Below are 72,089 nucleotides of genomic sequence, written 5' to 3'. Positions count from 1 at the left end.
ATCAAATTGACCCCAACAGTTCGGAAAGCAATTGGGGAAACCAGAAAACTCATCAAAGTTGCAGATATAGTTGCTTCCCATTTTGAGGGAAGTGAGTACTTGCCCTCCTAGGAGGCATCCGAGTCTGATTCATTGCCGGAGTATGTACCTGATTTCCCGGAGAGGCATCGTTTGAGAGATTTACCCAGACCTCCAGTCTCTCCTACTACTCATGCTTTAGTTCATGTTTCTTCTGAGTCTGAGGGCTCAGCTGAAAGCAGTGAGAGTTCAACTTCAACCTCACCTACACCTTCGTCACCTGGGCAGGATGTAGATGATGGGGTACAGGATGAAGAGGGAGGGGGTGTGCCTCAAACTAGGGGTGTGGAGAGAACTAGAAACCCCGAGGTGTGGCAAAAGTAGTTCTTTAATGAGCTGGCTTATCACAAGTTCCGGGAGTGGTGGCCTCTAAGGTCGCTTATTCTTAAGCGCTAGTTCATAGAACGGGATCTCCTGCCGCAACCCCAACGTGAAACAGCAATTCAATGAACGAGTGGGGTGGGATTACTTCACTAGCGGGGTGTCAGAGGCAAACGAGCACTTAGTCAAAGAGATTTATGCCAATGCTTCCCACATCAAAAAGGATACCAAAGTGACTAAAGTGCTCGATGGGAAGACAATCAATGAGTACCTGGGCTTTCCTGAGGAAGATGAATCATTGTACTTGGAGAAATTGGCACTTGATGAGGCAGCCCGTCCATGGTTAGCATCATATTTGGCTCTCCGGGCACCACCCTAGCATGGTTGACATCAGGAGTTGCAATCTTGAGGAAAACTCTAAATTTTGAGGCGAAGGGGTGGGAGACTTTTGTATGCAGCAGGCTGGACCCCACTACCCATGAAAACTCTATGCCGATCTCCTGGGCGATATTGGTGGCATCTATTATGGCGGGGTTCCCGATCAATGTCGGGAATGTCATGTCTAGGGTGATCACTAGGGTGGTCAATAAGGGTGACAGATCATACCCCTTTCCGTACTTCCTTACAATGTATTTGGAAGACCAGGAGGTGGAGAAAAGAAACTTTGACGTGAAGGTAAAACCAAAGATGCCCTTTTCACGGTACAGCCTCAAGGCTGATGACAACCCCAAAGGCAAAGATCCTAAAGGCAAAGCCACTTCTACTGGCCAGTCTGAAGAGCCAGTAGTAGTAGTCACTTCGTCTCAGCCTCCCACAGCCATACTAGAGATTGCCTCCGGACCATCTACTTCCACTCCAGATATTCCATCCTCGTCAGCATACCCATTGACTGCCCACAGATTAAACCAAACACTGTCCAGTATTAATAACTGGATATAGGCAGCAACTTTTAAGTTGTCTGTACTTTCTAGTTTAGTGGCAGCGCAGTCAGTGCCCTCACAGCCAGAGGTGCAAGCTCCGGTAGAAGAGACTCCCAAGGAGCTTCTGGACAACCAGAAGAAGCTCCTTGATAACCAAAAGCGAATATTGGATGCTCTTGCTGAACAAGGGAAAACACTGAAGGAGCTGAGAAAATATACAAAGAAGCTGAAGCATACACGGGCATCGAAGGAGTCGGTCAAAGAATTGAGGGGCGAAGTGGAGAAGATGAAGGCAGCTGATCATTTGGCTTTGGAGCTGCTATTGCATGATCAGCCTCCAGCAACTGAGATAGAGCAGGTCCCGGAGCAGGAGCTTGAGAGAGCTCCAAAGAGGAGAAGGATGATCCCCCAGGTGGACGATGTTGAGATTGAGTTGGCAGAGACGAAGGGTGCTGCTTCTGACCAGCCACAGGCTCCCGGGACAGCTGATCCAGGTGCCCAGCCATAGAATCCCGTGCGACCACATGACCCCATGCAGACAAAGGATCCATAGGGAGTTTTCTTCACTCTCTATCTTTCTTTTTGAGCTTATTTTTGGTTAGTTATCATTGAGAACAATGCTAGCTTTCAATTGAGGGGGTGGCCCTACCTTGATTTTTGATTTGGTAGTTTGATTTGATAGTTGAACTGTAATTATGACAATATTTTCTTTCTTTATGCGTATTTTTCACTTTTGGTATGTATATAACTTTACTTTTTATTTTACTTTCCGTTATTATTCTAGTTTGGTTTGTATATAGAGTTACTCTCATGTATATATTCATCCCTTCTTATGTATATTCATCTAAACCCTCCTTTTTGTACATATTCAGTTTACTTTCCGCATTTTACTTCATAGCTTCTTTTGCAATTTCCTTAATAGTATAGCTTCTTATTTCATTTAATAGCTTCTTTTTCAATGCGTAGCTTCTTATTTTTCAAGTTTCAATGATCAATAAGCCTTTGGTTTTCTTAATGTCACGGTTCTTTCCAAAGGTGTTTTTTGTGTGAACCGGGTGGCTCTTCCCGATGATGGATGGCATGACAACCTTCTTAAGGGTTTGAGTCTGTTTTTGTTTTTGTTTTTGTGTAAATAGTAGTTATTAAGCAATGGTGCCTCAAGCAAGGTTTCACTTGGGCCTAACACATTTACCTTTGACCTTATGGTTAAAAATAAATTGTTGTGTATAGGATGGTAATAGTTGTGACCTCGAGACACTTGTGTTGGCTAAACAATCATCGAGTGGTTTCTCGGAACCATTTGTGTTGCTCAAATCTTAGCTAAGGTTGTTGTGGGCCCCTGACTCTGTTTTTTCAGCAATCCAATAGCTTGTGTGGTGAGGTATTGATTTGCAAGTCCAAGTCCTTTGCCAATGAGTCTAGAACTTGCCCTGAATGTTTGTCTAGGCAAAATCCTAAGTGTAGCTCTGCTTGAAAAGTGATTATAGGCTCTCCTTGATCCCAATTGAAACTTGAAAACATCCATAGCCTACCAATAATGATATTCCTAGTCAACTCCGTTGAGCCTTAGCCCTTTTTCTTTCAATAACCATGATACAAACCTTTACCCGTTCTAAAATGACCCTCTCTTGGCACCCTATCTTTCCTTAGCACAAGGCAAAAACATAAGTTTGGGGGGAGAGATGAGGAATGCAAAAGTGATAAAAGGTACAAAATGAAAAAAAGGAAAGGCAAAGAAGAAGAAAAAGAAAGAAAAGCCAAAGATTCAAAAAGAAAATGAACAATGTAGAAGAAATGAAGGGATTCAACGAAAGCAAAAGATGAAAGGCATGGAAAGATTAGAAAGAAGAAAAAGAATTGAAATGAACAAGAAAGAGTGACAGTGTGTCTCCTTAACCCCTAAAGAAGAAGTAAATGACTCAAAGAGTCGAGAAAAGGTGTGCCAAAATGAAGCAAATGAAGTGCTTAAGGAAAGATGACACCTTCTAAAACCAATATATCCTACCCTGAACCAAAAGCCTCCATTACATTCCCACAAAAGCCCTATATGATCTTGAATTGGGTGAGGTAACATTAGTGGTGACTCACATAAGGGGCAAGTTTATGGTACATAGAGCCGGAAGTTATGACCTTCCTTTGAGATAGATGAGTGTGTTTTCTACAATCCTCATTCTGAGTGATACAATCTAAAAGTGAGGTTTGCTTATGGAGAGTTGAGGAGTATGAGTTTGGGTTCCACAGTGACCAATATTACAGAAAGAGTTTCCTTGATGAGTTGAGTCAATTCTCGATGCTTTTGTGTCGCACTATAGCCATGGTGCTAAAAGGTTGTGTAGTGTTGATAATGCATTTGAGTTGAGGGTAATTGTTAGTCCCAATTGATTCTTGATGAGGTTACTTTAGAACAGCTGAATTTTCCTTTCTGTTATCTTGAGGAGGTGGGAATTACTTTGTTTGCTTGAGGACAAGCAAAAGCTTAAGTTTGGGGGAGTTGATAACTAAGGATTCTAGTCTAGTTTATGCTCCTTTTTGCTTGCGTTTTGGACTAAAATGTGTACAAGTATTCCCTAATTGCTAACTTGTTGTGCTTGTTTGCAGTGTTTGGTCAAAAGGAGACAAGGATGTCATAACCAGCTCAAAAAGGAGTGAAACCTGCACAAGTTCAAAATCCAGTCAAAGCAGTGCTACAGCGGAAAATCCACTGCGGCCGCAGAAGACTCACCGCGACCGCGGTCCTTTTATTGCGGTCCGCGGTGGCAAGGTTCAGAGAGATACGAGTTGAGGCATTTCAAGTTACCACGGTCCGCGATGATTTTATGCAACCCCGACCCCTACCGCGACAGCGGTCCTTTTACTGTGATCCGCGTAGGAGAGATTCAGAGAGCCTTGAGTTTGAGCAAAAGCTGAAGACCGCGGTCCGCGGTTGATTTACCGTGACCGCGGTAGCCTCACCGCTGTAGCGGTCCATTTTTTCGCGATCTGCGGTACCTCCGTCAGGGGCATTTTTGTCCGAAAAGTTTAGCTATGTATAAATACTTTCTTTTCAGATTTTTAGGTCACCTTATGTTGGCTGAGCACGTGAACGACGACTTTTGTCCATTTTGAGTAATTTCTATAGCTTACTTAGCAATTAATCTTAGTCTTTTATCTTGTAATTACAATTTATGGATCATTCTTCATCTCAATTTATGATTTCTTCTTTAATTATGAGTAGCTAAACCCATTAAGCTAGGGTCGTGGCTCGACCCTAGTGTGGGTACTTAATGAGTCTTTTATTTTAGGGCTTAGATGTTTATGGGTGATTGTTATTTGGCCTGATTATGCTTCTATGTTGAATTAGTGGTTGCAAACACTAATTTGTGCCTTTTTGACTTAGGCTCTTCTTGAGAAAGAGAGACTAAGTCTAGGAATTTCAGGCCAACAAGGAATTGGGGTGTATTCAAGAGATTGATGGCCTCAATTAAAGGGTTAAACCTAGAGATAGTAATACCCGACTTGAGCCACATTGCTTGCACAAATTGAATACCCAATTGGGCTTGAGAAAGTCAATTAGGGCAAAGTCACTCTTACTACCGAGAGGTGTAGAGTGAGTAGCTTCGTGCATTGGCTATAGCATGATCCCAACTATAACATTATTGCCCTAAGTTTTAGATCATGTTAGATTCTCACCTAGGAGTAAGTCACTTCCCTAGTGCCTCTTTACTCATTTAGAAAACCCTACAAACATATCTACTTAGCTTAATTTCGCACATCATTAGTATAAAATTAGAAGTACAAACAAACAAAAATGATTGGAAGTGTAATCAAGAGCACTACACACTGCTAGATTAGATAGGAATTCAACTCCAAATATATCTAGCTCCCTGTGGATTCGATCCCGACCTTCTCGGGTAAAAGCTGCATCGACCGCTCTTGCCCTCTGTAGTAGTGTAGGGTTGGATCCGATCATATTTCCACACTCAAGGCAACCTCTCCGCTGACGTGGCTGTGGAAGCTGTTCGGTATGAGTACCCTGAGACCCATGGAACCCTGAAACACCATGCGAAACCTGAAGTGCAAACTAAACTAGCTGGCCCAGAAAACCCCTACTATATCGTACTCTGCCTCTATAATAGGAACCAATAGGTCACCCCGATCTACGAGGCCTCTTAGCCTCCTTGTCCTCTCTCTCCTAACCCCGCATGACCTCTCCCTCGTGGTCCCGCATGCCCTCTAATCAGCGAGCGATCTCTACTGCCTACTGAAATAGAACATTCGACTCTAACTCCCGAGCCATGCTGAATCGAATATCATGACTGAGTCCCCTAATGAACCTGCGAACTCACTCTCTAACTGTAGAAACCAAAGTAGGTGCATGTCTGGACAATTCATTGAATATAACGGCATACTATGACACTAACATAGTGCCCTGGCGCAGCTGCTCAAACTCCACGTGTCATGCATCCCAAGGGTCTAGGGAACAAACTCTCTCAAGAATACCTCTGAAAACTGAACCCATGAAAGTGAAGTTGCATCGGTCGGACTACTCAACTCATACGCTCGCCACTACTGATATGTTGCTCTCTTAAGCTGAACCATAGTAAAAGCATCCCCACTTGTCTCCACAATACCTATAGCGTAGATGGCAGCACTCCCCTAGGAACCCATGCGCACCCTTTGAAGCCAAACCGCTAAAAGTAGGAGAGTAATACTTCTTGAACCTCGCAAGTCTAAGCCGTTCTTCCTCATATGTTGCTGCCCTAACCATGGGCTGAACTGGGACAACAGGCTGTGTCGGCATGACACCTGGAACCTAACCAATGTGGACTCGCTGCTCCAGAGTATGGGCGACGGGAGTCTGAGCTCCTACCCCGATCTGTGAAGTAGCTGGTGCAACCGGAATCAACCTCGCCTGAGCCAATGTACCAAACATGCTCAGGAACTGTGCTAAAGTCTCCTAAAGTCCTAGGGTAACAATAGGCATCTCCGGTACCTATCCCCCAACAAGAGCTACTAGCGGCCCCTCAACTGTTGCTCTGACTGATGCTCTAACTATAGCACGTTCACCTCCTCGGCCTCTACTTCTGCCTTTGCCCCGGTCCCAAGCAACACCGGCTCAGGGGCAGCATCGTCGATAACTGCAGCTCGTGTCCTCACCATTTGTGAGACAATAAAATGACAAAAGTTCAAACTCCGAGATCAATAACTCGCACGATAGGAATGAAGGAAGTGAAACTGTCCTAATAGTTTTGTAGCCTCTTAAAGATAAGTACAGACGTCTACATATAGATCTGCAAGACTCTATTAAACTCACTTATGACTCGTAGCACCTGTGAACCTAGGGCTATAATACCAACTTGTCATGACCCCAGTTTCCCTATGTAGGATGTCGTGATGGCACCTAGTCTCTAAGATTAGGTGAGCCTAACATTTACTAAATAAATAGAAGAATTCAACCATCAAATGAAAAATATGAGATAAAAATATTATACAAATTATAATTTCCAAAATTGGTAGTACAAGTCATAAGCTCTACTGAGTTTGCTAGAAGATCTCCAAATACAACTGTTCGGAATCGAATTAAACAATACAAGTAAAATATCAGAAGGTGATTCTGAGGCCTGCGAACGTAACGAAAGGTTTACCTTGAGTCTCCACGGCAGTACTTAACCAGCCAACAAATAATAAACAACAACCGAGGCACCTGGATCTGCACAAAACGTGCAGAAGCGTAGTATGAGTACACCATAGCGGTACCTAGTAAGTATCAAGACTAACATCGGTGGAGTAGTGACGAGGGACAGTCAAGACACCTACCGGACTGAAGAACCTGAACAAGTGTACTAACAGAGAAAATATAAAGCTAAGAAAGATAAGGAATATAAAACAATACTTGAAATGATACACTAGTAACAACAATATTCAACAAGAAGCAGTCAGGTAATAATGTTGTAGAGTAACAGATCACAGTCTAAGTTCGGTGAAACCAAATAAAGGAAAACCAACAACAACTCAATAAGAACAACTGCTTTCACACCAAATCTGTTCAAGCATTTCCACGAGGTACTGAACCTCATAATCACAGCTCATGGGTCCCAATTCTTGAACCCTAATCACTTGGCATCTTGTACCCACATTACAATTTGTAACCGCACGGACGACTCACATCCCAAGAGAACAACTCTCACACAGAAGGCAAGCAGACAAGAGTACATGTAATATTCAACAATGTCAGGAGTCATCTTCTTAAATATATAGGGTGATTTAACTACGTGTATACTTGTGCAAGTGTGCTACCACAGTTCAAGTCAACCGATAAGAGTAGAGACAATGAATGGCAAATAAGAACGATCACCACGAATGTACAGTGTAAAGAAGAAAGGCAACAATGAAGTTGAAACAACGACTAGCACAACAAGATTTGCTATATAAAACTAAGCAAATAGTGCAACACGTAGGAAGACAATTAATAGTATGCTAAGAAGACCACAATCAAATACAAGTACAAAGAATGGGGAAATGACATCAAGAGCTCTACCAAGGTATCGCCTCGTAGTCTCAAATCATTAAACGCCTCAAACACTTTCCTTATATCACCACATGACTCTTTACATTTAGTTTTGAAAATAATTTTTCTCGAAATAGCATCCCGCATTTTCGCCCATCTTATCACACCACATGGCTTCTAGTAGTTCCCCTGCTAGCCACGCGTTTCAAGCCCACTTTATCTCACCGCATGTGTTTCAACACCTAGACATTATACCACCGCATGCGTATCAATAATAACAGCGACACGGTAGAAACCTCGTGCAAACACAATAACCACGGTAGGCAGAAACCTCGTGCAACAACATAACAAGTATCTCAACAATAACATGTGTGCCAAAGCGTGACAACTCAAATAAATGACTTCCACAATATGTTCCCACATGCCACAACATTTCCACAAAAACAGTTTCAATATCACAACCACACATAGCCCCTCGGCTCATCAACACTGAGTACAACAGCAACAACGACAATAATATGAGAATAGAGTTTACAAAGCCGATACGAAGAAAATATATCTTCTGTTTGAAAAGTACATAAATAGAGTTTTAAAAGCTAAGGCTCTCATGAACAAGAGGCAGCTTCATCAGGGACACAGGTACACCTTCGAATCCAGCAACCATCAAATGCAAAAACATCAGCATCCGGGATCTGCACGCAATGTGCATGAAGTGCAGTATGAATGCAACCGACTCCATGAGTAACAAACCTAACCTCAGGTTGAAAGTAGTGACGTGCTAGAATATATGTCGGGTCCAACACAAATAACCAATAGTAGTTCATACAACGTAGAGCATATAAATAAGGAAATAATCTTAGAGATAAAAATGTTCAGCTTTTGCACAATTTTTCGAAAATAGTTCCGCTTTTCAAGAATATCAGTGAAAATCAAAATCCTTTATCGAAATCATCGAAAAAATTTGAGATAGTTTGAAACCTGTAATTTTCCTGAAAAATCCTTTCCACAATAAATAAAATTGTTTCTTAATTAACAAGTGTGAAATACCACTCTATGCCCACATACCAACGTGTGAGAAAAAATCATGAATGATGCGAATACCGTACAGCATGAGGAAAATGCGTCTCCATGCATGTATGCCATATATGCATGCCAATGCCATGTATCTCATAGATGAATCATGTACTCACACTCTCAGAGTCTCAACCTCACTGTAGCACACTTTTCACTCATCATACTCAACCACTCGGTACTATATATGGCCCATACAGCCCAGGGAAATCCATCCCATATCATATACAACACTGACTATATGTCACCCAGTATCGAGGAAAAAGGGCAATCCAACCCTGTGGAGAAATCCATCTCCAGGTATCAAGTACTTTGGACAAATCCATGTTCAGGGAAATCCATCCCTTAATAACATATAAATGCTCAACCACTCGATACTGTATATTGCCTATGCGGCCTAGGGAAATCCATCTCGGAACATATACATCACTGACTAGAAGTCACCCAATACCGAGGAAAAAGGCAATCCAACCCTGTGGAGAAATCCATCTCCAGTTATCAAATACTTCGGACATATCCATGTCCAGGGAAATCCATCCCTCAATATTATCATTCGCGCCCACTGTGGGTGTGCAGACTCCGGAGGGGCTCCTACGGCCCAAGCGCTATAACAAGCCAATCATGGCATAAATCAATATAACATGTCGCGTGCAGTCCAATCCCATAACTATCACTCATAATCAGGCTCTCGGCCTCACTCAGCCATCACTCTCCAGTCTCACCCACGAGCTCACAATGTCATGAAAACTGACCCAGAATAATGATATGATGTATCAATAAGTAACAATCTTGTAGTCTTTTTATATTGAGCTGCATCTACATAAGTGATTGACGAAAACAATTTGCCATTCGCTATGTGGGCATTTGTCCTCCTTTTTTTTTCTTTTTGGAAGCAGTAGCCACTTCCTTCTCTCTCTCCCCAACTCTATCCATTCTTCCTCCCTTCCAATGCTTCTTTCTATAAAACGATGTACAATTCCTACTCTACCTTTCACAAAATAATCTTCCTTATAATTTTGGTAAATATGATATGAATGCATGAACGTGACTGAGTACGAAATATCAATGAAATCAATGAGATGACAACAAGAAACGACCGCTAGGGGTCCCAACAATGTCATCATAAAGCCTAAATATGATATCTAGCATGATGTATAACTCAATTACTTTATTACATGATGAAAACACAATTATCAACAAAGTGGGACACTAAACAGTTCCCTGGAAATAACAAAGTCGCAACTCACAGGGTACACACCCTAATAACAACACGATAGGGGATTCAAGAATTACTAAAAAAAAATAAGAAAATCAAGAAACGTGCGGAAGCTAAAAGAAAATAAAGAAACGAAAAAAGACGGAAAATTAAAGATAGATTGAATTCAAGAAATGGTTTCTTGAATTCAAGAAGTCTATTCTTGAAATTGAATCCTAACAACAACAATTAGCTAACAAAGAACTAATCGCTCTTGGTAGAGAATTAAAATATAAGAGATAGATTGTGAAACCCGACCCTTTAGAATAATAAGAACAACAATAAGCCTAAACTTATCATCTTTCTTGAATACCTATAAGTGATCTAAGATTTCGAAAGAGTTTAATCTTACCACCTTAAGTTGAGTCTTGAAGGTTGAAGAATAAATTCAAGAATAGCCACACACAAGAGTGCAAGAAAAATCTCACAATTTTTATTGATAATAATCTGAATAATCTATCTAAAACAAAGAATACACCCCTTTATATAGAGAAAGGTCACGAAATTCTACCTAAAAAACAAGTAAATAAAGTCCAAACTGCTTTGGACAACAAGTCCAACTACCTTAGGAAAAGGAAAATACTAGGAAGCAAAAACCAAGTCATTCTTGGAAAGTAATTCCAAAAATCTAAAAGAAAAACATACCTTAACTAACTAGAAAAGCAATAAATATAGTCTCATAATATATGGAAATAAGTCCCAAACAAATCTTGGACCGAATCTTGAAAATCTTGGAAATCTTGAAGGAAATTTGCAAGAAACTTGGCACCAACTTGAAACTCAACATCTGACTATTGTATCATTATTGAACTAGTAAGTCCTTTTTATGCTAGAAAAACGTGGCTTTATGTAGGACTTCATCGGCTGCAAGTTTGGACACATTTTAGGTGCCAAATTGGCCCAATAGTGGCCTGATTTGGACCTTCTTCAGAAGATGTTTCTTGGGATTTAATCCACCTCTTTTTGGACATGAATTTGGGCCATAAAATAATTATAATACCTAGATAACTCATATCCTTTATCCTTAAGCTCTTCCTCCCAACTAACAACTTCTTTGATCGTTCTTGAAGTCCAATGACCTTGTTTTGCAACTTTTAAGCTTGAGATCTTGTTAAAGGCCCTCTTTGAGATTTCAAAGTTTCATCCTTGTCCTTGAATCGATTTGAGCTTCCTATGACGTTATCATTCCCCTCTTCTTGAAGAAAATTCATCCTCGAATTTCGACCTTGCAAGAAAACGAAGACAGGCACTAGTAAATGGCATCCACTAATCTGAAAAAATGTTAAAAATAAAACAAGATAGTGACCATGTGTCTACTTAACCCAATTAAGCCTAATAGGTGTAAATACTCCTTTATAAAGTATATGGACATCATCATCCCAATAGTGGCTTGATAACAACACGATAGGGGATTCAAGAATTACTAAAGAAAAACAAGAAACATGCGAAAGCTAAAAGAAAATAAAGAAACGAAAAAAAGACGGAAAATTAAAGATAGATTGAATTCAAGAAAGGGTTTCTTGAATTTAAGAAGTCTATTCTTGAAATTGAATCCTAACAACAATAATTATCTAACAAAGAACTAATCGCCTTTGGTAGAGAATTAAAAAAATAAGAGATAGATTGTGAATCCTGACCCTTTAGAATAACAAAAATGACAATAAGCCCAAACTTATCACCTTTCTTGAATACCTATAAGTGATCTAAGATTTCTCAAGAGTTAATCTTACCACCTTAAGTTGATTCTTGAAGGTTGAAGAATAAATCCAAGAGTAGCCACACACAAGAGTGCAAGAAAAATCTCACAATTTTTATTGATAATAATCTGAATAATCTATCTAAAAATAAAGAATACACCCCTTTATATAGAGAGAGGTCACGAAATTCTACCTAAAAAACAAGTAAATAAAGTCCTAAACTGCTTTGGACAACAAGTTTACCTTAGGAAAAGGAAAATACTAGGAAGCAAAAACCAAGTCATTCTTGGAAAGTAATTCCAAAAATCTTAGTAAAATAAAAACATACCTTAACTAACTAGGAAAGAAATAAATATAGTCCCATAATATATGGAAATATGTCCCAAACCAATCTTGGATAGAATCTTGAAAATCTTGAAGGAAACTTGCAAGCAACTTGGCACCAACTTGCACTCAACATCAATCACGACTATTGTACCATTCTTGGACATCAAGTAAGTCCTTTTTATGCTATAGAAACGTGGGTTTGTATAGGACTTCATGGGCTGCAAGTTTGGACGCATTTTAGGTGATAAATTGGCCCAATAGTGGCCTGATTTGGACCTTCTTCAGAAGATGTTTCTTGGGATCTAATCCACCTCTTCTTGGACATGAATATGGGCTATAAAATAATTATAACACCTAGATAACTCATATCCTTTATCCTTAAGCTCTTCCTCCCAACTAATAACTTCTTTGATCGTTCCTGAAGTCCAATGACCTTGTTTTACAACTTTTTAGCTTGGGATCTTGTTAAAGGCCCTCTTTGAGATTCCGAAGCTTCATCCTTGTCCTTGAATCGATTTGAGCTTCCTATGATGCTATCATTCCCCTTTACTTGAAGAAAATTCGTCCTTGAATTTCGACCTTGCAAGAAAACGAAGATAGGCACTAGTAAATGGCATCCACTAATCTGAAAAAATGGTAAAAATAAAACAATATAGTGACCATGTGTCCACTTAACCCAATTAAGCCTAATAGGTGTAAATACTCCTTTATAAAGTATATGGACATCATCATCCCAATAAAATTTATGCCTACTTAGATTTGTCCCATAAAAACCTCTCTTAAGGTAGTCAAAAAATGTGCATGACAATGAAATTATAAAAGATTTATCACGCATCCATTTAAAATAAGTATCTCTACCACATGTATCAAATAAGACACTTTTATGATATAGCCAAGTATCAATTACAAATTTCATGGATTCTTCTACATGTAAGCTATTCAACGAAGCACACAAATTCACAAGAAGGTTAGAAGAACCCATAATTCCCAAACTAAAAGTTTCAATACATTCAAGCTCATGAATATGACTCTGCCCAATAATATCCCCCACATCAATAGATTCTAAACAATTGCTTAAACTATCACAGAAAGAGTCATAGATAGGTTCATGGAAATGTATTTGATCACTAGTGTCACAACAATCATGCATATCCTTATTATTAGTAGAAAACACTTGTATAAACTCACAATCAACATGGCTTAAAGAATGACTCTCCATCACACAACAAACTTGAACTTAGATATTACAGCTAATGACTTGATATGCATCAAAATATCATCATCCACAAAAATTATAAAGTCACTAACATAAGAAATTAGGATATAGTTCACTACCTCCAAAAATACCTTAGGTGTCCTAGAAAGGCCAAGAATTTGAATAAACCAATTATACATACCATACTTGGACTTATTTACCAATGGAACATCTTCACCTTGTATTCTTTTATGCAATTGCTCCAACTTAGCAATGCATTTAGGCAACTACATGTCATAAACATGTAAATAAGGATCAAAATAGTCAAAAGGTTCAACAACAAATAAATTAATCAAGCTTTTATCTTCCACCATCCAGCAAGAATTGATTTCACCTAATTCATGTTGGAATCCAATGGATCCTTTGCCACCATCTTTTGCGCCTCACCTATCCTTTTAGAAGGTCTTTCAACATGTGGTTGCACAAGAACACAAGAACTAAAACAAGAAAGAGTTAATGGGTTAGGAAGTAAAGAACATGTTTTTTTTACTTACACTCTCTTTGGCTTTTATCTCAAGACTAACTTTTTCCTCACCCTTAGCCTCTTTTCTCTCACTAAAGTTTTCTTCTTTTTCTTCACTCAAACCCTCATATTTTTCTCTCTCTACCTCACATACTTTTGTTATCTCATTGCCTTTCCTCTTTTCTTTTCCCTCAAGCTCACTCTTTTTCTCACCTGACATCCCATTCTCTTCACTCAACACAACCTCTCCTTTTTCCTCTCTTGGGATGTCGACATGCACTCCCTTACTCCTCTCATTCTTTTCTCTCTCATATTTTTCCATATTCTCTTTAACGGTCTTTTCATCTTCACAAATTTGTGAGGGAGTCAAAGGTCCAAGAATGAGTTTCTTCCTGTTAATCTCAAAAGAGTATATATTTTTTCCCATGTTATATGAAGCTCTTTTGTAACATACCATGGCTTTCCCAACAAGACATGATAATTATTCATGGGAATCACATCACACCAGATTGCATCCTCATACGACAATAGAGAATAGTAATAACACTCTCTTATCTACCTTTGCTCCTCCAAATATGTAGGGTTCAATATGCTCAACATAAGGCAAGTTCAATTTCTCAACCATATAAGTGCTAATTGAGTTATAGCCAAACTCTTTGTCAATTCTAAGGGCACAAATTGCAGACATCACTTTAGCTATTGTTTGAAAAATAACTTTACCATTGTCTTCTTTCCATTCGGTATACTGTAAGTTCGACTTTTCAAGTTGCTGAGTTATAGCTCGCCTCCTTTCACAATAACTACCTGTTTGAAACATCTTGAACAAAGATTAGAAGAATTATGTCTCTCTCAAATATTGTTTTTTCCTTCTAATATTCTCACCTCTCTTGTATTTTTCCACTCAATGCAACTCTTGATCGTTAATCTTTAGATTTATTAATAAACCTACCTAGTCACAACCCTTAGTAATAAGAATATGGAGTTAGAAAAAGAAAGAAAAGTGAATGACCAAACCTAGGAAGAATAGAGATTGGTTAGTAGAAAAAAGGAAAGAATTTTAGGAAACCCAAAACCCACAAGAATAAGGAAAGAAGTTTTCTTAATCTTCAAGAACAAGGATCCTCTCTTCTTGTTTCCTTTCTTGACTTGGAAACTAAATAATACTTGAATTCTAAAAATAATAATAAGCAATAACACCTTTTTGGGGGCTAATTTTCGTTTTTTTTTTTTTTTGTTGCTCAAGAACCTCCCAAGATTATCAAGATTGAAATCTTGATTATCTATGCTCTGATACCACTTGATAACAACACGATAGGGGATTCAAGAATTACTAAAGAAAATCAAGAAACATGCGGAAGCTAAAAGAAAATAAAGAAACGAAAAAAGACGGAAAATTAAAGATAGATTGAATTCAAGAAAGGGTTTCTTGTATTCAAGAAGTCTATTCTTGAAATTGAATCCTAACAACAACAATTAGCTAATAAAGAACTAATCGCCTTTGGTAGAGAATTAAAAAAATAAGAGATAGATTGTGAAACCCGACCCTTTAGAATAACAAGAACAACAATAAGCCTAAACTTATCACTTTTCTTGAATACCTATAAGTGATCTAAGATTTCTCAAGAGTTTAATCTTACTACCTTAAGTTGATTCTTGAAGGTTGAAGAATAAATCCAAGAGTAGCCACACACAAGAGTGCAAGAAAATTCTCACAATTTTTATTGATAATAATCTGAATAATCTATCTAAAAACAAAGAATACACCTCTTTATATAGAGAGGGGTCACGAAATTCTACCTAAAAAATAAGTAAATAAAGTCCTAAACTACTTTGGACAACAAGTCCAACTACCTTAGGAAAAGAAAAATACTAGGAAGCAAAAACCAAGTCATTCTTGGAAAGTAATTCCAAAAATCTTAGTAAAAGAAAAACATACCTTAACTAACTAGGAAAGAAATAAATATAGTCCCATAATATATGGAAATAAGTCCCAAACCAATCTTTGATAGAATCTTCAAAATCTTGAAAATCTTGAAGGAAACTTGCAAGCAACTTGGCACCAACTTGCACTCAATATCTAGTACGACTATTGTACGATTCTTGGACATCAAGTAAGTCCTTTTTATGCTATAGAAACGTGGCTTCGTATAGGACTTCATAGGCTGCAAGTTTGGACACATTTTAGGTGTTAAATTGGCCCAATAGTGGCCTGATTTAGACCTTCTTCAGAAGATGTTTCTTGGGATCTAATCCACCTCTTCTTGGACATGAATAGGGGCCATAAAATAATTATAACACCTAGATAACTCATATCCTTTATCCTTAAGCTCTTCCTCCCAACTAACAACTTCTTTGATCGTTCCTGAAGTCCAATGACCTTGTTTTGCAACTTTTTAGCTTGGGATCTTGTTAAAGGCCCTCTTTGAGATTCCAAAGCTTCATCCTTGTCCTTGAATTGATTTGAGCTTCGTATGATGCTATCACACCCACACGCCCGTCACCTAGTATGTGCGTCACCTCAACACCAATCGGACAACACATAATTCGGGATTTCATACCCTCGGCACTAAGTTTAGAAGAGTTACTTATCTGAAACAAGCCGATTCCGACACCGAGCAAGCCAAGGGATGCTCCAAAATTCCATCACGGGCGTAGCGACCTCCGAACGGCTCAAAACTAGCCAAAAGCAACTCAAATACATCAGATAGAGAAAAAGGAAATAATTTCAAATGATAAAGATCGAATTCTACATCAAATCCCAAATCCGACCAAAAATCACACCCGGGCCCACACCTCAAAACTTGATAAAACTCACAAAATTCGACAACACATTCAATTATGAGTCCAACCATACTAGTTTCACTCAAATCCGACTCCAAATCAGTGTTCAAAACTCAAAAATTCATATTATGAAACTTTAGGCCAAAACCCCCAATTTCCTCTTTCAATTCATCAACCAATTGCTAACAATGAAGATAGATTCATGAAATATAATCAAAACTGAGTGTAGAACACTTACCCCAATCCTTGTGATGAAAATTGCTCCAAAAATCGCCTCAATCCAAGTCCCACATCTCAAAATATGAAGAAATAATCAAAACATCGGTTTTATAGCTTCTGCCCAGAAATTTCCGCATTTGCGGTAAAAATGTCGCATCTGCGACCTCCGCTTCTGCAGATAAAGAACTCGCATTTGCGAGAAAATCGCTTCTACGATGGTCGGAACCGCACCTGCAGTCAAGCTTCTACACAAATACCTCCGCTTCTGCGGACCTCCACCCCTCAGCGAAAACTTGCATCTATGGCCATCGCACCTGCGGAATATCAGTCACAGGTGCGGAAACACCAGAACAAGCAGCTCCTCAGCAATGAAAACATGAAGAATAATGATCTAAACCTCGTCTGAAACTCGCCCGAGCCCTTCGAGACCACATCCAAACATACAAAAAATTTGATAACATCACACGCACCTATCGAGGCTTCAAAACACACATAACAACATCGAAACGAAGAATCACACCTCAATTCGAAATCATTGAACTTTGAAACTTCAACTTCCACAACCGATGCCGAAACCTATCAAATCACATTCAATTGACCTCAAATGTTGCACACAAGTCACATTTAACATTACGGACCTGCTCCAACTTCCAGAATTGGAATCTGACCCCAATATCAAAAAGTCCACTCCCGGTCAAACTTTCCAAAATTTCAACTTTCGCCATTTCAAGCCAAATTCCACTACGGACCTCCAAATCATGATCCGGACGAGCTCCAAAGTCCAAAATCACCCAACGGAGCTAACGGAACCATCAGAATCCAATCCGAGGTCAAATTCTAAAAAGTCAAAACTTGGTCAAACCTTTCAAATTTAAAGCTTCTAGTTGAAAATCATTCTTCTAAATCAATTCGGAATAACCTGAAAACCAAAATCGACAATCCACATAAGTCATAATACATCATACGGAGCTACTCATGCCCTCAAACAACCGAGCGAAGTGCAAATGCTCAAAACGACCGGTCAGTTCGTTACAGCTCCGAATATTATTAAGCACGATTTATGCAGAGGTCATACGGCCCGATCTAGAATAATGTGTTACCGAGGATCGAGCGGCATGAACCATAGATACATCTATTCTACTGCCGAGGCCTTCGGCCTACTCCACAAGAAGAGATGATACATTATGAACATCCGATTTAAAAGCTATTACAAGGCTAATACACAAAGAAGCACAATTTCTATTAACGGTCAAGTAACATGCCAAAACTCAAGTAAGGGAAATTCGGTCTCTTACAAATCCTTTATGAAGTTCAACATAAATTAGGCATTTTAATTAACAAGTAGGGCACAAACATCACAAGTATTTCATGATTTGGGCCCTAAACTACCCGGATATGAGCATAATTAGTAACTACACACGGACTCTCATAACCTCGTGCGTACGTAGCCCCCACAATTAAAAGCAAATAGTAATTTAAATCACTAATGGGGTAATTTCCTCTTACAAGGTTAGGTGAGAGACTTGCCTCATCTCAAAGCTCACTTTCCGGCCCACAAATTTATTCTAAAGCCTCAACTCGGTGCCGAACAATCCGAAACTAGTCAAATGTTATATAAATTAATCAATACATGTTCAAAAGTTCATAATTTAACTATTAAAGTAATTACCCAACACAAATTGAAAGATTTCTAAAATTCACCCCCGGGCCCACGTGCCCGGATTCCGGAAATTTTTGAAGATAAATGTTACACATAACCTTACGAACTCAAATATATAATTTTCACCCAATTCCATAATTATTTTTGTGGTTAAATCCCATTTTTATCAAAACCTAAGTTTTTCAACTAAACCCATAATTTTCATAGTTTTACATGTTAAAATCTACTTATAATCTATGTATTAAACTAACATTTGGTAGGAATTACTCACCTTCAAAAGCTAGGTGAAACCCCCTCTTCAAGAAGCTCCAAAATCGGCCAAGGGAATGAAAAATGAGAGAAAGTGGCCTAGGTCCCGTTTTTAAAACAAGTCACTACCCAGGTATGCCTTCTTCGCGATTGCAGAAAAAGCCTCGAGATCGCGATGGCAAACGACAAGGCCCTAGAAAAATGGCTATCACGAATGCGACTGGAGCCTCGCGAACGTAGAGCCTTGCTTGGTCTACCGTAAGCGAACGTGAGGGCTTCTTCGAGAATGCGAAGAATAACAACAGGCCATCCAACTCAACTTCCTCTATGCGAACGCGGGCCTTCGCAGTAGTACAAATTTCAGTCCCCCATATTTTCCTTCTTCACGTACACGGCCCCTACCTCGCGAATGCGAAGAAGTAAACCAGAACCAGCATATGGCATATTTTGAACTCAACTCCGAGTGGTCCGAAACTTATCCGAGCCACCCGAGACCCCGTCAACTGCACCTGCTTGAACTCTCAAAACACAAAAAATAACAATGAAACTAAGAATCGCACCCCAAAACCAAATTGAATCAAATTATGAACTTCAAGTTTCCAATTTGCTCTGAACGCGCCGAATCATACTTTGACTACTCGGAATGACACCAAATATTGTGTGCAAGTCTTAAATCACCATACGAAACTATTCTCAAGTTCGGAATCCACATAGGACCTCGATAAAACCAAATCCTACTTCAAAACAAATTTAAAGAACTCTAAAACCTTCAATGTGCCAACTTTCAATATTAAGCGCAGAAACACTCCCGGGTCATCTAAAACCCGATCCGAACATACCTCCAAGTCCAAAATCATCATACAAACCTATTGGGACTATCAAATCCCGGTTCCGAGGTCATTTACTCAAAATGTTGAGTCAAGTCAAACTTAGACCTTTCTAGCCAATATTAAGGGACTAAGTGTTCCGATTTCAACCTGAACCCTTCCAAATCTGAACTAACCATCCCTGCAAGGCATAAAACAGTTAAAGCACATATGGGGAATATTATTTAGGAGAACGAGGATCTAAAAAGCAAAATGACCGGTCGGATCGTTACACCTATGGCCTTAGAGCGATAGTTGAAAGGATATTGGGTATGATTAAAAGCTTGTAGAATTAGTGATTGTCAAGATAGTGTAACGATCCAGCCGGACGAGGTGTTTGGTTTTGTTTTGGGTGAGTTTCGGAGTGAAATGGGACACATAGTTCCTAAGTTGGAAGTTCAAGTTGAAGGTGTTGATCGTAGTTTGCTTTTTGTGTAGACGACTCCGGAGTGGAGTTTTGTCAGTTCCAACAGCTCTATATGGTAATTTTAGACTTAGGAGCGTGGTCGGATATTGATTTGGAGGTCCGTAGGTTATTTCGGCTTGAATTGGCGAAAGTTAGGTAGTTAGTTGAAGGTTTGGAAGGTTGAGAAACTTGACCGTGAGTTGAATTTATTCGTATCGGGATCAGATACCGATTCCGGAAGTTGGAATATGTTTGTTATGTTATTTATGACTTGTGTACAAAATTTGAAATCAATCGGAATCGTTTTGGTATGATTCGGCATTAGTTTTGAAAGTTGGATGTTCATAGTTTCAATTGGCTTGAATTGGGTTGCAATTCATAGAATCGATGTTGTTTGATGTGATTTTAGTCCTCGAGTAGATCTATCATGTATTTTGAAACTTGTTCGTATATTTGCACGGGGTCCCGGGGGCCCCTAGTGTGAATCAGATTGAAATCGGAATAATTTTTGGACTTAGTGTTGCTGAAGCTTCAGCTGTTCTGGTGCCACCGCACCTACGGTAGGAATGGATCAGGTGTGGACTCACTGGTGCGAGTGAAGAACCATAGAAGCGGAAAGGGGCCAGCCCAGGCCTGGTTCGCAAGTGTGGAACCTGGGCGCAGATGCGCTTTCGCAGGCACGAACTTTTCTTCTGCAGAAGCGGAATTTGGTAATGCCTTGTGTAGGCCCGCAGGTGTGGTCTAGTCTTCGTAGAAGCGGAATTTCGTGGCATTAGTTAGAACAGCACCTGCGATGGATTTTTCCGCAGATGCGGCATCACACGTGCAACAGTGAACCCGCAGATGTGAGAATTGCTTGGCAGAAAAAAAAGGGTCTTCGAGGGTTTATTCTCATTTTCATCTTTTGGACCTAGAGAGCTCAATTTGTGGCTATTTGTTTTTAGGATTTTCAAGAAAATCATCAGGGTAAGCGATTCTAACTCGTATTTGGCTATATTACATGAATCCATTGTTATTTTCATCATTTAATTAGTGTTTTGAGTTGGAAAATTTGGGGGAAAATTGTGAAACTCCTTAGACTAACTTTTGGGGATCTGAAAGGCAATTTGAAGTCAGGTTTGAGTAATTATTGTATGGTTGGACTTGTTATCGAATGGGTGATCGGATTTATAATTTTGGTCAAGTTTCGAAACGCGGGCCCAATGTTGACTTTTTGAGTTGCCTTTTGGTTTCCCTTTAAAGATCGCAACTTTATTGTTCGGGATAGTTTCCTATAGTTTATATTTATGGTATGAAGTTGTTTTGGCTAGATTCGAGCCATTCAGAGTTGGATAATCGCGGGAAAGGCTTACTAGTGGATTGAGTTAGCGTGTTTTGAGGTAAGTGTTTTGCCTAACTTTGTGTGGGGAAATTACCCCTTAGAATTGGTATTGTTTGTGTTAATTCTGATATGTGGAAGCCATGTACGCAAGGTTTCGAGTGTGTACACGGGCTAAATGTGGGAATTGACCGGTTTTAGCTATGTAGATTCCTTTCATGCATTTAATTGAGTTATCATAATGTGTTATATTCATCAATCATTAGTCTATCTTCACATGCTTTACTTGTCTTATTTCTTACTTGTTAATTGCCTTTGCATGTTTAGTTGAAGTTATTATTTTCTCTATTCCTTGTTCATTCCTTAACCGTTGAGTTCCTTGATTTGAAGTTGTTATTTCTCGGAATATCCTGTTGTGGGGTCCCGAGGGGCTCCGGTGCATTTCGGACCGCCCGGAGTTGAGTTGAAACACACCAGATTTCTGCTTCTGTTTCCTTCTTCATGAACGCGGACAGACCCTCGCATTTGCGATGAAGGATTTGGGGACTGGGGGTTTTGGCCCTTCGCGTTTGCACAAGCAAGGCCGCGTTCGCAGAAGCCTGGATCTTTTGGCCTTTGCGTCGCATTGGACACGCTGCGTTCACGTAGAAGCCTGGGCAACCTAGTTGCTTTACGCGTTCTCATGTTGCACCTCGCGTTCGCGAGGAGTAGGCAACCCAATGATTCGCGTTTGTGTGGGTCTTCTCGCGATCGCATAGAGCCTTTTCTAGGCTTCTCAAGTTTAGCCATCACGATCGCGAGAGCTTGGTCACGATCGCGTATAAGGATCCCTGGGCAGAATCATCTTTTAAAAACGGGACTTAAGCTATTTTGGCTCATTTTCTTCCATTGTTGGGCGATTCTTGGAGCTATTAGAGAGGGAATTTCACTTAGCACTTCAAGATAAGTAATTCCTAACTAATGTGAGTTTAGATTATGGGTAGATTTTAACATGTAAATTTGTAAAATTTATGGTTTAGATGAAAAACCTAGGTTTTTGATAAAAATGAGACTTAACCATGAAATTTGTCATGGAATTTAGTGAAAATCATATATTTGAGTTCATGAGGTTATGGGTAACAACTTTCTTCAAATATTTCTAAAATCTGGGCATATGGGCCTGGGGTGAATTTTAGGAATCTTACATTTGGGTAATCACTACAATAGTTGGAATATGAACTTTTGAATATATATTGATTAATTTATATACCATTTGATTAGTTTTGGATTGTTCGACACCGAATTGAAGGTTTGAGCACAAGTTGGGACCGGAAAGTAGGCCTTAAGACGAAGTAAGTCTCTTTTCTAATCTTGTAAGAGGGAATTAACCCCATAGGTGAACTAAATTAATATGTGCTACTATTTGTGGGAGCTACGTACGCACGATGTGACGAGAGTCCGTACGTAGCTACTATCCATGCTTATGTTCGGGTAGTATTAGGTTTATTATGCTTTGTGGACACTGTTATTTGATTATATGTGTTAATTGTATTGAATGGGGCTAAGTTGAGGATCTTAAGATTTCAAAAATGTCAAGTTGAATTTCTTTATTTTGGAATGAATTGAGGGATATTATGTTAACTTGAGAAATTTATATTTAACTGCGTCGCGGGTATATTTCGCGAGCGGGCTGACTTTTGCACAACTCTCATGGGAAGGGGCCATTCGCCTCGGCAGGTTAATAGATCTATGGTTCGTGTCGTTCGACCCTCGGTAGTGCAAACAGTTATGTATATGTATATTTGGATCGGGCCGTACGTCCTCGGCGTTATTCGTGTGTGATACTAATATTTGGAAATCCCCTTCGTGTTTGATATTTATTATTGGCTTGAGAAATTACATGTTTAAAAGAGGGAAATGATTCGGTTCTTACTAGCGGTGAAAGGATTATTTATTTACTTCTTACTCTGAGTTCTATTGTCATTTATATCTATTATGTTTAATAGAACTTCATATTATTACATTGTTGGCCCATAGTAAGTGTCGAAGTCGACCCCTCGGCACTACTTATTCAAGGTTAGACTAGATATTTACTGGGTACATGTTGTTTATGTACTCACGCTATACTTCTGCACTTAAATGTGCAGAATCTGAGGCAGGTGCATCTGGATATCAGTCTGTCACGGACACTTGACTTCCACTTCGAGACTTCACGGTGAACTGCCTTTCGAGCCGTTATGCAGCAGCTGCAGTCTTTCTTTTGTTATATTTTTCTGTCTATTTCACTCAGACAGTAGATTAGTATTCTTTTGTATATTCTACTAGAATGCTCACACACTTGTGACACTGGGTCCTGGCGCACACTAGTAGACTTATGATTTTAGGTTGTATTTAATATGATTATGATTGCACACAATTGCTTTTGTCTTATCATTTAAAATCTGTCATTTCGTAAAACATTTAAATTAAGGGAAGTTAGTTACTTAAAAAATCTATTAAAACGGAGAAATCATGTGGTTAGTTTATTGGCGGCTTGCCTAGCGATGGCGTTGGGCACCAATGGCCTATAATAGAATTGGGTCGTGACAACATGGTATCAGAGCATTAGGTTCACGTAGATCTCATAAGTTATGGGCATGCCAAATAGAGTCTTGCGGATCGGTGCGGAGACGTCTGTACTTATCCTCGAGAGTCTATTGGGCATTAGAAAACTACTCTTTATTCATCTCCTATCGTGCAGTTGATGTTATACTAAGTTCTTTCTCTTATTCTCTCACAGATGGTGAGAACGCGCACGGCAGACGTTCAAGATCCGGGAGGAGCTGCTCCCCTTGTTGCTAGAGGTCAAGGCAGAGGTCGGGGGAGAACACCAGCCTGAGGTAGGGGATGAGGACGTCCTAGGGTTGCCCCAGTTGCACCACCTGCGGAACCAGTAGAGGATCCCACTATTGAGGAGCAGGGCGAGGTGCCCGCAGCAGAGCCAACCCCGGTCGATTTCATGTTAGCACCGGGCTTTCAGGAGGTCATGGACCATATGCTGCAGTTCATAGATACTAGACCTAGGCTGGTTTATTTCTAGCAGACCCAGCCACATCTCAAGCGGGAGGGGGAGCACAGACCCCTACTGCTCAGGCTTCTGGGCATGCAGCTATTGTGTATCAGACCCCGGGCGCACTACCCGTGGGCGGGGCCCAGCCAGTGGCAGCAGCTGTACCTGGGCCTAGACCAATTGCGACCAGCGAGCCGCAGAAGCTATTGGATAGATGGACCAGCTTCACCCTCCTGTCTTCGGGGGTGAGCGACATGAGGATCCCTAGGACTTCATTGATAGGTGTAGGGATAGACTACACAACATGAGTATATTGGAGTCCCACGGAGTTAATTTCACTACCTTTCAGCTGGAGGGCAGGGCCCGTAGGTAGTGGCAATCTTATCTTCTTGGCAGACCAGTAGGTTCTCCTCCCATGACTTGGGACCATTTTACACAGCTTTTCTTGGATAGGTATATTCCACCCTCCCAGAGGGAAGAGTTATGGTGTCAGTTTAAGTAGCTCTAGGGTTAGATGTCAGTGACCAACTATGAGGCGAGATTCTCTGAGTTGTCTAGCCATGCACTTATGATACTTCCTACTAATGCTGAGAGAGTATGGAGGTTTGTTGCGGGATTGCACACCGATATTCAGTCTATTATGGCCTGAGAGTGAGATGGGTACTTCTTATCAGTTGGTCATGGAGATAGCCCGGAGGATTGAGGGTTATCGTCAGCGAGGTAGAGAGCAGGTGCAGCAGGACAGGCGGTTTCATTTTTTTGGAGAGTTTAGAGGTGCCCGGCTTGGGGCAGAGGTTAGTTTGGGAGGGGTCAGCCTAGCAGACCCACATATCCAGCACCACCACATCCACGGGTTGCTCTAGCGCCCACCATCTGTCCAAGGTTCTTCCAATGGGTACTCAGGCCATCAGGGTTCTTCCAGCGGCTATTTCAGTGCCATGCCAAAGAGTTCATACCGACCACCAGTTAGTCAAGGTTCTTTCAGTGGGAATTCAGGCCATTAGGGTCAAACTTCATGGCAGCAGTCCACCACTCTGAGGGGTTGTTATGAGTGTGAGGATCCTAGCCACATGAAGAGATTTTGCCCCAAACTTTGGGGCAAGGCAGTGCAGGGTCATCATCCCATGATTGCAGCACCAGCCGTCCGACCGCCCAGAGGTGGAGGGCATGCGGGTAGGGGTCGTCCTAGAGGTGGAGGCCAGACAGGGGGAGGTTAGCTAGCTTCTGTTCAGTCAGGCAAAGGCCAGCCAACCGGCGCTACAGCCAGGCTCTATGTCTTTCTGGCCAGACCAGATGCAGTGGCCTCAGATGCCATGATCAGATGTATTTTTCTATTTGCGGTAGGGATGCTTCGGTTTTATTTGATCCAAGGTCTACCTATTCATATATGTCATCTCTTTTTGCTCATTTCCTAGATATTCCGCATGAGTCCTTGGGTACTCCTATTTATGTGTCCACTCCTGTGGGCGATTCTGTTGTGGTGGATCGAATCTACCGGTCTTGTGTGGTCAAATTCTATGGTTACAAGACTACAACGGACCTTCTGTTGCTTGATATGACCGACTTTGAGGTTATCCTGGGCATGGACTGGTTATCTTCGTATCACGCCATCCTTGATTGTCATGCCAAGACTATTACTTTAGCGATGCTAGAGATTGGAGTGGAAGGGTTCATCTGTCAGTACATCTAGTCTGGTCATCTCCTTTCTGAAGGCTCGACATATGGTCGAGAAGGGTTGTTTGGTTTATCTAGCCTATGTTCGGGATACTACCCATAGAGACTCCAGCGATTGATTTAGTGCTAGTAGTCCGGGAGTTCGCTACTGTGTTTCCTTCTGACCTTCCAAGCATGCCACCAGATCGTGATATCAACTTCTATATTGATTTGGCTCCAGGTACCCAGCCTATATCTATCCCACCGTACCGCATGGCTCCGAAAGAGTTGAAGGAGTTGAAAGAGCAACTTGAAGAGTTGCTAGCAAAAGGTTTTGTCAGGCCAAGTGTATCACCTTGGGGTATACCAGTGTTATTTTTAAAGAAGAAAGATGGAACTATACATATATGCATTGATTACCGCCAGTTGAACATGGTTACCATTAAGAACAAGTACCCGTTGTCGCGTATTAATGACTTGTTTGACCAGTTGTACGGTGCTAAGGTGTTCTTTAAGCAATATTTGAGATTAGGGTACCACCAGTTAAAGATTAGGGACTGGATGTTCCGAAGACTGCCTTTTGTACTAGATATGGCCATTATGAGTTTCTAGTGATGTCCTTCGGCTTGACTAACGTCCCAGCGGCGTTTATGGATTTGATGAACAGGGTGTTCAAGCCTTATTTCGATTCATTTGTCATTGTCTTCATTGATAACATTTTGATCTACTCGCTTAGCATGGAGGAGCACGAGCAGCATTTGAGAGTGGTGCTTCAGACCTTGCGGGAACAGAAGTTATATGCTAAATTCTCCAAGTGTGAGTGTTAATTAGATTCTGTGGCATTCTTGGGGCATGTTGTATCAGGCAAGGGTATTAAGGTGGATCCCAAGAAGATTGAGGCAGTTTAGAGTTGGCCTCGTCCCACTTCGGCGACTAAGATCAGCTTCTTAGGATTGGCAGGTTATTATCATCGGTTCATGGAGGGCTTTTCATCTATTGCAGCACATTTGACTAGATTGACCAGAAGGGTGCTCCGTTCCATTGGTCCGATAATTGTGAGACGAGCTTTCAGAAGCTCAAGACAGCTTTGACTACAGCACCGGTTCTAGTGTTGCCTTCTGGTTCGGGGATGTATATGGTGTATTACGACGCTTCACGCGTTGGCTTGGGTTGTGTACTGATGTAAGAGGGGTGAGTTATTCCATATGTTTCACTTCAGTTGAAGATTCATGAGAAGAATTACCCAGTGCTCGATCTAGAGTTAGCTGTTGTTGTTCATGCTCTTAAAATCTGGAGGCATTATCTTTATGGGGTGTTCTGTGAGATTTACACCCATCATTGCAGCTTGCAGCATTTGTTCAAGCAAAGGGACCTCAATTTGAGGCAGCGCAGATGGCTTGAGTTACTGAAGGATTATGATATCACCATTCTTTATCATCCGGGCAAGGCAATTGTATTCGCGGATACCTTAAGCAGAAAGGCAGAGAGCATGGGTAGCTACGCATTCATTTCAGCAAAAGAGAGGCCACTAGCTTTGGACATTCGGTCCTTAGCTAATAGACTTTTGAGGCTGGATATTTAAGAGCCCAACCAAGTTCTTGTATGTGTCATTGCCCAGCCTTCACTATTGGAGCAGATCAAGGTTCGATAGTTTGATGATCCGCATTGATAGTTCTCAGAGAGACAGTACTACATGGTGGTGCCAAGGAGGTTTCTATCAGCGAGGATAGTGTTCTGTGACTCTAGGGTCGTCTATGTGTTCCTAATGTCTATGGCTTGAGAGGGAGGATTCTAGATGAGGCACACAGTTCTCCATATTCCATTCATCCAGGTGCTACAAAGATGTATCGTGACCTGAGGTAGCATTATTGGTGGCGGCGGATGAAGAAAGACATAGTTGAGTATGTATCTAGGTGCTTAAATTGCCAATAGGTTAAGTATGAGCACTAGAGGCCAGGTGGCCTACTCCAACAGATGACTATACCGGAGTGAAAATGGGAGCGCATTACTATGGACTTCGTAGTTGGGTTGCCGCGGACTTTATGGAAGTTTGAAGCAGTTTGGGTCATTGTCGACCGGTGGACCAAGTCAGCACACTTCATTCCAGTTGTGACTACGTATACTTCAAAGAGGTTGGCCCATATTTATATTCAGGAGATAGTTTGGTTGCATGGTATGCATGTTTCCATCATATCAGATAGAGGCCCTCAGTTTACTTCGCATTTCTGGAGAGCCGTACAGAGTAAGTAGGGACCCATGTAGAGATTAGCACCGCATTTCATCCACAGACCGATGGGCAGTCAGAGTGGATAGTTCAGATCCTGGAGGACAAGCTCAGAGCATGTGTAATTGACTTTAGAGGGCAGTGGGATTGATTCATGCCTTTGGCCGAGTTTTCTTACAACAACAGTTATCGAGCATCGAGATGGCTCCATTTGAGGCTTTATATAGTCAGCGATGTCGTTCTCGCATTGGGTGGTTTGAGCCCGATGAGGCAAAGTTATATGGTACTGATTTGGTGAAGGATGCCTTGGAAAAGATAAAGTTGATTCAGGAGCGACTTCGCACAGTACAGTCCAGACATAAGAGTTACGCGAATCAGAAGGCGCGTGATTTATCATTTATGGTGGGCGGTAAGGTTCTCTTGAAAGTCTCACCGATGAAGGGGATCATGAGATTCAGGAAGAAGGACAAGTTGAGCCCAAGGTTCATAGGCCCATTTGAGGTGTTGAGACGAGTTGGGGAGGTTGCTTATGAGCTTGCTTTACCTCCTAGCCTATCGGGAGTTCATCCAATTTCTCACGTGTCTATGCTCCGGAGATATCACGCCAACTTGTCACACGTGTTAGACTTCAGCACTATTCAGTTAGATGAGATCCTGGGTTATGAGGAGGAGCTAGTTGCCACTGTTGCTAGACAGGTTCGCCAGTTGAGATCCAAGAGGATTTCCGCAGTAAAGTTTCAGTGGAGGGACCAACCAGCCGAGGAGGCGACCTGGGAGTCCAAGGAGGACATGCGGAGCAGATATCCACACTTATTCAGCACTCCATGTATGATCTATACCCTTTGAGGACGACCGTTTGTTTAAGAGGTGGAGAATGTAATGACCCGACCGGTCGTTTTGCTTTCTAGAATTCCGTTCCCCTAAATAAGACTTTTCGTACGTGCTTTTACTGTTTTATGACTTGCGGGGATGGTCAGTTCTGGATTTGAAAGGATTCGGATTGAAATCGAAACACTTGGTTCCTTAAGTTGGCCTTAAAAGGCTAAGTTTGACTTTGGTCAACATTCTGAGTAACGACCTCAAAATTAGGACTTGACGGTTCCAATAGGTTTGTATGATGATTTCGGACTTGGGCGTATGTTTGGATTGGGGTTTGGATGACCCGGGAGCATTTTGGCGCCTATTAGTGAAAGTTGCTTCTTTGAAGGTTTTAGAAGTTCTTTAAATTTGGTTTGGAGCGGGTTTTGGTGATATCGAGGTCGAAATGGGATTTTGAGATCGGTAATAGTTCTGTAATGTCATTAAGGCTTGCACGCAAAATTTGGCATCATTCTGAATAGTCTAAGTATGATTCGGCGCGTTTGGAGTGATTTGGAAACTTGAAGTTCATGTTTTGATTAAATTTGGTTTTGGGGTGTGATTCTTGGTTTTGTTATTGTTTGACGCATTTTGAGAGTTCGAACAAGTCCGTATTATGTTTATAGACTTGTAGTAGTTGGACGGGGTCCCGAGGGGCTCGGGTGCGTTTCGGACCGCCCGGAGTTGAGTTGAAACACACCCCATTTCTGCTTCTTCACGAACGCGGACAAACCCTCGCGTTCGCGATGAAGGATTTGGGGACTGGGGGGGTTTTCCCTTCGCGTTCGCACAAGCAGGGCCGCGTTCGCGGAGGCCTGGATCCTTTTGCCTTTGCATTCGTGTTGGGCACGTCGCGTCCACGTAGAAGCCTAGGCTTGGGCCGGGCCAGCCCAGTTGTCTTACGCGTTCGCGTGCTGGGCCTCGCATTCGCGAGGAGTAGGCGACCTAGTGCTTCGCGTTCGCGTAGAGCCTTTTATGGGCTCTTCACGTTTAGCCATCGTGATCGCGAGAGCTTGGTCGTGACCGCGTATAAGGACCCCTGGGCAGAATCATCTTTTAAAAACGGGACTTAGGTTATTTTGGCTCATTTTCTTCCATTGTTGGGCGATTCTTGGAGCTCTTAGAGAGGGGATTTCACTTGGCTCTTCAAGGTAAGTAATTTCTACCTAATGTGAGTTTAATATTGTGGAATTTATGGGTTAGATGAAAAACCTAGGTTTTTGATAAAAACGAGATTTAACCACAAAATTGGTTATGGAATTTAGTAAAAATCATATATCAACATCAACATTTGAGAAGTTGAGACAGAAGATCAGAATGCGGCGTCTTCGAGAAATAAAGTAATGTTTTCATAAAGGGGAGTAAGATACGCGTTGTTCACTTTTTTCCTTAGCATAGGTTTTATCTCACTGGGTTTTCCTGGTAAGGTTTTTAACGAGGCAACAAATAAAGCATATTACAGATATGTGTCCCGAATCGGGTAATGTTGACAGTTCATGAAGTTATGGGTAACAACTTTCTTCAAAAAAATTGAAATCCGGGCATGTGGGCCAGGGGAAGAATTTTAGGAATCTTACATATAGGGTAGGGTAATCACTACAATAATTGGAATATGAACTTTTGAGCATATATTGATTAATTTATACAATATTTGATTAGTTTTGGATTATTCGGCACCGAATTGAGGGTTTGAGCACAACTTGAGACCGGAAAGTAGGCCTAGAGACGAGGTAAGTCTCTTTTCTAACCTTGTAAGAGGGAATTAACCCCATAGATGAACTAAATTAATATGAGCTACTATTTGTGGGGGCTACGTACGCATGAGGTAACGAGAGTCCGTACGTAGTTAATTCATGCTTATGTCCGGATAGTATTAGGTTTATACCATGCTTTGTGGACATTGTTATTTGATTATATCTGTTAATTGTATTGAATGGGACTAAGTTGAGGAACTTAAGATTTCAAAAGTGTCAAGTTGAATTTCTCTATTTTGGAAAGAATTGAGGGATATTATGGCAACTTGAGAAATTTATATTTGATGGGTTTTCAATGTGTTAGCTTTATGTTTTGATGATCTAACAAACTTACTGTCAAGAACCAGATAGGGAACTTGACACCCTTGGTTTACATTGCAAATCAACGGACTCCAGCTAAATGTGAACTGCTATAACTTCAGGAGATAGAGAATCAAACAAGGACCCGATACCCTTGGGTACAGCTGGAAAGCGACGTGACTGCCTTCACTATTCTTTCTGCCTGCACTTCACTGTTTCCAGCGGTCACTTGTCCTTTGACCAACCAAGTGCTTACATCATTCAAGTGATATCATCAAGGTATATTAACAAGTGCATTATAACAAAACATCACTTGAACACTTGAGAATCACTTCAAGCATTCAAGCCTTCTGCAAATAGTGAACTTAATTCTCAAGAGCGTGAAGAACAAAGTTAAATGCTACTACGGACCAGTTCCTAAATCTAGTATTTTATTGTCCTTAGTTGAGTTGTAACTTTGTTATTGTTCTTATTGTAACTCCTAAATTACTTAGCGTTACTTAAAAACCTTTTTGTGAAATCATAAACCCTTTGAGTTTGTGTCGTGACTAGAGTTAGTCATGAGTTGAAGTCTTTGTAATAGGTGTATTGCAAAGTGGCTTGTAATAGGTGTATTACAAGTTAGTGAGGGATTAAGAGTTTAATTCCTAGATTGCATAGGTTGTAATCTAAAAGTTGCTCATAGTGAAGTTGAAATCCTACCAGTGTAGGTCGTGGTTTTTTATCCCCTCGAGCAGGGATTTTTCCACGTAAAACTCCCTGTCTTATTTACTTACTGTTTTATTAGTATTCTTAGTAGAAACTCATAGAGGACCTGGTACTCTATAGTTTGGTGGACTCATACAAACTATCAATATTTAATCGCGTCGCAAGTATATTCCGCGAGCTGGGTAACTTTTCCACTACTCTTATGGGAGCGGGTCGTTCGCCTCGGCAGGTTAATAGATGCATCTATGGTTCGTGTCGTTCGACCCTCGGCAGTGCACACAGTTATGTATATGTATATTTGGATCGGGTTGTACGTCCTCAGCATAATTCGTGCATGATACTAATATTTGGAAATCTCCTTCGTGTTTGATACTCCCTCCGTTCCAGTTTATGTGAGCCTATTTTCTATTTGGTTCATTCCAAAAAGAATGACCCCTTTCTAAATTTGGAAACAATTTAGCTTAAATTTTCAACTCTATCCTTAATTAGAAACTTCTACAACCACACAATACTCTGGACCTATTTTTGACTTATTTAGACAAATTTCAAAAGTCATCATTTTTTTGTAAACTTTATGCACAGTCAAACAGGTTCACATAAATTGGAACGGATGGAGTATTTATTATTGGCTTGAGAAATTACATGTTTAAAAGAGGGAAATGATTCGGTTCTTACTAGCGATGAAAGGATTATTTATTTACTTCTTACTCTGAGTTTTATTGTCATTTATATCTATCATGTTTAATTAGAACTTCATATTATTACATTGTTGGCCCATAGTAAGTGTCGAAGTTGACCTGTCGTTACTATTTCTTCAAGGTTAAACTAGATACTTACTGGGTACATGTTGTTTTTGTACTCACGCTACACTTCTGCACTTAAATGTGTAGGATCTGAGGCAGGTGCATCTGGATATCAGTCCGGCGCGCACACTTGACTTCCACTTCGAGACTTCAAGCTGTCTTCCGAGCCGTTCTGCAGCAGCTGGAGTCTTTCTTTTATTATATTTTTCTGTCTATTTCACTTCAGACAGTAGACTAGTATTCTTTTGTATATTCTACTAGAATGCCCACACACTTGTGACACTGGGTCCTGGCACACACTAGTAGACTTATAATTTTGGATTATATTTATTATGATTATGATTGCACACAGTTGCTTTCATCTTATCATTTAAAATCTGTCATATCGTAAAACTTTTAAATTAAGGGAAGTTAGTTACTTGAAAAATCTAGTAAAAAATGAAATCATGTGGTTAGTTCATTGTTGGCTTGCCTAGCGGCAACGTTGGATGTCATCACGGCCTATAATAGAATTGGGTCGTGACAGTCGCACACTTACAAGTATTCTGGTCATTGCTAAATGATTAATTATTTTATTGTTTGACAATTAAATTAAAGAATTTAATTAATCAAATAACTTTAATTATTAGTCCAAATGAAATACTATTAAATTCTTTGCTAGCATAGAGGATATAATTAATATTGTGAACAAATTGAAGTTTTATATTTGGAATAGAAATTAAATTATTTCTTTTGGTTGAAATATATGTGATATATATAATATAAATTAATATTGATTTATATAAAAGTTATATATAATGTTAATTTATTCTCCAATTTGGAATTGGAATTATAAAGTTCATAAGGACGTGAAAGTCCAATTGGACCAAGTAGCGTGAGTTGTCTTCGGCAATTCAATCCCTTTGAGAATGGGAATTGAATTTTTATACGAAAATTCCATAAAGTCTATTTTTGGTATAAACTTTTTATCCTAAGTAAATTATTACCCCAATCAAATAGGAAAAAGGTTTATAGCTGATGCATAAAGGGCGATGGAGAAAAGGGTACAAGAAAAATCACTTTGTGAAAGTGAGAGTGCAATACAAAGCAAGAGAGAAAATACAATTACAGAAAAAGTGTTTTTTGTTCTTCTACCTTTGAAATGAGATTTTTGAGAAAAATTTCAACACAATATTTTTATTCAATTTGTTCGGGATTTCATTGATCAAAGAGTTGATATCAAGAATCAATCTCGGTGTGAATGCATAGAGTCTTCGTACTAACGAAGAATTTTGAAACGAGACTCTCCTTGCCAAGTTCGTCTTAGATCTGATCTTTGATATTTAAATAAATTTTAAACACGAAAAAATTTACCTATGATTGTTATTGTCTTCCGATACGTGCTATGAATATCTATTTACAATCCTTTAAGAAGAAAGTGAAAAAGAAAAGAAACATACAGAAGACAAAACGAGGGAGGCAAAGTACGATTTCTTTACTAATACAGAGGATGAAGAGACTGCTACCAAGGATGAAGAGATTGCTACCTACTAAATAGTGTTAGTTCAAAATAGTAGTAGCACAGTTGTTTCGTTAACAATAAAACGGCTTGATACTTTTAAAAGACAGAGGACATCTATACTTTTGAGTGTAATGTAGGGGCGGCTCAAGAACATATCCCCTAAAGCCAAAATTTAATATGGGGTTTAAATTTTTATAAGAAAGTTATAAAATTATTTTTATTTGAAGTCTATTCTTCTAACTTTTTGAGATACAAAATTTTTAATAATCTTTTTTATAATCGATTTTTTCGAATAGTTCCTTTTCATTGATAATATAGCTAATTTATTTTTTAATCTTTTTTTCAGAAATTGTTGATCTCAGATAAGAATTTATAGAGTAATAGAAGTACAAAACTATTGGAAGCTTAAACGTATTGTTGAACACTTGAACTAATGACATCTTGGAGAAAGAAGGTAAGTAAGAATATCAAAGAGACAAAAAATATGTAGGGGTTTCTAAAATATAAAGAGATTGGAAATAAGAAAGATTTGTTAATTATAAGTTTCAATGATGAAAAATAATATATCACATTTGGTGCAGGATCACAAGGAATCAATTAAAGGATTCAAGAAGCAATACCAGTCAGGTATAGATTAAGGAAATAATCTATTAATGGGGGCTCTAGAATCAACGCAAGGAAAAGAGTCAATGATTAGCGATGAAAAAGGAAGAAGCGGCATAAATCCGGAAGAAGAATCAATTAGTGATTGACGGAAGTTATTAATGGAAGGTCCCAAATCAAAGGGAAACGAGATCGCAAAAGGATGCACTGAAAATCGATGAAGCCAGAAATCAAGGGATCCAACGGATATGCCTCAAGTAATAAAAAGATATGTCTAGCGGATGGAACACTAGTCAAGACCATAAATCAAGGAAGATCAATGGAAACTTGATTTTATTCTTAGAAAGAATCAATTTATGATTTCTTTCGAGAATCAACTCCCTTGGGTTTGCAATCTCTCAAAATTAACGTCATTCAAGAGTCAAAAAGGTGCCATGGAATGTATATATACATATGTTTCGAACTTGAAGAGAACATACTTTGAACGAACATTTTCACTCCTTTTGTTCTACTCCAAACAAGCATTGTAGTTCTTATAGATCTGCTGTGTAATTAGTGAGAGAAAAAAAAGAGATAAACACTGGTCTTGTATCAAGAAGAGAAAAGAGACAGAGAGAATAAATTATTGGTGTAAAGCTACATCAATCATTCTATACTCAAGAAACTTCGATCACTGAAAAAGTGTTCTCTTGCAACCCAAGGGGACTGGAGTAGGATTCACATTGAATCTGAACCAGTATAAAATTCTAGTGTCTTTATTTCCTGCATTTTATTTCTATATTTACGATTATCCTGCTCTTATTTCTAGTCGACTAATTGGTAAACTAGTCAACTACTTATAATCAGTTTTTAAATAGGCAATTCACCCCCCCCCCTCTTGTGCTTTCAATTGGTATCAAAACTAGTCTCATACTTTTTGCTTAACAGCTTGTGAGAAAAGATCATGACAAATCAAGTTATTATTGGAGCACTCTTTCAAGAAGGAACATCGCAAGTTAGACCACCATATTTCAATGGACAACACTTTTCTCACTGGAAAGTGTATATGGAAATATATGCTTATCAAAGTATAGCAAATTAACAAAAAAAAAAAAGGAACTATCAGCTACCATCAACTGCTCAACCACCTGGTGATCCAGAAGATATAAATGAGTACACAGACGAGCAAATGGCAGTTGTTCAAGTCAACGCCAAAGTACGAAACTTACTCTATAATGCTTAAGATGATGAATATGAGATAATCTCAAGTTGTGATACAGCAAAAGAAATGTGGGATAAACTGGAAATTACTTATGAAGGAACTAGCAAAGTGAAAGAAACTCACATCAACATGTCGCTTCATGACTATGAACTCTTCTAGATGAAAGAAGGAGAATCCATTGAAAAAATGTTTGCAAGGTTCAGCAAAATCATTAGCAATCTAAAAGCTTTTGTTAAACCATACTCAAGTGATGATAAAGTTCGAAAAAATCTAAGAAGCCTACCTACCACTTGGTAGACAAAAATAATTGCACTCGAATCACAAGATCTAAATAACTTTCATATGATGAGTTTCAAGGAGATCTTATAGCATTCGAGAAAACTCACCTCAAGAAAATAATCCAGGAAGAAAAGAAGATAACAATCACTTTCAAAGCTACAACTGAAAGAATAAAAAATGATATTGATGACGACCCTGAAGCTTTTGAAGAAGAGATTGCCATAGTATCAAGGAACATGGATGGTTTAATGAGAAAATACAAAAATATAAGAAGAGGCAAGATGCCACCCAAGCGAATCAGGCAATATAATGAACAAGACAAGAATGATGGAAAGTGTTACAAGTGTAGAAGATGGCATGTTCAAGCTGAATGCCTAAATCTTATTAATAAAAACAAATCTTTTGGAAGCTAGAGTGATGAAGACAATTCGAAACACAAGGAGATAGCAAATCTATGCTTCATGACAATCCTGAAAAACGACATGAACAAACTCTCCGACTATGGGACTAATGAAGATGATTTAGATAACAAATGCAAAGATGATAATGAAAATTGTTTCATGAAATGAGGTGAAACATGTCTGATAAGATCTTATAACTATATGAATGAACTAAGGAGACTCAAAAACGACATATTTTTGGTTCAAATTATGTATCACCAATTTGTTTCATAATGTAGTTTCTCCTCCAAATTGATATTTTGGTTGCCATTCAAATTTACCAAATTCACTTCCAAGTTGAAATTTTGATTCATAATTTTTCAGAATTCTTCGGTTTGTTAGGCAATAAATTTTATCAATTGGTAGGCAAAATTGAATTTTGCATCTTCATCTACCAAGCCATGAAAAAAATGAGAAATTTCACTCTATCATCTTCGTAGTCATTGCCCTCTTAGTGCATTAAACATGACTAGATGGATAATTACTATTGCAAAATTACAATTTAGTTCAACCCATCACTTAAGTTCTGCCAATTCTATGATCTTATATACCTGCCAGCCTTTAAATGAAGCATCCAAATTCTATTTACCTTTTGATAAGAATTAAGGGCGAACGATGGGCAGAATAATCTATATGGAAAGCATTATTAAATTTTAAAAGGACTGTGTTCATTATATCACAAACTGTACATGATTTGGGTTCAATTGAGAGGGCTCATATCAAGTGTATTTATTTCCTGTGAAGAAAACTCATATTGAAAGGAACAACAGGTTAGAACAAAGATACACAACAATGGTTAATGATAAAGCTGCCAACAGCTTTCCCCGAATCAAAGAAAGGGGCAACTATATCCCCCTTAATTATGCATCTTCATCTACCAAGCCCATTCAAAAATGAGAACTTCACTCTATCCTCTCTCTTTTTAATCATAGACCTACAAAACCAGCATGGACCAAGTATTCTTGAAAGCTTACCTACAATCAACTTTAAACATAATAATATCATGTTAGCATTAAAAGAAAGCAAAGGAACAAAGATCATTAATCGAGTTTGTAGCATATGCTCTCAAGCCTGGCGAAGGCGAAAGCACTTAGGCGGCCACTGCGAATGTTTTGAGAAACAAGCCTTAGGATTTATCATCATGGGCCATAAAAAGAGGTTAACGAAAGAAAAAGATAATGAAAACTAGTTTCAATTGTTACACTAATATAAGTGACATTATTATTAGTCTCCCTTAATCATCAATAAGCAAGAACAAAATCATAAATTGCTCCTAGGGATTCCTAATTATGAATTTCGACAGAATGATGAGATTGAAAAGCTAATGATTTAAGCATCTAAAACTAGAGATAACCATCAACAACTGCAATTACAATAAACAATAAAAGTACCACAAAAATCAAGTGTTCATTATCAAGTTAAAATCAAAACGCATGCTAAAGATTAAAATCTTGAGTGGAACTAATAACAGGAATCACCATTTGACATGTAAGAACTACTTCATATGGTAACACTAGGTGAGTCAGCCCGGGCTCATATCCAAAATCAAATGCTGTAGTAACTGCTTAAGACGAAGCTCTAAATGCTTATATGTATACTTGACAGTCAAAAAGAATGGTAAATCAGGACCATAACAGGTGTAGAAGAACTCTTCGCACGACTAACAGGAAACACAAGCTAGTTTTACTTGGAATCAAATATATATGTCACAGTAAAACCAAAACGTAGAATACTAATTGATCTTGTAAATATGTAGAAATCCACAAGAGTAGTTACATTGAGCAGCATTTATAGTACTAACATATATATATATACAGAAACATGAAAATGACAATGCTACTGTTCTGCAAGGATGAATGATACATACTCCAGCAAAGGGTATTTGTAATCAAAATGGTCTTTCCAAATATCTGCAAGCAATCGCAAAATGTCATAAACATAGAATGCAAGATCTTTCTCTAAAACTACAAGAAAATTGACATCTTTCACTACATTGGATTAGTATTATACATCAAAATAATTTAGATCTTAAATATAAACAAAAGGAAAAAAATCTGGAAAATCAAAGAGAAACCTTTGAAGGTAGCAGTTAACATTGAAGTGACCACAAAATTTGATAATAGTAGTTTTTCAAGAAGAATCGCCAACCTTGATTGATAACCCGTCCGTTCTCAAGAATCATAACGAATAATACAGTCCCAAGTAAGGAGTTGGAGACCCAAGTTGGGCATTGAAATTGCTATGACTACAAATTCACCTAAGTCTCTTTTAACTCTCTGCATTTAACATTTAAATGGTTAGGCATAAAGTTTTTAACTACATCTTCAATACATGTTTTTTAACTCTCCGCATTTAACATTTACACATTAAGGCATAGAGTTTTCAACTAAGTTTATTGGACAAGCTAAAAGCAGATACATGTTCTGTTTGCCTTAAATCTTGATTGAAGAGTAGCAAGTGAGTAGGGGTCTATGCTTCATGCTTCCAATCACTAAAGAGTCAATTTTAACACAGTAAGCACATCATACATGCACAACTTCACATAGACCAGAGGAAATAATAGTTTGATGAAAGTCCACTTCCATCAAATTTTGAAGTTGGATATTGCCATGCATGTCCAGTTATGCAAAATAGTGATATCCAGTTTACTGGGAACCTTGAGAATTGCATCTGGCTCACCTGTATTCATTTAACAAACACTAAAGATACACAGATAGCATTATCTTGATTTTTGGTTCTCCGAGAAATAGTATAATATTTTTAAATAAGCAGCACTTCTAATTGTTACTTGATAAATAATCTAAACGCCAACAGACATTCAATTTTTTCACAATTTTAGTAACCATAGGTCACCATATTCAGCACGATAACTTCTAAGTCTTTGTCATCTCATCATAGAAGTAACTGGCAACTTGACGCATTCTAGTCGTGAGAAGTCCATCAATGATACATGTGTAGAAGACTCAGTCTGTAGGTAGATCTCTACCCAATGCTCTTCTCAACAGAAGAGTCACAACAACCAGTTTATCAAGACTACAGAAGTCAGCCAGGAAACTGGGGAGGTATGACTATCAGGGAGAACATTATCCCGAAAAAGAAAAGATCTTAGTAAGTTGCATATGAGAGTTTCAAGACTATGCCTTGTTTTGTGCATTGTATATACTCTCATTGTATTTGTCAATCGTTGTAGTTAGTATTTCATGATATATCAAAATATATACCACTTTCATATATAAATCTTTTTCACCACATTGCTGCAATAAACTAATTGAGCACCACGTTGTGAACTCCTACTTATTTCGGGTGTGAAACTCTTCCTGAATTTCAAAAATCTCCTTAAGTTACTTTATGAGCTAGTCATATCCAATCAGTATAGTTAAATCCACTGCATGACCCATAGCTACCCCTTGTATTTGAACCTTCTTAAGGGATGAAAAATGTTTTGATTTTTATTGATATCTTTGAAGGCAGCGATAAGCATATAAATAGGTATTTACTTTGTCATTTAATTTTAATACCTTAGTGTGACTTTTGGTAGAACAAATCTACTTACTGAGAACCTCATTTCGTGATGAATGCGACTACCCTAGAATTGTTAATTTCTTTGAAATCCATGAGTTATGCAAGTTCAGATTCATTTTTCACCCGTAGATATTTGCATCCAAGTTCTTCGTGAAATATTTAAAAGAGATATAAACAGTTTCGTATGTTCAAAAGACTTGACGGAAATACAAAATTATATTGAATGGTCAATCCTCATGCCCAATATCAATTGTTTAATGTCTAAGTTAATATGAACTCAATCACTATCTACCATTTCAAAAATCCAATGTAATTGCTTCAACATATTGTGCCTTTGTAATTTTGTAACATTTCTGATTAGTAAAGTATATCAACAATTATACTACTTCATTGCACGTAAAAATAACATGCTCAAGCTATCACCAAATATTCAATTAACCAAAAAAGACGGGGGAAAAACAAACAACACGCTCAAGCAATCCAACATTAGCTTCATTTATTTGATCTAAGCACATCTCCGGGCGAAGAAAAATAGTAAAAGACAGAATACTTTAAGTAATGGATATAATTTACTCATTGCAATATACTTTTACTAACTGATTTTCTTCTATTCATGTACGAACATATTGAGTTAAGGCTCTATACAATATGAGCTTCTTCTACTAAAAGTAACCTACATTCCGTTGATCAACTGTCCCCTGCATAATAGGAATTTGTTCCATCTTTTTGTGAAGCTTGGTAGATTTAAAGTGTCTGACTAGGCTTAAAGTTCTTTCCTTCAATTATTTTTCTTTATGTTTAAATGCTTTTTTGCACGTGAAGGTGTGCGATTGTGTTCTACTACTAAGATTTAAAGGTAACATTTACTACAACACACGTGCACTATCACATTATGAGATGCTCACTGAATGCTAGCCACTTTAGTTTTTCTTGCACCGCAACTTTTTATCATTAATTTTCTCAATTATTGCTAAAGTTACATTAGTTTGTATATCCATTTAATGCTTTAGCTTATATTTCCATTAGGTTAGCTAAGATGTTGGTATTAAGCACTTGATTTTCCTTTGCAGACTTCTCCTGAAAGCAACATTACCGTACCTGATTCACAAAATTCCTAGGCCCAAAAGTAGTAGGTTTTGGGTGGCAATTCAGGTTATAGAAAGCTTCAATCTGTTGTCATCCATTGTGGCATTTACTCATACTCGAAGCTTATTTTGGTCAGCCACAGTCAACTGGGTGTAAGAGCTCCCTAATAGAGTCCACAAAGTTGGTAGTTTCTTTCGGGCAATTTCTCAAACACGTCTAGTGCAAGTCCGGATGTAGTATCTAAAATACAAACTCAAATCCGATCTTATTGCACTTTTAAAAGAGTTAAAAACATATGAGTATTAAGATTAAACCATGGAAAGAGCAAAGCCACATGCAAAGCGGAGGCATAGCAATATATCGCCAATTAGCTTAAATTTTAAGACGGAAACTACCTAAATCTTATATGCCAGATTCAAAACAGCATAACTACATTCTTCAAATTAAAAACCAACACAATCTTAAATCTAAATAACACTTATAACAAGAAAAGGTGGGGGAAACAAAGATTTTTTTTTTTGGAAAAAGTAGTTAAAATTGTACAGACAACTGACCTGGAGAGGGAAGAGCTAGAGAGACGAAGCAAAACGGTAGTAGAGCGAGTGCTCATCAGTTGCAAGTGTTAGCACATGGCTTAGGCCAAAATATTTACAGTTTTACCAAAATGCCCCTACGACCCTAAGCTCCTCAAACTGTATCTTATTAATAAGAGGAATAATAGACAGTATCTTTAACATAATTTATAAATAGTAGGCACAAAGAGAAAAAGGGAAAAAATGGAACATAGTACTGAAAAAGCCTCAGACATCCAAGGAAGGATAAAAGCAGCATGCACTCTCAAGCATGGCGTAGGCGAAAGCACTTAGGCGGCCACTGCGAATGTTTTGAGAAACAAGCCTTAAAAGGTATCATCATAGGCAAAAAGATAAAGTAATAAAACAAAGCAACTTACCAAATTAATCCAAAAATAAAAGTGTACCATCTGATAATGATCAGCAAAGCATAAAATAAAACAATGCTGACAAAGTGAAGAATGGAGTTCAATTATCAGGGACTTGTTCATCCCTAAAGCAACTTTACATTTGCTTAAGGGGCAGACATTCTAGTCCCAAATCCCCTGATTTATAAAACAAAAATCATAATGTTTCCAAAAAGCTATAATCTTTAGCCACAGATAACACTAAAAATTTCAAATTTGACATCAAAATGGTAGATTAAAAATCAAAAGTTACAAAATGTAATACTTGTAAGACGAAAATATAGTGTCTCAGACATCCAAGGAAGGATAAAAGCAGCATAAACTCTCAAGCCAGGCGAAGGCAAAAGCACTTAGGCGGCCACTGCGAATGTTTTGAGAAACAAGCCTTAAAATTTGTCATCATAGACACCATAAGATTAAGATTCAACAAAATAAATCAAAGTACAATGAAACTACAAACTAGTTAGGCTAATTGTATAAATTCTCTGTACATTCTGCTCTATTTACATAAAAACAATTTCACAAAACTCGTATGGGCCACCGCATACATTATTGTTCCAAATCCCCTAATTTCATAAAACAAAGACCATAATGTTCAAAAAAACTATGACCTTTAGCCACATCAAACATAAATATTCCAAATTTGGCTTCAAAAATTATAGTTTCAAAAGAACAAGCACCAAAAAATATAACAAAAATATCCAAAAATCACTTGGTTGAAAAGGCAAAAGTTCAAATTTTTGAAAATGGTAAGTTGAAAAGGTGGGTGTCTCAGACATCCAAGGATAAAAGCAGCATAAACTCTCAAGCCTGGCGAAGGCGAAAGCTCTTAGTCGGCCACTGCGAATGTCTTGAGAAACAAGCCTTCAAATTTATCATCATAGACACCACCATAATTAAAGATTCAATCAATCAAAACACAATGCACTTAAAACTAATAAAGGTTTATCATATAAATCCTCTGTCTAATAATTCAATTTTAAAAACAGCAGCTAACATTCAAAATAAACACAAAGAACACAAAGGCAAGATTCAAGTATCGATTATGAAGGGGGGATCTCAGACATCCAAGGAAGGATAAAAGCAGCATTTACTCTCAAGCCTGGCGAAGGCGAAAGCACTTAGGCGGCCACTGCGAATGTTTTGAGAAACAAGCCTTCAAATTCATCATCACCGATCTCCCATGGAAAAATAAAACTGAAAATTTTGATTCCTCAATCAATAACCCTAAAAAGAAAAAATTCTGATTTTGAAAATAAAAAAGTTAGAGGTAGGCAAAAGAGATTCCGTCAAAAACTGCTGTTATGTGAAGGAGAGGAGGAAGCGAGGAATATATAGAGATTTAGGAGGTGGAGAATAGGGTTTTCGGGGGTTTTAGGGTTTTGCTGTTTCGACGGCGTGGATTGGAAAATCGAACAATCTAGATCTTGTATAGCCATTTGGGCCGTAACCCGCGTGGATCGGGTCCTGCTGAATCTTTTTTCCTTTCTTCTTTTTCTGAGAACTAGTATTATCACCTGCTCGAATGCGCGGGCACTAACTATGTAATATATTTGGATTATTTAGATTATATGTAAATAATCTTAAAACTTAAACTTTGTCTATTAAATGTAGATAATCATTGGATATTAATTAAGAAACACTACATAAAAAAGATTAACCATTTCTCAAATTTCCTAGATATAATTCAAGTTTTCTTTATTGATATCATTCTCGCCGGTGTCATTGGATCATAAAATTAGTCGGAAGCAAAAAATAATAACTCATATTTATGACAAAACAATCAAAGGTTGAGACTATGAAGGACTCTTTGGATACGACTTGACTCTTTTCCTACTACTTGAACTCTTATTTTGTGTGTTGATATTTTTCAAAAATTATTTTAAAAATTCAATTTCTAAAATAAATTATTATTTTTAAAAATAATAATTTATTTTATAATAATGTAAATGAAAATATTATCCTTAATTCAAAAGTCATTTTAATCGGCTATCTAAAAATTTAAAAAATTATTTAGCCAGTAATTTTTTTCCCAGTATGACTCCATTTTGATATTTGACATTAACCATATTAAATATTCGATTTATTTGAATGATATGTAAATAACCTTAAAATTTAAACCTTCTAGATAATCGTTAGATATCAATTACGAAACAGTACATGAAAAAAGATAATATTTTCTCAAATCTCGTAGTGATAATTTTATTTTTGCACCATTCTCATTGGTGTCATTGTAACCTAAAAATAGCCAAAAAGTAAAATAATAACTTGTATTTTTGTCAAAGCACACATGTTGACACAATATGAACGATTCTTTGATTACGACATGACTCTTTTACTACTACTTGAACTCTTATTTGGTATGTTGTTATCTTTAAAAAAATATTTCAATTTTGAAATTTCAATTTCTAAAACTATATATATATAATTATTATCTTTATAATGATGCAAGTGAAGATGTTATCCTTAATTTAAAATTCACTTTAGTCGGCTATCTAAGAATTTAAATGATTCTTTAGCCGGTAAAATTTTATTTCATTATGACGTCATTTTGAGTTTATCGATATCTCTAGTCATATATTTTGAATTTAGAATACCCTATATACAGAGGTGGATCTAGGATTTATACTTTATGGATTCAATTTTTAAGTTTTTAGCATTCAACTCATTATATTTTCAAAGTTATAAGTTCAATTGAACTTGTTTCAACACTCTACATACATACATACATACATACATACATACATACATACATACATACATACATACATACAAACAAACAATTTTTTTGTTCTTTGAATCATTAAATGCTAAATTAGTTGACTGTTATTATATAACATTGCATATATTGTCTTGAAATTGCCAAGTAGTTTTATCTCGACACCATACTTGGCTTAACCTCAATGCAAACTACTCAAATTGCATTTATATTCAAATTCAGATATCATATCAGTTTATTAGTAATAGTAATTTTTTAAAAACGACATACAATGTAAATTTAAAAAAAACATTTTAAGATATCCTTATTTTATAATCTATGTATTTGAGTTGAAAAAAGTATTTAAAATCGACGATATCAACTTCCAAATTTTTTATACTTAACATAGATGAAACATAAGAAGAAATTCGTTGTCATCTCTTATTTCTGGTTTTTAGATTTTTCATACATTTTTTCTATATTTATTTTCTTTTATCTTATTTTTTATGTCTTTCTTCTTTCTTTTTATTTACAAAAAAATAATAATTTATTTCTCTATAAAAGGATAAGTTTAAATTGAAATTGTCTACATAAGAACTTTATTTATATTTTTAGTCTTTAGTTGAAATTCTTCCATATTTTTCTTTTTGCTTTATCTAATAAACTTAAATAAATGCTCGCCTTACCACTTAAATTAAAAAATTCAACAATGTGTAATTTATATATAATCCATATATAATATGTGTATAATCGTGTGTTGCCAATATATCATTTATGGATATGAGCTATAAAAAAAGTAAACAATAAATCTGGCCAGATATTTATGTAAATATTCAATAAGATTTCGGTTTCTTGATTTTATCCATGATATGACTTCTATTATAATAATTTAAAAAATCTACTAAAATTCAAAAATATCTTATCCTTTTATTTTTAAAATTACATTATATTTTAAAAAATAATCCCATTTTGAAATAATTTGTTTACATTTTAAAAAAAAATCATGTCATACCAGTTTTTTTTTAAATATACTTTTTGTTACACTTGAAAATTGCTATAGATACTATCAATTAGAAATAAATGCACCTCTTGTTGCATTCGAGAAAAATAACTTTTCACATAATCTAGTGATTCAAAACTAATATTTTTCAATAAAAAAATATTAAACCCTTGCAATGCTGGTTTGACTGCAGCTAAATGAAGAGGTTTCAGCATACCTTTCAATTCCTAATAGGTGCTAAATTAAAATTAATGATAACAGATGTATAGCCAAAATTTGTTATTTGTTTGATGTCCATTTATACAAATTCTCTTCAAATAAATGTTTTTCAAAAACGAAAAAAATAATTGTTTTGTATATTGACTGATTTTTGTGATGTTTCTTTCTCCAACATGTAGGTTTACTTCATTATATATGTAAGTAAACTTTTATTCGATTTTTAAACTCTTTTTTGTTATCTGGATAACCATAGACATGTACCCTATATATTACATTTATTTTAAAAAAAATCGATTTATTCAAATCTAGCTATATTATTTTAAAGAACTATAATTATAGGGTTTTAAATGTGAAAGAGTTTTATAGTTATATGAAATAGTTTTTTTTCACAGGCACAATAGTATTTAAATATTCAAAACAGATAACAAAAGTTCCTAGCATGATTGCATATGATCATTAATCGAATTAAGTATGATAACTTGGCCCAAAAAAAAAGATCAATTTCTTTTTTGACTAAAGAATAGACTGGGTTTTGAACAGGCTTATCGTCTTCAGTCTTGGTTGCGTTCATTATTTGAAAACGTTGGTCATGAGTGAGATAATTATCCCACCATCCTTTCAGCTAATCAGTAAATCCGGCAATAATCATTTCTGCAATTGTCCTATCTGTATTTTTATTAACTTTACAGATAGTATTGTACATAAGCATTCTATGTACTGTCGTATAGATCTGTCTTGGAACAAAAGCAATAATTTTATTTTTCTTGCTAATGTTTGTATAAAAGTCATGTCTAAAAAATTGTACCAATTCGTGAGTCATGTTTTCATGAAACCATTTTCTGAAAACAACCCATCTGGGTTTTAGAAATTCTTCTAAAATCATTTTTCTTGTCGGTGAACCCGGACTAAAATCTATTTGATCTTGACCCTTTACTTTATTAAAGTTGTCTTTATTACTCCAATAATTTATCTGATGGGGCCTTCAACAATTCAGACTTTGTTTTTTCCTTTGTCGTTTTTTCTCCGAAGATTCTTCAGCATTTTCCTTCAGCTTTGTAAGGAAATCTTTAATTTCTTCAATATTGATTTTTGTGTCTGAGGGGCTCTACGCTTCACCTGCTACACATACTTCTTCATTTGAAGTGCTCCCAATGGAGGCCATAGAGATATCATCTCTAATTGTTGTTTCAAAATTTCTTGCTAGATCCTTTTTTATTTCTTCGAAGTACGAAGCAAGGATTTCTTTCTTCGATATATCCTCTTTCTTCATTTGGAGCCTCTTTGTGATCATTTCAAAAGGACTTAATTTTTCCTCTGCAACCTGTGTTCTGTCTAATTTGACATAGGCCTCTATTTTAGCTTGTATTTGTTGGATTAACTCTTCACCATATAAATTCCCTTGCTGGTTGGACTGGAGTAATTTTGTCCAAAACTTATGATAAAAGATTCTATTTAAACAGGGAATTTCTTCACTGGTATAACCAACTTGTACATCCCATTTCATTATCCACGGGATAGAAAATTCTATGAAAAAGTACATGGCAACAATGCCCTCATAAAAGATATTATCCTTTTGTAGTGAAATAATTTTGGGAGATATATTTACTCATTGAGAATATAAGCTTTTAAATAGACTTGTGTCACGACCCTAACCCCAAACCCGGTCGTGATGGCGCCTCTCGTGAAGACAAGGCCAGCCAGTCTAACCCAATTCGTCCTTTTAAGCAGTTAAATAGCATAAGAATAATTCAAACATGATTTAATAGCACAATTAGCGGAAATAGAGATAACAAAGCGGAAATCCAACCCGACACAACCCTAACCAGGGTATCACAAGTCACAAGCATCTATTAGAGTATAATTACAACTAGAGATCCGAAATATACAAAATAGGACTAATGAACAAAGAAGGAGGAAAGCGGTGTTGCGAACGTCGACAGCCACCTTGCTAAACTCCGGTAACTCTACCTCTGATCAGTCAAACCCGCTACCGGGAGCATAAATACCTACAACTAAGGTGCAGGGAGTAAAGTGAGTACTCCAACTCAGTGAGTAACAAATGTAAATAAAGACTGAAAGCAAGAAATCACGTAACGCCAATCAAGATGCTATATAGAAGCAACTCAAAAACTAGTAAGAAAGCGATGATGTTGTAAAATCTCTTAAAACATTTTAGCTCAGTTTAAACTTCTTTGAAAATGGCTTTTTCAACAGTTACGCACTGAGTGCAAAACAATTAGTACAGATAAGCACAGAAATCTGCCCCTCGGGCATAAATACCATAGTTTAACAGGTAGAATGACAAATAAATATGAAAGATGAACATATAAAGGTTCGCCCCTTGGGCAATATCTCGGAACAGTACCAGCCCCTCGGGCTCACTCTCAGAACAATATCAGCCCCCCGGGCTCACTCTCAAATCACAATGGGTACCCGCGCTCACTGTGGGTGTGCAGACTCCGGAGGGGCCCCTTACGGCCCAAGCGCTATATCAAGCCACCTCGTGGCATCATCTCTCGGCACTCGGCCTCACATTTCTCAGCACTCGGCCTCACATCACTCAAGCCACCTCGTGGCGTATAAAAGTATCTCAAGCCCTCGGCCTCATATCACTCAACATATCCTCACATATGGCCCTCGGCCTCACTCAGTCCGAAAATCATCACAAGCCCCTCGGGCATTAGTAATACAGTAGTTCTCAGCCCAAAACATCATTTAGAAATATCATTTAAGCTTCAAATATGAGTAAAAGTGGCTGAATTATAAAACAATAGGAAACAACAAGACTGAGTTCAAGTAATAAATCAATACAGTGAGGAAATAGTGATAAAAATCCCCGGAGGGTTCAAGTAGTTGGCACGAAGCCCAAATATGGCAATCAGCCCAAACCATGATGATAACAAATAGGTTTCAGTCAAATACGCGATAAAATCATCAATCGGGATGGACCAAGTCACATCCCCAATGGTAAGAGACCCCAGGACATCATTTACAATCATTACTGTGACGACACAAAGGGCCATCACCTGTTTTCTTACCCATTATGTGCTTTTGAGGCCTTGAAAACCTCATTTAGAGTCGCTTCGATTTACGTGTGCAGTCCGGGCGCGTAACCGGAAAGCATAAATATGAAATTCTGTGAAAAATGCTAAGTTTTGATATTAAAATGAATAAAATTTGACTTCGGTCAATATTTTGGGTAAACGGACCCGAACCCGCGATTTGACGGTCTCGGAGGGTCCGTAGGAAAATATGGGACTTGGGCATAAGCCCGAAATCGGATTCCGAGATCCCAAGCCCGAGAAATGAATTTTTGAGTAAAATTATTTTCTGAAATTGTTAAGGAAAATTGAAATGAAAATTGATTAGAACGTGTTGGTATCGGGCCCGTATTTTGGTTCCGGCGCTCGGTACAGGTCTTATATGTGATTTAAGAGGTTTCTGTAAAGTTTGGTTAAAATCGGACGTCGTTTGATGTGTTTCGGACTTGAATTCCTAAATTTGAACTTGATGGAGTTTTTGAAAATTTCATTGATCTTGAGGTTTAATTCGAAGTTCATGATGTTATTTTGGCAATTTGATTACACGAATATGTTCGTAGAATGTTTTTGAGGTTGTGTGTATAATGGGTTAGAGTTTCGAGGGCTCGGGTGAGTTTCGAGTAGGTTCCAGGATGCCTTAGGCTTAAAAAGATCAGATGTTGAAGGTTCAGGAAATATTGCAGGTCTTTGAACCCTCTTGCGCGGTTCGCGAGAAATCGCGTGCGGCTGCGGAGGGGCCAGCGCGGCCGCGGTCGCCTTTGAGCGGTTCGCGGTGGATGATGTGCGGCCGCGGTCGGCTTTGTGCGGTCCGCATGGGGCTATGATCTGCAGGTCTTCAGGGAGGCCTGTGCAGCCGCGGTCCTTTTTGTGCGGTCCGCACAGGGAGTTTCAGAGGGGTATAAATTCACGTGAATTTTAGTTATTTTTACACTTTTCAAAACCCCAAAACGTAAGAGGCGATTTTCTAAATAACTTTTCAACCAAAACGATTGGTAAGTGATTTCTAACTCATTTTCTTCACTTCTTAACATCTTTTAACATGATTTAAACTTCAAATCAAAGATTTTCATGGGGAAATTGAGTGTTTTGGGTAGAACCTAGGTTTTTTAAAATTGGGGATTTGGACCTCAATTTAAGGTCCGATTTCAAAACAAACCATATATTTGGATTTGTGGGGGAATGGGTAACCGGGTATTGGTACGAACCTCGAGTTTCGACCACGTGGGCCCGGGGGCATTTTTTACCTTTTTGGGTAAAACCTTGTAAAACGTATTTTCATGCATTGGGGTTGACTCATTTAGCATTTATTGATGTAATTAAGTAACTTATGACTAGATTCGAACTTATTGGTGGTGGAATCAAGAGGTAGAGCTATAACTGAGACTTGAGTGGTGTTCAAGGCATTGAGGTAAGTGTTTGGTCTAACCTTAACTTGAGGGATTAAGAGTGGAGTCGTATTTGCTACTTGCTTCTTGTTGAGTACGACGTATAGGCATGGTGACGAGTATCTATACGTTGGTATCGAGCATGACCGTGAGTCTTAAATTGAAAGTGATTGTGTCCTTAAATGACATCTCAAATGCTTTAATTAATGATCTTTATATTGCGCAAAGAATTGTTCTATCCTCGCAGATCTTATTTATGTTTGAGCATTGTCATTATTTGGGCTGAGTACAAGCTAAGTTAAGATTGGTTATAGTTGATTCTCCCTTGCCGGGATGATTGTTTCGATATTCCCTTGTCGGGAAACTATTATATTGCTTTTGTTCCCTTGCCAGGAGGTTATTATATCGCTTATGTTCCCTTGCCGGGATTTATTGTAAATGTGTGATGAAATGGGAGCGGGTGGTACGCCTACCACAAGATATTATAAAATGGGAGCGGGTGGTACGCCTACCACAAGATATTATGAAATGGGAGCGGGTGGTATGCCTACCACAAGATATTATGAAATGGGAGCGGGTGGTACGCCTACCACAAGAAATAATAAAATGGGAGCGGGTGGTACGCTTACCACAAGATATTATGAAATGGGAGCAGATGGTACGCCTACCACAAGATATAATGAAATGGGAGCGGGTAGTACGCCTACCACGAGAAATAATGAAATGGGAGCAGGTGGTACGCCTACCACGAGATATGAGAAATGGGATCGGGTTGCACGCTTGTAACAAGATGAAACTGGAAGTGAAAGTTGCCTTTATTTTCTTCATTTGTGATAGAAGTTATATTGCTAGCTTCCTTATTATTCCCATTTATTTTCTTTTAAGTGCTATCCCCAAAGCATGTTTCCCTTCCCCAGCTTTAACTGATTATTACTTGTTTACTTTTCCGCCATATATTGTATAACTGCACAGGTTTATCTGGAGTCTAGTCCTAGCCTCGTCACTACCTCGCCGGGGTTAGGCTAGACACTTACCAGCACATGGGGTCGGTTGTGCTGATGCTACACTCTGTGCTCTTTTGCACAGATCCAGGTCTTGGACAGCAGCAGTAGCGCGAGAGCCAGCCTTCAGTCCAATGAGACACCGAGGTAGCCTTGCAGGCGTCCGCAGGCCCAACGTCTCCTCTATCTTTTATTTCAGTTTGTTATCTCATGTATTCGAGACAAACAGTTTATATTTTCTTTCAAACGGTTGTATTTAGTACTCTTAGAAGTTCGTGAGTAATATGACACCAGTTCTTGGGTAGATGCATGTGTTGATTCTCGCATTATTGTTTCGTCTTCTTTAATTTAAGTCTATTGCATAATTATTTACTTCCGTTGTTTTCATGTTATCACTGATAATTGTTAAAAGAAATAATTGTTAATAGAGTAAGCAGTTAAGCATTGGCTTTCCTAGCTCACATTAGTAGGCGCCATCACGACTCCCGAGGGTGGGAAATCCGGGTCGTGACAAGTTGGTATTAGAGCTCTAGGTTACATAGGTCTCACAACTTACAGACAAACTTAGTGGAGTCTGAGGGATAGATACGGAGACGTCTGTATTTATCCCCCAGAGGCTACAAAGTTAGGAAACTCTCACATTTGTTCTTTCTTGTCGTGCGGATTTGTTCCTCAAATGCTAATTGAACTTCTACTATGTTCTTCGTAGATGGCGAGAACACGTGCTTCCTCATCTACCGCTCAACAGCCCGAGCCCCCTGCAACAGCTCCTACTAGGGGCAGAGGGTGAGGCCGAGGCTGTGTTAGAGGCCGTGGTAGGGGCAGAGCTCAACCCCGAGCAGCGGTAGCAGTGGCGGAGCCTCAGGTTGATTTTGAGGAGGAGGTTCCGGGCCCATCAGTTCCAGTGGGCCCAGCTCAGGTCCTAGAGGGGTTCATTGCCACCCTAGTTCTTCAGGACGCTCTAGTCCGATTGGTGGGCCTTATGGAGAGTGTCACCCGAGCGGGTTTACTTCCAGTAGCACTAACCACTTCTCAAGCTGGAGGAGGGGCTCAGACTCCCGCTACTTGCACTCCGGAGCAGGTAGCTCCCCAGATTCAGGTTCCAGCGGTTCAGCCAGCGGTGGCAGTTCAGCCGGGTGTAGTGGCTCAGACCGGCGATGGAGCGGCTATGTCTGCCGATGCTTTGTGGAGACTGGACAGATTCACCAGGCTCTTCACTACTACTTTTAGCGGAGCTCCTTCTGAGGATCCCCAAGATTTCCTATACAGCTGCCACGAGCTTCTCAGGAACATGGGCATTGTTGAGACCAATGGGGTCGATTTTGCTGCATTTCGCTTATCTGGATCCGCCAAGACTTGGTGGAGGGATTATTGCTTAGCCAGGCCAGCCGGGTCGCCATCTTTGACATGAGAGTAGTTTTCAGTGTTGTTTCTGGAGAAGTTTCTCCCCGTGACTCAGAGAGAGGCCTTCCGGAGGCAGTTTGAGCGCCTCCAGCAGGGTTCCATGACGGTCACCCAGTATGAGACCAGGTTCATTGATCTAGCTTGCCATGCACTTGTCATACTTCCCACCGAGAGAGAGAGAGAGAGGGTGATGAGGTTTATTGATGGTCTTATTCAGCTGATTCATCTTCAGATGGCCAAGGAGGCCGGGAGTGAGATCACATTTCAGGAGGCAGCTAATGTGGCATGCCGAGTTGAGATGGTTCTGTCATAGGGAGGGGGTCATGGGTCGGATAAGAGGCCCTATCACTCGGGCAGATTTAGTGGTACCTCGTTTGGAGGTAGAGATTCATATGGTAGAGGCCATCCTCCTAGGCCCTTTCAGTTAGCTCTTCATGTCTTCTATGGTACTCTAGGTGGTCGTGGTTCTCAGACGCACTATTTTGATTAGCGGTCTTACAGTGCACCATCAGCACCTATCAGTGCATCGCCGCTTCAAAGTTTCCAAGGTCGTCAGCCCCAGCAGCCGAGGGCTTGTTTTACTTGTGGCGACACGAGGCACATTGCTAGGTATTGCCCTCGAGCTTCGAGTAGTTTTCCGCATCAGGGTTCTTGTGCTATGGTACATTCACCAAGTGTTCCACAGCCTGCCCAGCCAGTTAGAGGTGGGGGTAGAGGTGCTAGAGGTGGAGGTAGAGGTCCTGGAGGTGGAGCTCAGGCCGCCAGAGGTGGAGGCCAACCAACAACAGGCCGTCCCAGAGAGGTAGTTCAGGGTGGTGGGGCCCAGCTCCGATGCTACGCCCTTCCAGCTAGGCCCGAGGCTGAGGCTTCAGATGCAGTTATTACAGGTACTATTCTGGTTTGTGATAGATATGCTTCAGTGTTATTTGATCCGAGGTCTACGTATTTGTATGTGTCAACTTATTTTGCACCATACCTGGTCATGCCTAGTGATTCGTTGAGTATGCCTGTTTATGTGTCTACACTGGTGGGTGATTCTATCGTGGTCTATCGAGTTTATCGTTCTTGTATTGTAGTGATTGGAGGTCTTGAGACTCGTGTTGATTTGTTGCTTTTAGATATGGTCGATTTCGATATTATATTGGGGATGGACTGGTTATCCCTGTACCACACTATCTTGGATTGCCATGCCAAGACTGTGACCCTAGCATTACCGGATTTGCCCTATTTAGAGTGGAGAGGGACTCCTGGTCATTCTATCCGTAGTGTTATCTCGTATGTGAAGGCTCGGTGTATGGTCGAGAAGGGGTGTTTGGCCTATTTGGCGCATGTTCGTGATTCTAGCGCGGAGGTCCCTTCTATTGATTCTGTGCCCGTTGTTCGGGAGTTTCCTGAGGTTTTCCCTTCAGACCTGCCGGGTATGCCGCCCGATCGGGATATTGATTTTTGCATTGATTTGGCTCCGGTCACCCAGCCCATTTCTATTCCGACATATCGTATGGCCCCTCCTGAGTTGAAAGAATTGAAGGAGCAGTTACAGGACTTGCTTGAGAAGGGTTTCATTAGACCCAGCGTTTCGCCTTGGGGTGCGCCGGTGTTGTTTGTTAAGAAAAAGGATGGTTCGATGAGGATATGCATTGATTACCGGCAATTGAACAAGGTTACAATCAAGAATAAGTATCCACTGTCGAGGATTGATGATTTGTTCGATCAGCTTCAGGGTGCCAAGGTATTTTCAAAGATTGACTTGAGATCTGGCTACCATCAGTTGAGGATTAGGGCATCCGATGTCCCTAAGACAGCATTCCGTACTCGGTACGGGCATTATGAGGTCTTGGTTATGTCATTTGGGTTGACTAATGCCCCAACGAGCCTTTATGGATTTGATGAACCGAGTGTTCGGGGCTTATTTGGACTCGTTCGTGATAGTCTTCATTGATGATATTTTGATATATTCCCGCAGCCGGGAGGAGCACGAGCAACATCTTAGAGTGGTTCTTCAGACCTTGAGGGATAGTCAGTTATATGCTAAGTTCTTGAAGTGTGAGTTCTGGTTGAGCTCAGTTGCATTTTTGGGTCATATCGTATCCGCAGAGGGTATTCAGGTTGATCCGAAGAAGATTGAGGCAGTCAAGAACTGGCCTAGAACAGCATCAGCTATAGAGATTCGGAGTTTCTTGGGATTGGCAGACTACTATCGTCGATTCGTGGAGGGGTTTTCATTTATTGCAGCCCCGATGACCGGTTGACTCAGAAGGGTGCCCCGTTCAGATGGTCAGACGAGTGTGAGGCGAGCTTTCAGAGGCTTAAGATAGCTCTGACTACGGCTCCGGTATTAGTTCTGCCCACAGGTTCAGGGCCTTACACCGTTTATTGTGATGCATCTCGCATTGGGCTTGGTGCAGTGTTGATGCAGGAGGGCAAGGTCATTGCCTATGCTTTGAGGCAGTTGAAGATTTATGAGAAGAACTATCCAGTGCATGATTTAGAGTTGACAACCATTGTTAACGCATTAAAGATTTGGAGGCACTATCTATATGGCGTGGCATGTGAGGTGTTCATTGATGACAAGAGTCTTCAGTATTTGTTCAAGCAAAAGGAATTGAATTTGAGGCAGAGAAGGTGGTTGGAGTTGTTGAAGGATTATGATATTACTATCTTATATCACCCGGGAAAGGCCAACGTGGTGGCCGATGCTTTGAGTAGAAAGTCAGCCAGTATGGGCAATCTTGCTTATATTCCAGTCGGTGAGAGGCCGTTTGCCTTGGATGTTCAGGCTTTGGCCAATCGATTTGTGGGATTGGATATTTCTGAGCCTAGTCGAGTATTAGCTTGCACAGTAGCTCGTTCTTCTTTATTGGAGCGTATCTGTGATCGGCAGTATGATGATCCCCATTTGTGTGTCCTTAGAGACACAGTGCAGCGCGGAGGTGCCAAGCAAGTTACCTTAGGTGATGATGGAGTTCTGAGATTGCAGGGTCGAGTTTGTATGCCTAATGTGGATGGGCTCCGAGAATTGATTTTAGAGGAGGCCCATAGCTCCCGATACTCTATTCATCCGGGCGTCGCGAAGATGTATCAGGATTTGCGGCAGCATTATTGGTGGTGTAGAATGAAGAAGGATATTGTTGCATATGTGGCTCGTTGTAGAATGAAGAAGGATATTGTCAGCAGGTTAAGTATGAGCATCAGAGGCCTGGTGGTTTATTTTAGAGGATTGAGCTTCCCGAGTGGAAATGGGAGCGGATCACTATGGATTTCGTTGTTGGGCTTCCGCTGACTCGGAGGAAGTTCGATGCAATTTGGGTCATTGTTGATAGGCTGACCAAGTCAGCGCATTTCATTCCTATGGCAGTCTCCTATTCGTCCGAGAGGTTAGCTGAGATCTATATCCGGGATATTGTTCACCTTCATGGGGTGCCAGTATCCATCATTTCGGACCGAGGTACAGAGTTTACCTCGCGCTTCTGGAGAGCAGTTCATCGAGAATTAGGCACATAGATTGAGTTGAGTACAACATTTCATCCTCAGACGGACGGGCAGTCCGAGCGGACTATTTAGATTTTGGAGGATATGCTCCGAGCTTGTGTCATTGACTTCGGAGGATCGTGGGATCAGTTCTTACCTTTGGCAGATTTGCCTACAACAACAGCTACCAGTCGAGCATCCAGATGGCTCCCTATGAGGCTTTATATGGTAGGCGATGTCGATCGCCGGTTGGATGGTTTGAGCCGGGAGAGGCTCGGTTGTTGGGTACAAATCTAGTTCAGTAGGCCTTGGGCAAGGTCAGGATTATTCAGGACAGGCTCCGTACAGCTCAGTCCAGGCAAAAGGCTATGCAGATTGTAAGGTTCGAGACGTGGCTTTTATGGTTGGTGAGTGGGTGTTGCTCTGAGTGTCGCCTACGAAGGGCGTGATGAGATTTGGGAAGAAGGGCAAGCTTAGCCCTAGGTTCATTGGTCCATTTGAGATTCTTCATCGAGTGGGAGAGGTGGCCTATAGACTTGCATTGCCGCCGAGCTTATCAGTCGTGCATCCAGTTTTTCATGTGTCCATGCTTCGGAGGTATCACGACGATCCATCCCACGTGTTAGATTTCAGCACTGTCCAGTTGGACAAGGACTTATCTTATGAGGAGGAGACGGTAGCTATTCTAGACCGGCAGGTTCGTCAGTTGAGATCCAAGAGTTTCCCTTCTGTTCGTGTTCAGTGAAGAGGTCAGCCTCCTGAGGCATCGACCTGGGAGTCCAAGTCCGATATGCAGGACCGTTATCCTCACCTTTTCCCCGACTCAGGTACTTCTTTTTTCTGTCCGTTTGAGGACGAACGGTTGTTTTAGAGGTAGAGAATGTGACGACCCAAAGGGCCATCACCTGTTTTCTTACCCATTATGTGCTTCCGAGGCCTTGCAAACCTCATTTAGAGTCGCTTCGATTTGCGTGCGCAGTCCGGGCGCGTAGCCAGAAAGCTTAAATATGAAATTCTGTGAAAAATGCTAAGTTTTGATATTAAAATGAATAAAATTTGACTTCGGTCAACATTTTTGGTAAACGGACCCGGACCCGCGATTTGACGGTCTCGAAGGGTCCGTAGGAAAATATGGGACTTGGGAATATGCCCGGAATCGGATTCCGAGATCCCAAGCCCGAGAAATGAATTTTTGAGTAAAATTATTTTTTGAAATTGTTAAGGAAAATTGAAATGAAAATTAATTAGAATGTGTTGGTATCAGGCCCATATTTTGGTTCCGGCGCCCGGTATAGGTCTTATATGTGATTTAAGAGGTTTCTGTAAAGTTTGGTTAAAATCGGACGTCGTTTGACGTGTTTCGGACTTGAATTCCTAAATTTGAACTTGATGGAGTTTTTGAAAATTTCATTGATCTTGAGGTTTAATTCGATGTTCATGATGTTATTTTGGCGATTTGATTACACGAATATGTTCGTAGAATATTTTTGAGGTTGTGTGTATACTGGGTTAGAGTTTCGAGGGCTCGGGTGAGTTTCGAGTAGGTTCCGGGATGCCTTAGGCTTAAAAAGATCAGATGTTGCAGGTTCAGGAAATATTGCAGGTCTCTGAACCCTCTTGCGCGGTCCGCGAGAAATCGCGTGCGGCCGCGGTTCGCGGTGGATGCTGCGCGACCGCGGTCGGCTTTGTGCGGTCCGCTCGGGGCTATGATCTGCAGGTCTTCAGGGAGGCCTGTGCAGCCGCGGTCCTTTTTGTGCGGTCCGCACAGGGAGTTTCAGAGGGGTATAAATTCACGTGAATTTCAGTTATTTTTACACTTTTCAAAACCCCAAAACGTAAGAGGCGATTTTCTAAATAACTTTTCAACCAAAACGATTGGTAAGTGATTTCTAACTCATTTTCTTCACTTCTTAACATCTTTTAACATGATTTCAACTTCAAATCAAAGATTTTCATGGGGAAATTGGGTGTTTTGGGTAGAACCTAGGTTTTTAAAATTGGGGATTTGGACCTCAATTTAAGGTCCGATTTCAAAACAAACCATATATTTGGATTTGTGGGGGAATGGGTATTGCTCCGAACCTCGAGTTTCGACCACGTGGGCCCGGGGGCATTTTTTACCTTTTTGGGTAAAACCTTGTAAAACATATTTTCATGCATTGGGGTTGACTCATTTAGCATTTATTGATGTGATTAAGTAACTTATGACTAGATTCGAGCAGATTGGTGGTGGAATCAAGAGGTAGAGCTATAACTGAGACTTGAGTGGTGTTAAAGGCATCGAGGTAAGTGTTTGGTCTAACCTTAACTTGAGGGATTAGGAGTGGAGTCATATTTGCTACTTGCTTCTTGTTGAGTACGACGTATAGGCATGGTGACGAGTATCTATACGTTGGTATCGAGCATGACCGTGAGTCTTAAATTGAAAGTGGTTGTGTCCTTAAATGACATCTCAGATGCTTTAATTAATGATCTTTTATATTGCGCAAAGAATTGTTCTATCCTCGCAGATCTTATTTATGTTTGAGCATTGTCATTATTTGGGCTGAGTACAAGCTAAGTTAAGATTGGTTATAGTTGATTCTCCCTTGCCGGGATGATTGTTTCGATATTCCCTTGCCGGGAAACTATTATATTGCTTTTGTTCCCTTGCCAGGAGGTTATTATATCGCTTATGTTCCCTTGCCGGGATTTATTGTAAATGTGTGATGAAATGGGAGCGGGTGGTACGCCTACCACAAGATATTATAAAATGGGAGCGGGTGGTACGCCTACCACAAGATATTATGAAATGGGAGCGGGTGGTATGCCTACCACAAGATATTATGAAATGGGAGCGGGTGGTACGCCTACCACAAGAAATAATAAAATGGGAGCGGGTGGTACGCTTACCACAAGATATTATGAAATGGGAGCGGATGGTACGCCTACCACAAGATATAATGAAATGGGAGCAGGTGGTACGCCTACCACGAGAAATAATGAAATGGGAGCAGGTGGTACGCCTACCACGAGATATGAGAAATGGGATCGGGTTGCACGCTTGTAACAAGATGAAACTGGAAGTGAAAGTTGCCTTTATTTTCTTCATTTGTGATAGAAGTTATATTGCTAGCTTCCTTATTATTCCCATTTATTTTCTTTTAAGTGCTATCCCCAAAGCATGTTTCCCTTCCCCAGCTTTAACTGATTATTACTTGTTTACTTTTCCGCCATATATTGTATAACTGCACAGGTTTATCTAGAGTCTAGTCCTAGCCTCGTCACTACCTCGCCGGGGTTAGGCTAGACACTTACCAGCACATGGGGTCGGTTGTGCTGATGCTACACTCTGTGCTCTTTTGCACAGATCCAGGTCTTGGACAGCAGCAGTAGCGCGAGAGCCAGCCTTCAGTCCAGTGAGACACCGAGGTAGCCTTGCAGGCGTCCGCAGGCCCAGCGTCTCCTCTATCTTTTATTTCAGTCTGTTATCTCATGTATTCGAGACAAACAGTTTATATTTTCTTTCAAACGGTTGTATTTATTACTCTTAGAAGTTCGGGAGTAATATGACACCAGTTCTTGGGTAGATGCATGTGTTGATTCTCGCATTATTGTTTCGTCTTCTTTAATTTAAGTCTATTGCATAATTATTTAATTCCGTTGTTTTCATGTTATCACTGATAATTGTTAAAAGAAATAATTGTTAATGGAGTAAGCAGTTAAGGATTGGCTTTCCTAGCTCACATTAGTAGGCGCCATCACGACTCCCGAGGGTGGGAAATCCGGGTCGTGACAAGTTGGTATTAGAGCTCTAGGTTACATAGGTCTCACAACTTACAGACAAGCTTAGTGGAGTCTGAGGGATCGATACGGAGACGTCTGTATTTATCCCCTCAGAGGCTACAGAGTTAGGAAAATCTCACATTTGTTCTTTCTTGTTGTGCGGATTTGTTCCTCAAATGCTAATTGAACTTTTACTATGTTCTTCGTAGATGGCGAGAACACGTGCTTCCTCATCTACCGCTCAGCAGCCCGAGCCCCCTGCAACAGCTCTTACTAGGGGCAGAGGGTGAGGCCGAGGCCGTGTTAGAGGCCATGGTAGGGGCAGAGCTCAACCCCGAGCAGCGGTAGCAGTGGCGGAGCCTCAGGTTGATTTCGAGGAGGAGGTTCCGGGACCATCAGTTCCAGTGGGCCCAGCTCAGGTCCCAGAGGGGTTCATTGCCACCCTAGTTCTTCAGGACGCTCTAGTCCGATTGGTGGGCCTTATGGAGAGTGTCACCCGAGCGGGTTTGCGTAGCACTAACCACTTCTCAAGCTGGAGGAGGGGCTCAGACTCCCGCTACTTGCACTCCGGAGCAGGTAGCTCCCCAGATTCAGGTTCCAGCGGTTCAGCCAGCGGTGGCAGTTCAGCCGGGTGTAGTGGCTCAGACCGGCGATGGAGCGGCTATGTCTGCCGATGCTTTGTGGAGACTGGACAGATTCACCAGGCTCTTCACTACTACTTTCAGCGGAGCTCCTTCTGAGGATCCCCAAGATTTCCTATACAGCTGCCACGAGCTTCTTAGGAACATGGGCATTGTTGAGACCAATGGGGTCGATTTTGCTGCATTTCGCTTATCTGGATCCGCCAAGACTTGGTGGAGGGATTATTGCTTAGCCAGGCCAGCCGGGTCGCCATCTTTGACATGAGAGTAGTTTTTAGTGTTGTTTATGGAGAAGTTTCTCCCTGTGACTCAGAGAGAGGCCTTCAGGAGGCAGTTTGAGCGCCTCCAGCAGGGTTCCATGACGGTCACCCAGTATGAGACCAGGTTCATTGATTTAGCTCGCCATGCTCTTGTCATACTTCCCACCGAGAGAGAGAGAGAGAGGATGAGGAGGTTTATTGATGGTCTTATTCAGCTGATTCATCTTCAGATGGCCAAGGAGGCCGGGAGTGAGATCACATTTCAGGAGGCAGCCAATGTGGCCTGCCGAGTTGAGATGGTTCTGTCATAGGGAGGTGGTCATGGGTCGGATAAGAGGCCCTATCACTCGGGAAGATTTAGTGGTACCTCGTTTGGAGGTAGAGATTCATATGGTAGAGGCCATCCTCCTAGGCCCTTTCAGTTAGCTCTTCAGGTCTTCCATGGTACTCCAGGTGGTCGTGGTTCTCAGACGCACTATTTTGATTAGCGGTCTTACAGTGCACCATCAGCACCTATCAGTGCATCGCCGCTTCAAAGTTTCCAAGGTCGTCAGCCCCAGCAGCCGAGGGCTTGTTTTACTTATGGCGACACGAGGCACATTGCTAGGTATTGCCCTCGAGCTTCGAGCAGTTTTCCGCATCAGGGTTCTTGTGCTATGGTACAGGCACCAGGTGTTCCACAGCCTGCCCAGCCAGTTAGAGGTGGGGGTAGAGGTGGTGGAGGTAGAGGTCCTGGAGGTGGAGCTCAGGCCGCCAGAGGTGGAGGCCAGCCAACAACAGGCCGTCCCAGAGAGGTAGTTCAGGGTGGTGGGGCCCAGCCCCGATGCTACTCCCTTCCAGCTAGGCCCGAGGCTGAGGCTTCAGATGCAGTTATTACAGGTACTATTCTGGTTTGTGATAGATATGCTTCAGTGTTATTTGATCCGGGGTCTACGTATTTGTATGTGTCAACTTATTTTGCACCATACCTGGTCATGCCTAGTGATTCGTTGAGTATGCCTGTTTATGTGTCTACACTGGTGGGTGATTCTATCGTGGTCTATCGAGTTTATCGTTCTTGTATTGTAGTGATTGGAGGTCTTGAGACTCGTGTTGATTTGTTGCTTTTAGATATGGTCGATTTCGATATTATATTGGGGATGGACCGGTTATCCCTGTACCACACTATCTTGGATTGCCATGCCAAGACTGTGACCCTAGCATTACCGGATTTGCCCCATTTAGAGTGGAGAGGGACTCATGGTCATTCTACCCGCAGTGTTATCTCGTATGTGAAGGCTCGGTGTATGGTTGAGAAGGGGTGTTTGGCCTATTTGGCGCATGTTCGTGATTCTAGCGCGGAGGTCCCTTTATTGATTCTGTGCCCGTTGTTCGGGATTTTCCTGAGGTTTTCCCTTCAGACCTGCCGGGTATGCCGCCCGATAGGGATATTGATTTTTGCATTGATTTGGCTCCGGACACCCAGCCCATTTCTATTCCGACATATCGTATGGCCCCTCCCGAGTTGAAAGAATTGAAGGAGCAGTTACAGGTGCTTGAGAAGGGTTTCATTAGACCCAGCGTTTCGCCTTGGGGTGCGCCGGTGTTGTTTGTTAAGAAAAAGGATGGTTCGATGAGGATATGCATTGATTACCGGCAATTGAACAAGGTTACAATCAAGAATAAGTATCCACTGTCGAGGATTGATGATTTGTTCGATCAGCTTCAGGGTGCCAAGGTATTTTCAAAGATTGACTTGAGATCTGGCTACCATCAGTTGAGGATTAGGGCATCCGATGTCCCTAAGACAGCATTCCGTACTCGGTACGGGTATAATGAGGTCTTGGTTATGTCATTTAGGCTGACTAATGCCCCAACAACCTTTATGGATTTGATGAACCGTGTGTTCGGGGCTTATTTGGACTCGTTCGTGATAGTCTTCATTGATGATATTTTGATATATTCCCGCAGCCGGGAGGAGCACGAGCAACATCTTAGAGTGGTTCTTCAGACCTTGAGGGACAGTCAGTTATATGCTAAGTTCTTGAAGCGTGAGTTCTGGTTGAGCTCAGTTGCATTTTTGGGTCATATCGTATCCGCAGAGGGTATTCAGGTTGATCCGAAGAAGATTGAGGCAGTCAAGAACTGGCCTAGAGCAGCATCAACTATAGAGATTCGGAGTTTCTTGGGATTGGCAGACTACTATCGTCGGTTCGTGGAGGGGTTTTCATTTATTGCAGCCCCGATGACTAGGTTGACTCAGAAGGGTGCCCAGTTCAGATGGTCAGACGAGTGTGAGGCGAGCTTTCAGAGGCTTAAGATAGCTCTGACTACGGCTCCGGTATTAGTTCTGCCCACAGGTTCAGGGCCTTACACCGTTTATTGTGATGCATCTCGCATTGGGCTTGGTGCAGTGTTAATGCAGGAGGGCAAGGTCATTGCCTATGCTTTGAGGTAGTTGAAGATTCATGAGAAGAACTATCCAGTGCATGATTTAGAGTTGACAGCCATTGTTAACGCATTAAAGATTTGGAGGCACTATCTATATGACGTGGCATGTGAGGTGTTCACTGATGACAAGAGTCTTCAGTATTTGTTCAAGCAAAAGGAATTGAATTTGAGGCAGAGGAGGTGGTTGGAGTTGTTGAAGGATTATGATATTACTATCTTATATCACACGGAAAAGGCCAACGTGGTGGCCGATGCTTTGAGTAGAAAGTCAGCCAGTATGGGCAGTCTTGCTTATATTCCAGTCGGTGAGAGGCCGTTTGCCTTGGATGTTCAGGCTTTGGCCAATCGATTTGTGAGATTGGATATTTCCGAGCCTAGTCGAGTATTAACTTGCACGGTAGCTCGTTCTTCTTTATTGGAGCGTATCTGTGATCGGCAGTATGATGATCCCCATTTGTGTGTCCTTAGAGACACAGAGCAACGCGGAGGTGCCAAGCAAGTTACCTTAGGTGATGATGGAGTTCTGAGATTACAGGGTCGAGTTTGTATGCCTAATGTGGATGGGCTCCGAGAATTGATTTTAGAGGTGGCCCATAGCTCTCGATACTCTATTCATCCGGGCGCCGCGAAGATGTATCAGGATTTGCGGCAGCATTATTGGTGGTGTAGAATGAAGAAGGATATTGTTGCATATGTGGCTCGGTGTTTAAATTGTTAGCAGGTTAAGTATGAGCATCAGAGGCCTGGTGGTTTATTTCAGAGGATTGAGCTTCCCGAGTGGAAATGGGAGCGGATAACTATGGATTTCGTTGTTGGGCTTCCGCTGACTCGGAGGAAGTTCGATGCAATTTGGGTCATTGTTGATAGGCTGACCAAGTCAGCGCATTTCATTCCTATGGCAGTCTCTTATTCGTCCGAGAGGTTAGCTGAGATCTATATCCGGGAGATTGTTCGCCTTCATGGGGTGCCAGTATCCATCATTTCGGACCGAGGTACAGAGTTTACCTCGCGCTTCTGGAGAGCAGTTCAGCGAGAATTAGGTACACAGATTGAGTTGAGTACAACATTTCATCCTCAGACGGACGGGCAGTCCGAGTGGACTATTTAGATTTTGGAGGATATGCTCCGAGCTTGTGTCATTGACTTCGGAGGATCGTGGGATCAGTTCTTACCTTTAGCAAAGTTTGCCTACAACAACAGCTACCAGTCGAGCATCCAGATGGCTCCCTATGAGGCTTTATATGGTAGGCGGTGTCGATCGCCGGTTGGATGGTTTGAGCCGGGAGAGGCTCGGTTGTTGGGTACAAATCTAGTTTAGTAGGCCTTGGGCAAGGTCAGGATTATTCAAGACAGGCTCCGTACAGCTCAGTCCAGGCAAAAGGCTATGCAGATTGTAAGGTTCGAGACGTGGCTTTTATGGTTGGTGAGCGGGTGTTGCTCTGAGTGTCGCCTATGAAGGGCGTGATGAGATTTGGGAAGAAGGGCAAGCTTAGCCCTAGGTTCATTGGTCCATTTGAGATTCTTGATCGAGTGGGAGAGGTGGCCTATAGACTTGCATTGCCGCCGAGCTTATCAGCCGTGCATCCAGTTTTTCATATGTCCATGCTTCGGAGGTATCACGGCGATCCATCCCACGTGTTAGATTTCAGCACTGTCCAGTTGGACAAGGACTTATCCTATGAGGAGGAGCCGATAGCTATTCTAGACCGGCAGGTTCGTCAGTTGAGATCCAAGAGTTTCCCTTCTGTTCGTGTTCAGTGAAGAGGTCAGCCTCCTGAGGCATCGACCTGGGAGTCCGAGTCCGATATGCAGGACTGTTATCCTCACCTTTTCCCCGACTCAGGTACTTCTTTTTTCTGTCCGTTCGAGGACGAACGGTTGTTTTAGAGGTAGAGAATGTGACGACCCAAAGGGCCATCACCTGTTTTCTTACCCATTATGTGCTTCCGAGGCCTTGAAAACCTCATTTAGAGTCGCTTCGATTTGTGTACGCAGTCCGGGCGCGTAGCCAGAAAGCTTAAATATGAAATTCTGTGAAAAATGCTAAGTTTTGATATTAAAATGAATAAAATTTGACTTCGGTCAACATTTTCGGTAAACGGACCCGGACCCGCGATTTGATGGTCTCGGAGGGTCCGTAGGAAAATATGGGACTTGGGAATATGCCCGGAATCGGATTCCGAGATCCCAAGCCCGAGAAATGAATTTTTGAGTAAAATTCTTTTCTGAAATTGTTAAGGAAAATTGAAATGAAAATTAATTAGAATGTGTTGGTATCAAGCCCATATTTTGGTTCCGGCGCCCGGTATAGGTCTTATATGTGATTTAAGAGGTTTATGTAAAGTTTGGTTAAAATCGGACGTCGTTTGACGTGTTTCGGACTTGAATTCCTAAATTTGAACTTGATGGAGTTTTTGAAAATTTCATTGATCTTGAGGTTTAATTCGATGTTCATGATGTTATTTTGGCGATTTGATTACACGAATATGTTCGTAGAATATTTTTGAGGTTGTGTGTATACTGGGTTAGAGTTTCGAGGGCTCGGGTGAGTTTCGAGTAGGTTCCGGGATACCTTAGGCTTAAAAAGATCAGATGTTGCAGGTTCAGGAAATATTGCAGGTCTCTGAACCCTCTTGCGCGGTCCGCGAGAAATCGCGTGCGGCCGCGGTCCGCGGTGGATGCTATGCGACCGCGGTCGGCTTTGTGCGGTCCGCACGGGGCTATGATCTGCAGGTCTTCAGGGAGGCCTGTGCGGCCGCGGTCCTTTTTGTGCGGTTCGCACAGGGAGTTTCAGAGGTGTATAAATTCACATGAATTTCAGTTATTTTTACACTTTTCAAAACCCCAAAACGTAAGAGGCGATTTATAAACAACTTTTCTTTTCCAAAACGATTGGTAAGTGATTTCTAACTCAATTTCTTCACTTCTTAACATCTTTTAACATGATTTCAACTTCAAATCAAAGATTTTCATGGGGAAATTAGGTGTTTTGGGTAGAACCTAGGTTTTCCAAAATTGGGGATTTGGATCTCAATTTGAGGTCCGATTTCAAAACAAACCATATATTTGGATTTATGGGGGAATGGGTAATCGGGTTTTGGTCCGAACTTCGAGTTTCGACCACGTGGGCCCGGGGACATTTTTGACCTTTTTGGGTAAAACCTTGTAAAACGTATTTTCATGCATTGGGGTTGACTCATTTAGCATTTATTGATGTAATTAAGTAACTTATGACTAGATTTGAGTGGATTGGTGGTGGAATCAAGAGGTAAAGCTATAATTGAGACTTGAGTGGTGTTCAAGGCATCGAGGTAAGTGTTTTGTCTAACCTTAGCTTGAGGGATTATGAGTGGAGTCATATTTGCTATTTGCTTCTTGTTGAGTACGACATATAGGCATGGTGACGAGTATCTATACGTTGGTGTCGAGCATGACCGTGAGTCTTAAATTGAAAGTGGTTGTGTCCTTAAATGACATTTCAGATGCTTTAATTAATGATCTTCTATATTGCGCAAAGAATTGTTCTATCCTCGTAGATCTTATTTATGTTTGAGCATTGTCATTATTTGGGCTGAGTACAAGCTAAGTTAAGATTGGTTATAGCTGATTCTCCCTTGTCGGGATGATTATTTCGATATCTTTGTTCCCTTGCCGGGAAACTATTATATTGCTTTTGTTCCCTCGTCAGGAGGTTATTATATCGCTTATGTTCCCTTGCCGGGATTTCTTGTAATTGTGTGATGAAATGGGAGCGGGTGGTACGCCTACCACAAGATATTATGAAATGGGAGCGGGTGGTACGCCTACCAGAAGATATTATGAAATGGGAGCGGGTGGTACACCTACCACAAGATATTATCAAATGGGAGCGGGTGGTACGCCTACCACAAGATATTATGAAATGGGAGCGGGTGGTAGCCTACCACAAGAAATAATGAAATGGGAGCGGGTGGTACACCTACCACAAGATATTATGAAATGGGAGCGGGTGGTACGCCTACCACAAGATATAATGAAATGGGAGCGGGTGGTACACCTACCACGAGAAATAATGAAATGGGAGCGGGTGGTACGCCTACCATGAGATATGAGAAATGGGATCGGGTTGCACGTCTGCAACAAGATGAAACTGAAAGTGAAAGTTGCCTTTATTTTCTTCATTTGTGATAAAAGTTATATTGCTAGCTTCCTTATTATTCCCTGTTATTTTCTTTTAACTGCTATCCCCGAAGCATGTTTCCCTTCCCCAGCTTTAACTGCTTATTACTTGTTTACTTTTCCGCCATATATTGTATAACTGCACAGGTTTATCTGAAGTCTAGTCCTAGCCTCGTCACTACCTCGCCGGGGTTAGGCTAGACACTTACTTACCAGCACATGGAGTCGGTTGTGCTGATGCTACACTCTGTGCTCTTTTGCACAGATCCAGGTCTTGGACAACAATAGTAGCACGGGAGCCAGCCTTCAGTCCAGTGAGACACCGAGGTAGCCTTGCAGGCGTCCGCAGGCCCGACGTCTCCTCTATCTTTTATTTCAGTCTGTTATCTCATATATTCGAGACAAACAATTTATATTTTCTTTCAGACGGTTGTATTTAGTACTCTTAGAAGTTCCTGAGTAATGTGACAACAGTCCTTGGGTAGAGGCATATGTTGATTCTCGCATTATTGTTTCATCTTCTTTAATTTAAGTCTTCCGCATAATTATTTAATTCCGTTATTTTCATGTTATCACTGATAATTGTTAAAAGAAGTAATTGTTAATGGAGTAAGCAGTTAAGGATTGGCTTGCCTAGCTCACATTAGTAGGCGTCATCACGACTCCCGAGGGTGGAAAATCCGAGTCGTGATAATTACTCACCTCGAACCAGCTACAATTCTAGCTCGCAACGCCTTTGCCCCTCAAATCGGCCTCCACACGCTTCGAATCTATCCAAAATCAGAATGAATACGTTACAATATGTTAAGGGAACAAAGCCCAAGCGAAAACAATCGAAAGATATCAAAAATTCAAAAATTAGCAAAACCCGAGCCCCGGACCCACTTCTCGAAACTCAGAAATTTTCATATCATTAGATTCCTCGTATCCCCACGAGTTCATACATATCAAAGCACAAGAATCGGAGTTCAAATGACCCCTCGAATCCTCAATTTAAGCCCTCTTAAACTAAAGCCCTAAACCTCCATTGTTCACCCTTAATTTCCATGATTTCTAGCTCTAATCCATGAAATAATAGCATAAGAACGAGTTTTTGGTCCAAAATCTTTACCTCAATGAAGTTCTCTTGAAATCCCTCTCACAAATCGCCTAAGAAGCTCCCAAGCCGAAGTCAAAAATGGTGAAATGACCCAAAATTTCGCGAAGGGCTCTTTTAATTCGTTGTTCCGCATCTGCGGCCTCCATCGCCGCTTCTGCGGTAGCGCATATGCGGTCAAACCACCGCTTCTGCGGTCCCTCACTTAAGATCCAAAATCACATCTGCGATAGGACTTCCGCATCTGCGGCTTCGCAGATGCGGCCATCCTGACCGCTCTGCGTTGCCTGCTGGCCAGGCTCATTTTCGCTTCTGCGACAATCCAACCGCACATGCGGTGCCGCACATGCGAAAATACCAGAAGCAGCAAATCTGAAGCTACAACCAACATCTAACTTCTTTAATAACCATCGGAAATTATCCCGAGGCCCCGGGACCTCAACCAAAAGTACAAACATAACCCAATACCTTATTCAAACTTGTTCCAATCATCAAAACACCTCAAACAACATCAAATCTACCAAATCACATTGAATTCAAGCCTAAGTTTCTAAAAATCTTCCGAAATATGCTTTTGATCAAAAACCCAACCAAACCACGTCCAAATGACCTGAAATTTTGCACACACATCCCAAATGACACAACGAAGCTACTACAACTCTCGGAATTTCATTCAGACTCCGGGATCAAAATCTCATCTACCAACTGAAAATCGCCAAAATCTCAACTTCGCCAATTCAAACCTAATTCTACTCCGGACCTCCAAAACCAATTCTGATCACACTCCTATGTCATAAATCACCCAACGAAGCAACCAAATCATAAGAATTCCGTTCCGAGCTCCTATGTTAACTTCAAAGTTTTCATCTGAGACTGTTCTTTTAAATTCATTCCGATTTTCCTGAAAACCAAAACCAACGATCTACATCAGTCATAATACCTTACACAGGGCAAGTCATGCCCGAGAACTGGCAATCAAAGTGCAAAAGCTCAAAACGACTGGTCGGGTCGTTACAACTTGGAAGTATTTCTAATGATGGACCGTATAACTTCCACCATTTGAAGAACCAATTTGAAATTTGTTGTCCAAGTCGCCTTTAAGCCACTTACTTTAAGAGGCTTATCTGAAAGCTTTATAGCAGCTCTCAGAGATGACAGAAACCAGAACAGGAAAAATCTCTCATAGGGACTGTGCAAACCAGTTTGGCCTATGGCCCTGTTTATTTTAATGCTTATCCTAACTTGCAGATTTCTCTTAATGATGAGAATTCTTTAAATGCTTTAATACTTAGCATTAAATTACATGGTTATGATTATTTGCCTGGTACAGAAGTCATATGCATCTGTTATAGGATTTATTACAAACCTTTATATACCTTAAATCCTATGTGCAAAATTATGGATTTAAAAAACAAAACTATTTTTATAGAAACCAACTTTGGTAGATTCAAAGTAACCACCAGAAGACCTATCAAATGGGATGAAATTGATTTCCCTAAAGAATGAGTCATAGAGGAAGCTGTTGCACCTCGAAACACTGGTAATACTGAGGTTACATAAATAGAACAAACCTCAGATGGCACTGTTAAAATCAGGTTTAATGAACCCGATCAAACTGATAATATCAGTTTATCATCTAAACTAACTAGATCAAATTCTTCGTATATTTCTCCAATTGATTATGTTGTAGATTTTCCATCTAGAGCATCCACATCTCAAATTAGAGAAAATAATAGAGTTAATGATGTTAGTATCAGTAGGGATAATATTGTCAAGATTAATAATTCTGCAGATCTTGAACCTACTCCATCCGAAATTCAAAAATTATTCTTTAATTCAAATTCAGTTATATATATATATATATATATATATATATATATATATATATATATATATATATATATATATATATATATATATATATATATATATATATATATATATATATATATATATATATATATATATATATATATATATATATATATATATATATATATATATATATATATATATATATATATATATATATATATATATATATATATATATATATATATATATATATATATATATATATATATATATATATATATATATATATATATATATATATATATATATATATATATATATATATATATATATATATATATATATATATATATATATATATATATATATATATATATATAGATTGCATATATTTTCTTGAAATTGCCAAATAATTTTTTCTCGACACTATACTTGGCTTAACTTCAATGCAAACTACTCAAATTGCATTTATATTCAAATTCAGATATCATATCAGTTTGTTAGTAATAGTGATTTTTTAAAAAGACACACAATGTAAATTAAAAAAAATATTCTAAGATATCCTTGTCTTATAATCTATGTATTTGAGTTGAAAAAAATATTATGATATCAACTTCCATTCATACTTAACATAGATGAAACAGAAGAAGAAATTCATTGTCATCTCTTATTTCTGGTTTTTAGATTTTTCATACATTTTTTCTATATTTATTTTCTTTTATCTTATTTTTTATGTCTTTTTTTTTACAAAAAAATTAATTTATTTCTCTATAAAATGATGAGTTTAAATAGAAATTGTCTACATAAGAACTTTATTTATATTTTTAGTCTTTAGTTGAAATTCTTCCATATTTTTCTTTTGGCTTTATCTAATTAACCTAAATAAGTGCTCGCCTTATCACTTAAATTAAAAAATTAAAGAATGTGTAATTTATATATAATCCATATATAATATATGTATAATCATGTGTTGCTAGTATATCATCTATGAATATTAGCTATAAAAAGTAAATAATAAATCTGGCCAGATATTTATGTAAATATTCCATAAGATTTTGGTTTCTTGATTTTATCCATGATATGACTTCTATTATAATAATTTAAAAACTCTACTAAAATTCAAAAATATCTTATCCTTTTATTTTTAAAATTACATTATATTTTAAAAATTAATCTCATTTTGAAATAATTTGTTTACATTTTTAAAAAAAATGTTTCATGTCATACCAATTTTCTTTTTAAAAATATACTTTTTGTTACACTTGAAAATTGCTATAGAAACTATCAATCAGAAACCAATGTCCCTCTTGTTGAATTTGAGAAAAATAACTTTTCACATAATCTAGCGATTCAAAACTGATATCCTTCAACAAAAAAATATTAAACCCTTGCAATG

The 72,089-nt window shown here is 39.7% G+C and overlaps 1 long non-coding RNA gene and 5 other non-coding genes across 6 annotated transcripts; all 6 read right to left on the bottom strand.

Moving 5' to 3' along the window:
- Positions 1 to 38,437: 38,437 nt before the first annotated feature.
- LOC104232164 (uncharacterized) lies at positions 38,438 to 43,699 on the bottom strand. Its single transcript, XR_712283.2, has 2 exons — positions 38,874 to 43,699; positions 38,438 to 38,635 (listed from the first exon to the last, which is right to left on the bottom strand). It is a non-coding gene; the product is annotated as an uncharacterized lncRNA (long non-coding RNA).
- On the bottom strand, positions 42,130 to 42,253 carry LOC138869913 (small nucleolar RNA SNORD14). Its single transcript, XR_011400153.1, has one exon. It is a non-coding gene; the product is annotated as a small nucleolar RNA SNORD14 (small nucleolar RNA).
- LOC138869881 (small nucleolar RNA snoR99) lies at positions 42,305 to 42,407 on the bottom strand. Its single transcript, XR_011400131.1, has one exon. It is a non-coding gene; the product is annotated as a small nucleolar RNA snoR99 (small nucleolar RNA).
- On the bottom strand, positions 42,597 to 42,720 carry LOC138869911 (small nucleolar RNA SNORD14). The gene has a single exon (XR_011400151.1). It is a non-coding gene; the product is annotated as a small nucleolar RNA SNORD14 (small nucleolar RNA).
- On the bottom strand, positions 43,080 to 43,199 carry LOC138869912 (small nucleolar RNA SNORD14). Its single transcript, XR_011400152.1, has one exon. It is a non-coding gene; the product is annotated as a small nucleolar RNA SNORD14 (small nucleolar RNA).
- LOC138869910 (small nucleolar RNA SNORD14) lies at positions 43,368 to 43,491 on the bottom strand. The gene has a single exon (XR_011400150.1). It is a non-coding gene; the product is annotated as a small nucleolar RNA SNORD14 (small nucleolar RNA).
- Positions 43,700 to 72,089: the final 28,390 nt, after the last annotated feature.

The sequence above is a fragment of the Nicotiana sylvestris genome, chromosome 5 (genome assembly GCF_000393655.2).
Source record: "Nicotiana sylvestris chromosome 5, ASM39365v2, whole genome shotgun sequence".
Lineage (NCBI taxonomy): Eukaryota > Viridiplantae > Streptophyta > Magnoliopsida > Solanales > Solanaceae > Nicotiana > Nicotiana sylvestris.
This window is presented reverse-complemented; position numbering and strand designations above follow the sequence as displayed.